The 60,607-nt window shown below is 43.2% G+C and overlaps 1 protein-coding gene across 1 annotated transcript; it reads right to left on the bottom strand.

Annotated features, from left to right (window-relative positions):
• Positions 1-28,430: 28,430 nt before the first annotated feature.
• LOC123933614 (transport and Golgi organization protein 1 homolog) lies at positions 28,431-52,503 on the bottom strand. Its single transcript, XM_045992953.1, has 19 exons — positions 52,461-52,503; positions 51,799-51,862; positions 48,820-48,906; positions 45,595-45,726; positions 40,851-40,872; positions 39,987-40,075; positions 39,676-39,756; positions 39,213-39,323; positions 38,654-38,717; positions 38,349-38,487; positions 36,023-36,124; positions 35,314-35,374; positions 35,171-35,206; positions 35,024-35,091; positions 34,806-34,900; positions 33,748-33,812; positions 31,668-31,815; positions 31,006-31,088; positions 28,431-28,561 (listed from the first exon to the last, which is right to left on the bottom strand). The coding sequence occupies exons 3-19, from the start codon at positions 48,883-48,885 to the stop codon at positions 28,541-28,543; spliced, it is 1,383 nt and encodes a 460-aa protein (XP_045848909.1). The 5' UTR covers positions 48,886-48,906; positions 51,799-51,862; positions 52,461-52,503; the 3' UTR covers positions 28,431-28,540.
• Positions 52,504-60,607: the final 8,104 nt, after the last annotated feature.

Raw genomic sequence — 60,607 nt, 5'->3', positions numbered from 1 at the left:
TACTCCAGATTTTAAAGGAGCCTTTCCTATTTTTTTTTAAGAGCCCACGGTGTAGGTTATTTGTCATTGTTATTTGAATAAAGCACCCTTCACAGTCCTAATATGTGTTGGAAACAGTGGGAACCTGAGATTTTTGAGCCTCATTTACACCAATATATGTGTAATAATCTGTTATTCTCCCTTTAACAACTTAGCAAATATCTTTTTGCGAAAGGCACATAATGATGATACCGCTCATTCAACTTTGTTCCAAGTGGTTTGGATTTTGTTGAACCCTTCTAACTCTGCAGAATATTCAGGGAGGCAGAACATTTTTTGAGGAAAAAGTGCCCCTTCCAGGTCTGTGAAATGAAAATAGGTTTATGATGAAGATTGGAAATGAACAGCAGTCAAAAAGACCAGCAAAGATGGACGTTTCATCACATGGGGTTTTTGTTGTAGGAACTCTTGACTTCCAGAGTATTTAGTAGGTCTTGTTTTATTTCCAGTGCATTTTAGAACTATAAAATGGTTATTATATTTTAATCAATGTGAAACCAAAGTTGTTGGTATTATTTTGCTGTTGTGCTAGTTAATATTCATAGTCTCCTGTTAAGTACAAATACACTGAGAACATTAAATGTGGTGGAAACAGCTTAATACAAATAGCATCCCAGTAGATTAAAAAAAAAAAGTGATCCTCTGTGTCTGGGTTGGACTGTTGTCCCCTGGCCGGACCTGTCCTCAGATTCAGGCCTTGACGGTTAGACTTGTGACATTTAAGAATGCTTCATATAAGACATTCAGTAACTTTTTTTAAAAAGAAATAATCATGTCTCAAAAAACATGCAAAAACAAAGGGAAGACTCTTTAATCGCAGAGCAAGAGTAAAAACTCAGTATTTTCATACATAGCCATCAGAGGTTTTGTATACATACTTTTAAATTTTCTATCAAAAGTGATGTCATCCTTTACTCCCTGCTTATAACCATCTTGTTTTATAACATGTTATTTTCCTGTGTCATTAAATAATTACATTTAAAAAAAAGATGACAAGAAAATACTACGAGCAGTTTTATGTCAACAGATTCAACAATGTAGATGAAATGGGAAAATATACCTTAGTGGCGCCCGGGTGGCCCAGTGGGTTAAGCCTCTGCCTTCCACTTTGGTCATCATTTCAGGGTCCTGGGATTGAGCCTGAATCGGACTCCCTGCTTCCCGCTCCTCCTCTGCCTGCCAGTCTATGTGTGATCTCTCTTTCTCTCTCTCTCTCTGTCAGATAAATAAGTAAAACCTTTTTAAAAAAAGAAAAGTATATAAAAACACAAAATAAAACAAAAATATGAATGATTCAATATCTATTTTAGTAATTGAAATAATTATTAACAACCTTACCTGAAAGAAAGTCCTAGATCCAAGTAGTTTTACTGGCAAATACTATCAAACATTTATGGAAGAAATAACATGAAAATTACAAAAACCTTTTCAGACACTAAAGGAGCAAGTGACACTGGATGTTATCAGGTTTTAAACCTTTGCCAATGTGAAAAGTGAAAAATCTTCCATGTTAATCTTATTTTTCCTTTGATTACTAGTAAGATTGGAGTGTTTCTTTTTAAAGATTTTTTTTGACAGAGAGAGACAGTGAGAGAGGGAACATAAGCAGGAGCAGTGGGAAAGGGAGAAACAGGCTTCCCACTGAGCAGGGAGCCCGACACGGGGTGCGATCCCAGGACCCCAGGACCATGACCTGAGCTGAAGGCAGATGCTTAACAACTGAACCACCCAGGCATCCCAACGTGTTTCTTATTTTTTAAAAATGTATTTATTTGACAGAGAGAGAAAGAGAGCGATCACAAGTAGGCACAGAGGCAGGCAAAGAGGCAGGCAGAGAGAGAGAGGGAAGCAGGCTCCCTGCTGAGCAAATGCCTGATGTGGGTCTTGATTCCAGGACCCTGAGATCATGAGCCAAGCTGAAGCCAGAGGCTTAACCCACTGAGCCACCCAGGTGTCCCAGATTGAAGTTTTTTGTATATTAACTGTCCTTTTCCCATTTTAAAATCTGAATGTTTGTCTTTTTCTGACTGGTTATTTAAGGTTTATTTATTTATTTGAGAGAGGGAGAGAAAACGAGAGAGAGAGAGAACATGAGTTCAGAAGGGAAGACAGAGGAAGAGAAAGAGACAGAGAAGAGAGAATCTCAAGCAGGCTCCCCACAGCATGCGGAGCCTGGCACTGACATGAGGCTCAGTCTGACACCAAAAGATCATGACCTGAGCCAAAACTCAATCAAGAGTTGGACACCTAATTGAGTGAGATTGAGCAGAGGGTGGTGTGCTCATTATGAAAGTAAAAGTCCTCAGTTCGCAGTCCCTCTACGTACATGCTTGGTCTAAAATACCTGCTTGTCGATACAGCAATTTTGACCTCAGGTATCATTCAAGACCAGAACTGTGGGAGAGATGGATCACAAAACCAGTCACTCCTCATTTACTAGATTTTCTGTAGTGCACTAAGGCACAAGGGGACAAGGTAGTTTGGTTTTGATGGAGAAAGGAGACAGGTCATGAAAAACCAGAATATAAAAACCATAAAACTCCACAGTCCTGAAGGAGGCCCTATGCAGCCAGAGAAGTGGAGATAATGGAGAAAAACAAGCCCATATGGCAAAATATTTCATTACAGAGCAGTGCCTGTACCATATTTGTCTGGGGGATAATCTTTCCAGGGAACCAGAAAAGTAATAAGACAAAGAAATGTGCAGTATATTAATTCTTCTCAGAGAGACTGAGAGTGTGTGGCTGGAAGTAATTTGGGATATTGGCTAAGAAACCCATAAAGGACACAGCAGTGAAATGAGCAAGTTGCTAACCACCTACCTAAGCAAAGTAGATCGGACCAACTGCAGGGCTTTGTTTCTGACTGAGAGGATACGCAAGCTTGGGGCCAGAGCTGCTTTACTTGGCACTCTGGGGGTGAGGCTGCACACTGTCACCTATACCTTTCTTTTTCATCCTTCCCCATGCAGCAAACAGCTTTTCCTCCAAACAGATGTTGAACAAGTGTATAAAGGATGTTGGTTAAATATTCGTTATGAAGAATATTGCGCTCCCTGAAGGGCTGCCCATCTCAGTCTCACCCTGGCTGCAGGAAGGTGGAGAGAAGTAGAGAGACACCACGGTTTTCATGGTATCCACTCGAGTCTCCAAGCTCTCCAGCTTGCTCCCTCCTCCCCTCCTTACAAAACAAAGAGAAAAAGAAGAAAAGGGTGAAAGTCGGGGGATGTGTTTGGTTAAACAACAAACACCAGAATTCCTTTCCCCTGACTATAATGTAAGGCTGATAGAGCTACAACATCTCCTATCCCCCATGCCAAAATCGGAGAAGCTCTGAAAAATAAACCTGCTTCTCATATCTCATTTGATTCAAAACCTGACCGATCAGGAAGTGAAACTCTCTGCAGTCTTTATCCTAATCAGTTGGCATAGTCATATATTTCAATGCAGAAATATTTATTGGCATGATTTCAAGATGCAGCTCCATGGTTTTATGCACCATATCACCTTTATAAAAGCTGTGAAACAACGAATTCTAAAACACATTAGCCATATGGTTTTCAGGTAAGAAATAATACTGAAAGATATTTCATAAGCGGCGAGGGAGAAAATGTTCACAAAGCTCCCCGAACTGTGCCTGACACCCAAGAAACAGGAATTCCATTTTCTTCTGCCCATGTTTTGCTTGTATGGAGAAAGAGCCCTTCTTCAGAAATTAGCTCCAGGCTGGCTAATGGGGATCAGATAATACCAATGAGGTACTGAGTGAAAATATTGGCAACTTATGCAACAGACATAGAGCTAATGTCTCTAAGATATCTAGAATTCTTAAAGCAGAGAAAGACCAAACTTGGTAGGAAAATAGGCAAAATACTTGAATAGACAGTTTACAGGAAATGATAAGCAAATGTTCCTTAAACATTAAAAAAATAACAGAGCGTTACAGAAGAGAAGGGATGGAGTGATGGGGAATCAATGATGGGTCCTGAGGAGGGCAGGTTTGGTGATGAGCACTGGGTGTTACCCAACTAATGAATCCTTGAACACTACATCAGAAACCAATAATGTACTATATGTTGGCTAATTGGACATAACAAATAAATAAACTAATTATAATAAGAATAGGAATAATGATAAATAAGCCACCCTTGGGAGCCTGGGTGGCTCAGCCGGTTAAGCATCTGACTCTTGATTTTGGCTCAGGGACGATCTCAGGGTCATAAGAGCCCCACATCTGGCTCTGTGTTCACTAGGAGTGTGCTTAGGATTCTCTCTCTCTCTCTCTCTCTCACTGCCTTTGCCCCTCCTCCCACACACACACTCTCTCTCTCTCAAATAAATAAATAATTCTTAAAAAGAAACTGTCCTGAGGGAGGAGTCAAGATGGCGGAGAAGTAGCAGCCTGAGACTACATCAGGTAGCAGGAGATCAGCTCGATAGCTTATCTAAACATTGCAAACACCTACAAATCCAACGGGAGAGCGAAGAGAAGAAGAACAGCAACTCTAGAAACAGAAAATCAACCACTTTCTGAAAGGTAGGACTGGCGGAGAAGTGAATCTAAAACGACGGGAAGATAGACTGCGGGGGGAGGGGCCGGCTCCCGGCAAGCGGCGGAGGAACGGAGCACAACATCAGGACTTTTAAAAGTCTGTTCCACTGAGGGACATTGCTCCAGGGGCTAAACCGGGGTGAAGCCCACACGGGGCCAGCGTGGCCCCAGGCCCCGCAGGGTCACAGAAGGATTGGGGGAGTCGGAGTGTCGGAGAGCTCGCAGGTATTAGAACGGAGAAGCCGGCTGCAGAGACAGAGCCGAGGACTGAACTCTCAGCTCGGGGTTACCTTGAACTGGTCGCGGGCTGGGTGAGCTCGGAGCGCGGCTAGAGGCTGGGGATACGGGAGTGATTGGGTGCTGTCCTCTGGGGGCGCACTGAGGAGTGGGGCCCCAGGCTCTCAGATCCTCCGGGCCGGAGACTGGGAGGCCCCATTTTCATTCCCGTCCTCCGGAACTCTACGGAAAGCGTTCAGGGAACAGAAGCTCCCAAAAGCGAACCCGAGCCGATTACTTAGTCCGGCCGCTGGTAAGGGCGGTGCAATCCCGCCTCAGGCAAAGACACTTGAGAGTCACTACAACAGGCCCCTCCCCCAGAAGATCAACAAAATATCCAGCCAGGACGAAGTTCATCTATCAAGGAGAAAGCAGATTCAATTCCTAAGGCAGCAGAGCAATTCCAGAGGAGGAGAAAGCAAAGCACGGAACTCATGGCTTTCTCCCCATGATTCTTTAGTCTTGCGGCTACTTCAATTTTTTTTTCTTTTTTCAATTTTTTTTTCTTTTTTCAATTTTTTTTCTTTTTTCTTCTTCTGCTAAATTTTTTAAAAACTTTTACCCTTTTCTGTTTTAACATTTTTTGACTAGTTCATCTAAATATATATATTTTTTCTTTCTTTTTTATATTTTTTTATTTGTTTTATTTTTTAAATTTTTTTCTTTTTTCGTTTTTTTTCTTTTTTTTTTTTTTCTTTTCAGAACCTGTTTTTATCCCCTTTCTCCCCCCCCACAATTTGGGGTCTCTTCTGATTTGGTTACAGCGCATTTTTCCGGGGTCTTTGCCACCCTTTTAGTAGTTTATTTGCTCCTTCATATCCTCTTATCTGGACAAAATGACAAGGCGGAAAAAATCACCACAAACAAAAGAACAAGAGACAGTACCGAAGGCTAGGGAACTAATCAACACAGACATGGGTAATATGTCAGATCAAGAGTTCAGAATGACGATTCTGAACATTCTAGCCGGGCTCGATAAAGGCATGGAAGATATTAGAGAAACCCTCTCTGGAGATATTAAAGCCCTTTCTGGAGAAATTAAAGAACTAAAATCTAACCAAGTTGAAATCAAAAAAGCTATTAATGAGGTGCAATCAAAAATGGAGGCTCTCACTGCTAGGATCAATGAGGCAGAAGAAAGAATTAGTGATATAGAAGACCAAATGACAGAGAATAAGGAAGCCGAGCAAAAGAGGGACAAACAGCTACTGGACCATGAGGGGAGAATTCGAGAGATAAGTGACACCATAAGACGAAACAACATTAGAATAATTGGGATTCCAGAAGAAGAAGAAACAGAGAGGGGAGCAGAGGGTCTATTGGAGAGAATCATTGGAGAGAATTTCCCTAATATGGCAAAGGGAACAAGCATTAAAATCCAGGAGATGCAGAGAACCCCCCTCAAAGTCAACAAGAATAGGTCCACACCCCGTCACCTAATAGTAAAATTTACAAGTCTTAGTGACAAAGAGAAAATCCTGAAAGCAGCCCGAGAAAAGAAATCAGTAACATACAATGGTAAAAATATTAGATTGGCGGCAGACTTATCCACAGAGACCTGGCAGGCCAGAAAGAGCTGGCATGATATATTCAGAGCACTCAACGAGAAAAACATGCAGCCAAGAATACTCTATCCAGCTAGGCTATCATTGAAAATAGAAGGAGAGATCAAAAGCTTCCAGGACAAACAAAAACTGAAAGAATTTGCAAACACCAAACCAGCTCTACAGGAAATATTGAAAGGGGTCCTCTAAGCAAAGAGAGAGCCTAAAAGTAGTAGATCAGAAAGGTACAGAGACAATATACAGTAACAGTCACCTTACAGGCTACTAATGGCACTAAATTCATATCTCTCAATAGTTACCCTGAATGTTAATGGGCTAAATGCCCCAATCAAAAGACACAGGGTATCAGAATGGATAAAAAAACAAAACCCATCAGTATGTTGCCTACAAGAAACTCATTTTAGACGCGAAGACACCTCCAGATTTAAAGTGAGGGGGTGGAAAACAATTTACCATGCTAATGGGCATCAGAAGAAAGCTGGGGTGGCAATCCTTATATCAGATCAATTAGATTTCAAGCCAAAGACTATAATAAGAGATGAGGAAGGACACTATATCCTACTCAAAGGGTCTGTCCAACAAGAAGATCTAACAATTTTAAATATCTATGCCCCTAACGTGGGAGCAGCCAATTATATCAACCAATTAATAACAAAATCAAAGAAACACATCAATAATAATACAATAATAGTAGGGGACTTTAACACTCCCCTCACTGAAATGGACAGATCATCCAAGCAAAAGATCAACAAGGAAATAAAGGCCTTAAATGACACACTGGACCAGATGGACATCACAGATATATTCAGAACATTTCATCCCAAAGCAACAGAATACACATTCTTCTCTAGTGCACATGGAACCTTCTCCAGAATAGATCACATCCTGGGTCACAAATCAGGTCTCAACCGGTATCAAAAGATTAGGATTATTCCCTGCATATTTTCAGACCACAATGCTCTGAAGCTAGAACTCAGTCACAACAGGAAAGCTGGAAAGAACCCAAATACATGGAGACTAAACAGCATCCTTCTAAAGAATGAATGGGTTAACCAGGAAATTAAAGAAGAATTGAAAAAATTCATGGAAACAAATGATAATGAAAACACAACAGTTCAAAATCTGTGGGACACAGCAAAGGCAGTCCTGAGAGGAAAATATATAGCGGTACAAGCCTTTCTCAAGAAACAAGAAAGGTCTCAAGTACACAACCTAACCCTACGCGTAAAGGAGCTGGAGAAAGAAAAGAAAGAAACCCTAAACCCAGCAGGAGAAGAGAAATCATAAAGATCAGAGCAGAAATCAATGAAATAGAAACCAAAAAAACAATAGAAAAAATCAATGAAACTAGGAGCTGGTTCTTTGAAAGAATCAATAGGATTGATAAACCTCAGTGGGTTAAGCCGCTGCCTTCAGCTCAGGTCATGATCTCAGGGTCCTGGGATCGAGTCCCGCATCGGGCTCTCTGCTCAGCAGGGAGCCTGCTTCCCTCTCTCTCTCTGCCTGCCTCTCTATCTACTTGTGATCTCTCTCTGTCAAATGAATAAATAAAATCTTTAAAAAAAAAAAAAAAAAAAAAAAAAAAAGAAAAGAGAAAGGACCCAAATCAATAAAATCATGAATGAAAGAGGAGAGATCACAACTAACACCAAAGAAATACAGACAATTATAAGAACATACTATGAGCAACTCTACGCCAACAAATTGGACAATCTGGAAGAAATGGATGCATTCCTAGAGACATATAAACTACCACAACTGAACCAGGAAGAAATAGAAAACCTGAACAGGCCCATAACCAGTAAGGAGATTGAAACAGTCATCAAAAACCTCCAAACAAACAAAAACCCAGGGCCAGACGGCTTCCCAGGGAAATTCTACCAAACATTTAAAGAAGAACTCATTCCTATTCTCCTGAAACTGTTCCAAAAAATAGAAATGGAAGGAAAACTTCCAAACTCATTCTATGAGGCCAGCATCACCTTGATCCCCAAACCAGACAAGGATCCCACCAAAAAAGAGAACTACAGACCAATATCCTTGATGAACACAGACGCAAAAATTCTCGCCAAAATACTAGCCAATAGGATTCAACAGTACATTAAAAGGATTATTCACCACGATCAAGTGGGATTTATTCCAGGGCTGCAGGGTTGGTTCAACATCCGCAAATCAATCAATGTGATAGAACACATTAATAAAAGAAAGAACAAGAACCATATGATACTCTCAATAGATGCTGAAAAAGCATTTGACAAAGTACAGCATCCCTTCCTGATCAAAACTCTTCAAAGTGTGGGGATAGAGGGCACATACCTCAATATTATCAAAGCCATCTATGAAAAACCCACCGCAAATATCATTCTCAATGGAAAAAAACTGAAAGCTTTTCCGTTAAGGTCAGGAACACAGCAGGGATGTCCATTATCACCACTGCTATTCAACATAGTACTAGAAGTCCTAGCCTCAGCAATCAGACAACAAAAAGAAATTAAAGGCATCCAAATTGGTAAAGAAGAAGTCAAACTATCACTCTTCGCAGATGATATGATACTATATGTGGAAAACCCAAAAGACTCCACTCCAAAACTGCTAGACCTTGTACAGGAATTCAGTAGTGTCAGGATATAAAATCAATGCACAGAAATTGGTTGCATTTCTGTACACCAACAACAAGACTGAAGAAAGAGAAATTAAGGAGTCAATCCCATTTACAATTGTACCCAAAACTATAAGATACCTAGGAATAAACCTAACCAAAGAGACTAAGAATCTATACACAGAAAATTATAAAGTACTCATAAAAGAAATTGAGGAAGACACCAAAAAATGGAAAAATGTTCCATGCTCCTGGATTGGAAGAATAAATATTGTGAAAATGTCTATGCTACCTAAAGCAATCTACACATTTAATGCAATCCCTATCAAAATACCATCCATTTTTTTCAAAGAAATGGAACAAATAATCCTAAAATTTATATGGAACCAGAAAAGACCTCGAATAGCCAAAGGAATATTGAAAAAGAAAGCCAAAGTTGGTGGCATCACAATTCCGGACTTCAAGCTCTATTACAAAGCTGTCATCATCCAGACAGCATGGTACTGGCACAAAAACAGACACATAGATCAGTGGAACAGAATAGAGAGCCCAGAAATAGACCCTCAACTCTATGGTCAACTCATCTTCGACAAAGCAGGAAAGAATGTCCAATGGAAAAAAGACAGCCTCTTCAATAAATGGTGCTGGGAAAATTGGACAGCCACATGCAGAAAAATGAAATTGGACCACTTCCTTACACCACACACGAAAATAGACTCCAAATGGATGAAGGACCTCAATGTGAGAAAGGAATCCATCAAAATCCTTGAGGAGAATGCAGGCAGCAACCTCTTTGACCTCAGCCGTAGCAACATTTTCCTAGGAACAACGGCAAAGGCAAGGGAAGCAAGGGCAAAAATGAACTATTGGGATTTCATCAAGATCAAAAGCTTTTGCACAGCAAAGGAAACAGTTAACAAAACCAAAAGACAACTGACAGAATGGGAGAAGATATTTGCAAACGACATATCAGATAAAGGGCTAGTATCCAAAATCTATAAGGAACTTAGCAAACTCAACACCCAAAGAACAAACAATCCAATCAAGAAATGGGCAGAGGACATGAACAGACATTTCTGCAAAGAAGACATCCAGATGGCCAACAGACACATGAAAAAGTGCTCCACGTCACTTGGCATTAGGGAAATACAAATCAAAACCACAATGAGATATCACCTCACACCAGTCAGAATGGCTAAAATTAACAAGTCAGGAAATGACAGATGCTGGAGAGGATGTGGAGAAAGGGGAACCCTCCTCCACTGTTGGTGGGAATGCAAGCTGGTGCAACCACTCTGGAAAACAGCATGGAGGTTCCTCAAAATGTTGAAAATAGAACGACCCTATGACCCAGCAATTGCACTACTGGGTATTTACCCTAAAGATACAAATGTAGTGATCCGAAGGGGCACGTGTACCCGAATGTTTATAGCAGCAATGTCTACAATAGCCAAACTATGGAAAGAACCTAGATGTCCATCAACAGATGAATGGATAAAGAAGATGTGGTATATATACACAATGGAATACTATGCAGCCATCAAAAGAAATGAAATCTTGCCATTTGCGACGACGTGGATGGAACTAGAGTGTATCATGCTTAGTGAAATAAGTCAATCAGAGAAAGACAACTATCATATGATCTCCCTGATATGAGGACATGGAGAAGCAACATGGGGGGGTAGGGGGATAGGAGAAGAATAAATGAAACAAGATGGGATTGGGAGGGAGACAAACCATAAATGACTCTTAATCTCACAAAACAAACTGGGGGTTGCTGGAGGGAGGTGGGATTGGGAGAGGGGGAGCGGGCTATGGACATTGGGGAGGGGAGGCGAACCATAAGAGACTATGGACTCTGAAAAACAACCTGAGGGTTTTGAAGGGTCAGGGGTGGGAGGTTGGGGCAACCTGAGGGTTTTGAAGGGTCAGGGGTGGGAGGTTGGGGGAACAGGTGGTGGGTAATGGGGAGGGCACGTTTTGCATGGAGCACTGGGTGTTGTGCAAAAAGAATGAATACTGTTATGCTGAAAAAATAAATAAAATGGAAAATAAATAAATAAATAAAATGCTACTTTGAAATATGAAAAAAAAAAAAAAAGAAGTCATCAGAGAGGGAGATAAACCATGAGAGACTCAACCCTAGGGAACAAACTGAGGGTTGCTGGAGGGGAGAGGCAGGTAGGGGGATAGGGTAACTGGGTGATGGGCATGGAGGAGGGCACGTGGTGTGATGAGCACTGGGTGTTATGAGCAACTGAAGAATCATTGAACACTACGTCTGAAACTAATGATGTGTTGGTCAACTGAATCTAAATAAAAAAATAAACAAATAAAAAAAAAAAGAAACTGTCCTGTTAAGTTTGATTTGGAAATTGTTTTTCCCAGTTCTGTGTACTAAAAGGTCCTCAAAGCAATGGCATGTAATAGCAATGAATCAACATAGCCCAGATCATGACTTCTAAATATCATTGCCCATTCAAGGAGATCCTACAAGAAACTGATGTTTCCAGGTATGGAGTAGAGCAAATACCAGGTAAGTCTAAGACCTCTTGTTAGATCAGAAAGTAAAGAAGTAATCGAACATTGGTGGGGTCACATCAAAGCAACACAAAAGTCCACTGAAGGGTCCTCTGCCTCAGGAAGTTGGATGCAGTCCTGTGATGAGCTCTGACCAGTGAGATGGGTGAGGGAGTGAGACATGCCACCTCAAACAGAACACTTTGGACTGAGTCTGGCTCCCCCTCCGTCCATCTCATATAGCACCTGGCAGTTACCTATGGTGGGTGCTCTTTTATCCTGGTCCCACGAAGACCATGTGGACATGTGGCAGGTGCCAGAAACATACTTCCCTAGTAGAAGCCGCTAAGACACAGGGATACGTGTTACTCACAGTAACATCTGGCCCTTCCTAACTGGCATGCATCCTCCAGTCTCCTCTCTATGAGGCAGCACAGCCTTACAGGTAAAGCATGAATTCTGTTGTCTGAGACACATGGGTCTGACTTCCAGTTCTACCTGTTTCTTCACTCCAACCTCAGGCAACTTACTGTCAGGCTCTGAGCCTCCACTTCTATGCTATAAGGTGGATGGTTATACCATCTCAGGATTGGGGGGGATTAAATGAAGTAATAAGACATATAAAGTTTGAGTCAGCACGTGGCACACACAGTAAATGTTCAATAAATTTTAGCTGTATACCTTTGTATCTCGAGTGTAAACATTCTGAAATCTCAGAAACGTATTATGGCAAAAGAAGGACTTGTTCAATTTTCGGCTTGGGTTTCCTTCTGAATAGTGTTTCTCAACAAATAGTGTAATATGTACATTCATTGACAGTATTTTTCCTCTTCACAAGATACTGTGCTCTTTTTAAGTTACAAATGATAGCTCTGCATCAGCTTTTTAAATTATGTGGTATTAAATATTGTCAATAATTTGATCATTTCTCTATTGCTGGGCATTTTCAGAGGCTGCACATGGCATCAAAAACAAATGAAATAGACTAAAGTCTCTCACCATGTATTGTAGGCTAGAATAAATTCTTAACTTTTTTTGTCATGAATCTATATATGTATACATATATGCATATATATATATATATATGCATATATATATAAAATTTAAAATGCACTCCCAGTGGTACCTGGGTGGCCCAGTGGGTTAAGCCTCTGCCGTCAGCTCAGGTCATGATCCCAAGGTCCTGGGATCACTCTCTGTGAAATAAATAAGTAAAATCTTTAAAAAAAATTCCTCACTCTATCTGATTTTTAAAAAATAATAATAATAAAAACAAATAAAATGTACTCCCAGAGACTCTAAGATGGTGGAGAAATAGAAAACCTTAATTTGATCTGGTTTCAGTAATTCAGTTAGACAGTTATTGAATCATTCTGAACACCTGTGAACTCACCCAGAGATGTAAGAAAAGAGTAGCTGCAACTCTAGAAATATAAAAGCAACCAGCAAGGCTCTCATTCAGAATAGAAGGAGAAAGAAACAGCTTCTAGAGAAACAGAAACTAAGAGAATTTGTGATCACTAAATCAGTCCTTCAAGAAATACTAAAGGGGATCCTTTTTTTAAAAAAATATTTTATTTATTTGACAGAGAGAAATCACAACTAGGCAGAGAGGCAGGCAGAGAGAGAAGAGGAAGCAGGCTCCCCACGGAGCAGAGAGCCCGATGTGGGGCTCGATCCCAGGACCCTGGGATCATGACCAGAGTGAAGGCAGAGGCTTTATCCCACTGAGCCACGCTGGCACCCCTAAAGGGGATCCTTTAAGCAAAGAGAGAGCCCAAAAGTTACTCGGACCAAAAAGGAACAGAGACTATATACAGAAAGAGTGCCTTTAGAGGTAATACAGTGGCACTAAATTCCCATCTCTTAACAGTAACTCTGAATGTAAATGGAATAAATGGACAATCAAAAGGCATGGGGTTGGGGCGCCTGGGTGGCTCAGTGGGTTAAAGCCTCTGCATTCGGCTCAGGTCATGATCCCAGGGTCCTGGGATCGAGCCCCGCATCGGGCTCTCTGCTTGGCTGGGAGCCTGCTTCCTCCTCTCTCTCTCTCTGCCTGCCTCTCTGCCTACTTGTAATCTCTATCTGTCAAAAAAATAAATCTTTAAAAAAAAAAAAAGGCATGGGGTTTAGGATTGGATGAAAAGGCCAGGACCCATCCATATTTCATCTAAAGAGAATCATTTTAGACCCAAAGACACCTCCAGATTGAAAGTGAGAGGGGTAGAAAAATATTTATCATGCTAGTAGACATCAAAAGATAACTGGGGTAGAAACCCTTTTCAGACAAATTAGATTTTATTTGGTTAAAGATTTATTTATTTGACAGAGAGAGAGATCACAAGTAGGCAGAGAGGCAGACAGAGAGAGATGGGGAAGCAGGCTCCCAGCTGAGCAGAGAGACTGATGCAGGACTCGATCCCAGGACACTGAGATCATAACCTGAGCTGAAGGCAGAGGCTTACCCCACTGAGCCACCAAGGTGCACCCAGACAAATTAGATTTTAAACCAAAGAGTGTCCTAAGAGATGACGAAGGCTACTGTATCATACTTCAAGGTTCTATCAAACAAGGAGATCTAACAATTGTAAATATTTATGTTGCTAACTCAGGAGCAGCCAATTAGATAAGCCAATTAACAACAAAATTAAAGAAACACAACAATAATGATACAAAAATAGTAGGGGACTTGAACACCCCACTCACAGGAATGGACCTATCATCTAAGCAGAAGATCAATAAGGAAACAAGTGTTTTAAATGACACAGGACACCAGGTGGACTTCACATATATATTCAGAACATTCCATCCTAAAGAAAAAAAATGAATAAATATTTTTCTTCAGTACACATAGAACATTCTCCAGAATAGATTAAATACTGTGTCACAAATCACACCTCAATTGGTGCCAAAACTCTGGGATTAGACCCTAGTGCTGTGAATTTGGAACTCAATCACAAGAGGAAAAACTGGAAAGAACTCAAATACATGGAAGCTAAAGAGCATCCTACTAAAGAATTTCTCTCTTATGAGATGATATGCTACTATACAGAGAAAACACTAAAGACTCTACCAAGTAACTACTAGAGTGATTAATGAATTAGGTAAGGTTTCAGGATACAAAATTAGTATTAGGGATCTGTTGCATTTATATATAATCCTAATGAAATTGTAGAAAGAGAAATTAAGAAAAACAATCCTGTTTACGATTACCCCAGAAAGTTTAAAACACCCAGCAATAAACTTCACCAAGGAGGTGAAACACCTGTACTCTGAATGCTATCCAACACTGGTGAAAGAAATTGAAGATGACAGGAACAAATTCATGAGAAAATGCCACGTCCATCAACTGGGACAACCAAGATTAAAATGTCCATACTACCTAAAGGAACTCACAGTTTTAATGCAAACCCTATCAAATTATCAACACCAGTTTTCACTCAACCAGAACAAAGAATCCTATGGAACAGAAAAGACCCTGAGTGGCCTAAGCAATCTTGAAAAAGAAGAACAAAACTGAAGGTACCAAAATTCCTGATTTCAAGATCTACTACAACAAGGTAGTAATCAAAACAATACGGCCTGGCACAAAAATGAACGCAGAGATCAATGAACAGAACACACAGTCCAGAAATAATCCCATTCTTGTACGGTCAATTCATTCATGACAACGGAGATCAGTAACGCACAATGGGGAAAAGCTCTGTCTCTTCAACAAGTGATGTGGAAAAACTGGACAGCCACTCACAAACAATGAAATCACACTACTTCCTTATACTAGGCACAAGAAAGACTCACAATGGACCAAAGACTTCCATGTGAGACCTGAAACCATAAAATTCCTGAGTATGGGCTGTCGTTTCTTTAAAATCAGCCATGGAAACAGTTTTCTAGGAAGGCCTCCTCTGTCAAGGGACACAAAAGCAAAATTAATACACTGGGATTACGATGAAATATAAACTTCTCCTAGAAAACTACCAAAAAAAGCACAAAGACAACATACAGAATGTGAGAAGATGTTTGCAAATGATGTGTCTGGTAAGAAATTAATATCCAAAATATATAAAGAACTTATAAAATGCCATACCAAAAAAAAAAACCCCCAAATAATTCAATTTGATCCAACTGAAAAGTAAATGGAGAACACGAAGAGACAATTCTGTATAAGTAAATAAAGATGAGCAGCGCACTCATGAAAGGGTGCTTACTATAACTAACCATGGGAGAAATTCAAAGCAAAGTAACAATGAGATAGCATCTCTCCCATGTCATAATGGGTAGAAGAAAAACCATAAGAAATAACAAGTATTGAGTGCTAGAACAAAGGTACCCTCACACACTATTGGTGAGAGTCCAAACTGGTGCAGCCACTATGGAAAACATGATTTGGGTTCTTCACAAAATTTATAAATACCACAGGATCCAGTAATCTACCCAAGATCAATGAAAATGCTCATTTGGGAAGAGAGATACACCCCTACTTTACATGAAGCATTACTACCAAAGCCAAGAGAGGGAAGCAACCCAAGTATCTATGCACAAATTAATGGATAAATACTCAGGCATAAAAAAAGGTATGCGATCTTGCCATTTGCAACAACATGGATAGATCTAGAAGATATAATGCTAACTGAAAGAAGTCACTCAGAGAGACAAATAAAAAATGATTTCACTCATATCTGGAATTTAATCAACAAAGAAAAAAGATGAATCAAATCAGACTCTTAAATACAGAGAACAAACTGATGGTTGACAGAGGAGAGGTGGGAAGGGGGATGGGTGAAAAAGGTGAAGGGGATTAGGAGGACACTGATGGTGATGCACACAAAACTCATGTATACAATGGATGAATCATTATATCCCGCACCTGACACTAATATAACACTTGGTATTTAGACATGAATAACAATATTTCAAAAAGAATACTGGCACAGCAACAGATTTGTTGATTTTGTTATCTTGGAATGAAAATGTGATATATCAAGTTTCTGAAATCATTATTAAATTGGCAAAATGGCGGTGTGGTCATAAAATTCCTCCTATCCAGATATATAATTGAGTAACTATAGCAGGTCTGTGTGATATATGTTGTTAAATCTCCCCCAAAAATGATTATGCCCACTTGCATCTTCTTCAGCAAATTACCTTAATACCATGAGCAAAAGTTCTCTATGTATGAATTCAAATGTGCAAACCTTAAAATTGTACAACTAGGAAATACCTCTTCTCAAAATCAGTGAATGAGAGGATGGCCTTATGTCTAAAACATACTTATATTAACTACACACATACAAATAAACTATCAAATAAAATACACTAAGATGAAATGAAATCATATTGATACAGATACATTCCTTTTTTATATGACTAGTCAGTGTGGGAAGAAATCTTCACCTGTGTGGGTAAAGATAGCAATAACCTACGCAACAAATGCTGTTATTATAGAAAGCTGCATTCTGCTTAGAAGGCCTGCCTTGTTTCATACAAGAAGCCACCTGAAAGGAGCCTTTACAGTATTAAAACTTACGAAGACATAAGAATATATTATGTGAATTCGAAAATAAGCAAAACAGAAAAGTGAAGAAATTGGAAATGGATGAATCAGTGGACACTATCATCATTTTTAACATACTAAAAACTACCACCATGCTTTTTCTTTGAAAGAGATTGAAACACTCTGCTTAGTACAATCTTCTCCATATTTAGAACTTGTCTTGCTAATTTCTTTTATTATTTTTTAAAGATTTTATTTTTTTGTCAGAAGGAGAGAGAGCACAAGCATACAGAGTGGCAGACAGAGCAGGCAGAGGGAGAAGCAGGCTCCCTGCTGAGCAATGAGCCTGATGTGGGACACAATCCCAGGATCCTGGGATCATGAGCCAAGCAGACAGCAGCTGCTTAACTGACTGAGGCACCCAGGCATCCCAATAATTTTTTTTAAAGATTTATTTATTTTCTTATTTTAGAGAGTGATATAGATGACCAAATTATGGAGAATCAAGAAGCTGAGCAAAAGAGAGACAAACAAGTACTGGACCAAAGAGGAGAATTAGAGAGAGAAGTGATACCATAAGATGAAACAATCTTGGAATAATTGGGATCCCAGAAGAAGATAGGGAAGAAGGTGTAAGGAGCAAATTATAGTAGAGAATTTCCCTAATATGGCAAAGGGAGCAAGCATCAAACCAAGGAGGCTCAGAAAACACCCCTCAAAATCAATAAAAAATGGGTCCACACCCTATCATCTAGCATTAAAACTTACAAGGCTTAGTGACAAAGAGAAAAATCATGAGAGCAGCTCAGGACAAGAGGACTGTAACATACAAGGGCAGAAATATTATATTAACAGTAGACTTATCCACAGAGACCTGGCAGGCCAGAAAGGACTGGTACGATATATTCAGAGCACAAAACTAGAAAGATATGCAGCCAAGAAGAGTATATCCCGCTAGGTTGTCATTGAAAATAGAAGGAGAGATAAAAATCTTCCAGGACAAACAAAAATTAAAAGAACTGGCAAAGACCAAACCAGCCCCATAGGAAATACTGAAAGGGTCTTCAAAGCAAAGATAGTGCCCTAAAGTAATAGACCAGAAAGGAACTGAGACAATATAGAGTAACAGTCACCTTACTGGCAATTCAAGGGCACTAAATTCTTATCTTTCAATAGTTAGCCTGAACGTAAATGTGCTAAATGCCCCAGTGAAAACACACAGGGTATCAGAATGGATTAAAAAAAAAAAAAAAAAAGACCATCAATATGCTTTCTACAAGAAACTCATTTTAGACCCATAGACACATCCAGATTTAAAGTGAGGGTATGGAAAACAAGTTACCATACTAATGGACATCAAAAGAAATCTGGGGTGGCAATCCTTACATCAGATCAAGTAGACTTTAATCCAAAGACTATAAGAAGACATGAGAAGGACACATCATACTTAAAGGGTCTATCCAACAAGAAGATCTAACAATTTTAAATATCTATGCCCATAACATGGGAGCATCCAATTATATAAACCAATTAATAACAAAATCAAAGAAACAAATCAACAATAATACAATAATAGTAGGGGACTTTAACAACCCCCGCACTGAAATGGACACATCATCTAAGCAAAAGATTTAACAAGGAAATAAAGACTTTAAATGACACACTGGACCAGATGAACATCACAGATATGTTCAGAACATTCCATCCCAGAGCAACAGAATACACTTTCTTCTCTAGTGCACATGGAACATTCTCCAAAGCAGAACACATCCTGGGTCACAAATCATGTCTCCACTGGTACGGAAAGACTGGGATCATTCCCTGCATATTTTCAGACCACAATGCTCTGAAGCTAGAACTCAATCACAAGAGGAAAGTTGGAAGGAACAGAAATACAAGGAGGCTCAAGAACATCCTACTAAAGAATGAATGGGTCAACCAGGAAATTAAAGAAGAATTGAAAAAATTGATGGAAACAAATGAAAATGAAAACACAACTGTTCAAAATCTTTGGGACACAGCAAAGGCAGCCCTGAGAGGAAAGTATATAGTGATACAAGACTTTCTCAAGAAACAAGAAAGGTCTCAAGCACACAACCCAACCCTACACCTAAAGGACCTGGAGAAAGAAGAGCAAAGAAAGCCTAAACCCAGCAGGAGAAGAGAAATCATAAAGATCAGAGTAGGAATCAGTGAAATAGAAACCAAAAGAACAGTAGAACAAGTCAACGAAACTGGGACATAGTTCTTTGAAAGAATTAATAATATGGATAAACTCCCGACCAGAAGAATCAAAAAGAAAAGAGAAAGGACCCAAATTAATAAAATCATGAATGAAGGAGGAGAGATCACAACCAACACCAAGGATATACAAACAATTATAAGAACATATTATGAGCAACTATACGCCAGCAAATCTGACAATCTGGCAGAAATGGATGCATTCCTAGAGACGTATAAACTACCAAAACTGAACCAGGAAGAAATAGAAAACCTGAACAGACCCATAACCAGTCAGGAGATTGAAGCAGCCATCAAAAATCTCCCCAAAAACAATAGCCCAGGTCCGGATGGCTTCCCAGGGGAATCCTACCAAGCATTTAAAGAAGGATTAACACCTATTCTCCTGAAACTCTTCCAAAAAATAGAATGGAAGGAAAACTTCCCAACTCATTTTATAAGGCCAGGATTACCTTGATCCCAAAACCAAACAAAGACCCCATCAAAAAGGAGAATTACAGGCCAATGTCCTTGATGATCACAGACACAAAAAAACTCACCAAAATACTAGTCAATTGGATCCAACAGTACAGTAAAAGGATTATTCACCAGGACCAAGTGGGATTTATTCCTGGACTGCAAGGATGGTTCAACATCTGCAAATCAATCAATGGGATACAATACATTAATAAAAGAAAGAACAAGAACCACATGTTACTGTCAATAGATGCAGGAAAAGTTTTTGACAAAGTACAGCATCCTTTCTTGATCAAAACTCTTCACAGTGTAGGGATAGAGGGTACATACCGCAATACCATCAAAGCCATCTATGAAAAACCCACAGTGAATATCATTCTCATTAGGGAAAAACTGAGAGTTTTTCCCCTAAGGTCGGGAACACAGCTAGTCAACCCTATTGAACACTATTCAACAGCTATCACCACTGCTATTCAACATAGGACTAGAAGTCCTAGCTTTGGCAATCAGACAACAAAAGGAGATAAGAGCCATCTGAATAGGAAAAGAAATCCAACTCCCATTCTTTGCTATGACACTTTATGTGGAAAACCCAAAGACTCCACTCCAAAACTGTTAGAACTCATACAGGAATTCAGCCAAGTGTCAGGATTTAAAATCAATGCTCAGAAATCATTTGCATTTCTATTCACCAACAGCAAGACAGAAGAAAGAGAAATTAAGGAGTCAATCCTATTTACAATTGCACCCAAAACCATCGGATACCTACGAATAAACCTAACCAAAGACGCAAAGAACCTATACTCAGAAAACTATAAAGTATTCACGAAAGAAGTTGAGGAAGACACAAAGAAATGGAAAGACATTCCATGCTTGTGGATTGGAAGAACAAATATTCTGAAAAAGTCTATGCTACCCAAAGCAATCTACACATTTAATCACACAATCCCTATCAAACTACTGTCCATTTTTTCCCAAAAAATGGAACAAATAACCCTAAAATTTATAGGGAACCAGAAAAGACCTGAATAGCCAGAGGAATGGTGAAAATGAAAACTAAACTTGGTGACATCACAATTCCAGACTTCAAGCTCTATTACAAAGCTGTCATCATTAAGACAATATGGTACTGGCACAAACACACACACATAGATCAATGGAACAGAAGAGAGAGCCCAGAACTAGACCCTCAACACAATGGTCAATGAATCTTCAACAAAGTAGGATAAAATGTCCAATGGGAAAAAAGACAGTCTCTTCAACAAATGGTATTGGGAAAATTGGACAGCCACACACAGAAAAATGAAACTGGACCATTTCTTTACACCACACACAAAAATAGACTCAAAATGGATGAAAGACCACAATGTGAGACAGGAACTCATCAAAATCAATAAGGAGAACATGGGCCACACCCTCTTTGACCTCAGCCACAGCAACTTCTTCCTAGAAACTTCGCCAAAGGCAAGGGAAGCAAGGGTAAAAAGGACCTATTGGAACTTCATCAAGATCAAAAGCTTCTGGACAGCAAAGGAAACAGTCAACAAAACCAAAAGACTACTGACAGAATGGGAGAAGATATTCACAAATGACATATCAGATAAAGGGTTAGTATCCAAAATGTATAAAGAACATAACAAACTTATCAAACTCAACACCCAAAGAGCAAATAATCCAATCAAGAAATGGGCAGAAGACATGAACAGACATTTCTGCAAAGAAGACATCCAGATGGCCAACAGACTCATGAAAAAGTGATCAACATGACTCAGCATCAGGGAAATACAAATCATAACCACAATGAGATATCACCTCACACCATTTAGAATGGCTAAAATTAAGAAGTCAGAACATGAGGGATATTGGCGAGGATGTGGAGAAAGGGGAACCCTCCTACACTGTTGCTGGGAATGCAATCTGGTGCAGCCACTCTGGAAAACAGCATGGAAGTTCCTCAAAAAGTTGAAAATAGAGCTACCATATGACCCAGCAATCGCACTACTCAGTGTTTACCCTACAGATACAAATGTAGTGATCCGAAGGGGCATGTGCACCTGAATGTTTATAGCAGCAATGTCCACAATAGCCAAACTATTGAGAGAACCTAGATGTCCATCAACAGGTAAATGGATAAAGAAGATGTGCTATATATATATATATATATATATATATATATATATATATACAGTGGAATATTATGCAGCCATCAAAAGAAACCAAATCTTGACATTTGCAACAATGTTGGTGGAACGAGAGGGTATAATGCTAAGTGAAATCAGTCAATCAGAGAAAGACAATTATCATATGATCTTTCTGATATGAGGAATTTAAGGCAGGGTGGAGGTCTGGGGGTAGGGAAAAAAACACTGAAATGACATGTGATCAGGATGGAGACAAACAATAAAAGACTCATAATCTCACAAAACAAACTGAGGGTTGCTGGGGGCTGGGGGGTAGAGAAAGGGTGGTTGGGTTATGGACACTGGGGTGGGCATGGGCAATGGTGAGTGCTGTAGAATGTGTAAGCCTGATGATTCACAGACCTGTACACCTGGGGCAAATAATACATTATATGTTAATAAAAATAAGTTTAATAAATAAAAACATGGTCCCTCTGCATGCACATTTACAAATAAATGGTCTGACTTTATCAGAAATATTGTAGAACTTCAATAGCCACGATGGGGAAGTTTTGATCATCCCAATCCTAATTTTCTCAAAGCTGAACTGGACAACCATGGCTCTCAAATGGGATGTCTATTTCAAGCAGTATTTTGAAGCCTCCAAATGCTTTCAAGAATTGAAAAATGCATCTCTCTATATACAATTTGTAAACTAAATGAGGTAATCATACACCTAGAGAGACAAAACAGCTTTTGAGTCCTCTTCTTCCCCTCCCTCACCTACTTTGTCTACACAGGGGAGGCAAAACCTTGTGCTCAGGCCACACCATCAGGCCCCATCTGGCACCATCTCCCTCTGATCTCTCTGAGCCCTCTCATGTCCCCTGATCCCACCCTCTTATCCTTTTACTAACCCTGCTTTTTCCTCTGAAGTTCCCTTTCCTTGTTTCCCTCCTTTCCCTCCTTTCCCAAACCTGTTGAGATCAGCCCCTTTGGAGTTAAGTCTTCTGAGGGTCTAAATAGACTCCATATTTCCAAGTTTCCTCTTTTGCTTTCTCTTACTACAGTTGACACCCAATATGACATTCGTTTCAGGCTCCCAATTAGTGATTTTCTAAGTTTAAATATTTAAATGTTATGCTATGTTCACAAGTATACCTACCATCTATCCCATTACATCACTATGATTACTGACTGTATTCCTTATGCTCTGCTTTATATTCCTGTGACACTCATTTCTCAACTGGAGGCCTATATCTCCCTCTTCCCTTGGCCCCTGTTGCCCACCACATGACAGGAAGTGTGCTGTGGGCTCTCCTTTGTTACAATATGTAAATGATTGGCATCTCTGCTTCCCTCCTGACAGAAGACAGCATCCACCTGGGAAAACTTGTGGCCTTAAAAGAGACATAACGTCTCCAAAGAAAAACTGCAGTTTGCTCAAACTCACGTTAGGTATTTAGGTCATCTGATCTCAGAACAAGGATGACATCTGCATCCAAGTAGACTCAAGACATCCTCAATTTCTCACAACCTAAAACAAAGTGCCTATACTCAGGCTTTCCTTGACTGGCCGGCTACTGTCAACAGTGGATTCCAAACTTCTCAGCCAATACATGCTTTACTAAAAACTGACAAACCTAACTCTATTAATCAGAAAGAGGGGGATGACACAGCCTTTGAAACCTGAAACAGAGGTCCACCAACTTCCCCTTCCCTTGGACTTCCTCATTATCAACTTCCCTTTTCCTTCTCTCTACATGAAAGGAAAGGGAATGCCCTTGGGGTGCTCACCCCAGAACACAGGGACCACCATCAACCCATAGGCTTTTAGACTCAACAGGTAGATGCTGTGGCTGGGGGATATGCCCCCTACCTCAGAGTCATTCCTGCCCCTGCCCTCTGGGATGAGGCCATTGAAGAATTCATCACAGCATCCCCTTTAACCATGCCCATGCCCCATGTAGTAGAAGTCTTTCTGAATTCTCCTCACACTCAACATTTTCCACCCGGTCACTTCACCTCCACTGAAATCCTCGTGCTTACCACTCCAGCATAACTCTTCTTCCCACAGCCTCAACCCTGCCATCCTTCTCCCCTCCTTCACATATGAAAACCCTCACAGCTGCTTCACACTGACAGACCACCTGCTGACTCCCTGTGACGACTTGCAGCAAACTGCTCTAACCGATGCAGACTTTTCATGCTCTCCTGATGGTTCTTATTTAAAGGAGGAAAATGATAAATATCATGACAAGTATGCTACTGCAACTCCCTTTGAAGACACTGAGGCAGCACCTTTCCCTCTGGCTGCTTCAGGCCAGCAGGATGAGTTACACGCCCTTACTCCAGCTTCTACTTTAGCTGAGGCACCACCGGAAACATGGAGGCGGATACTCAGTATGTGCTTTGGGTAGCTCGCTCATGGCTCTGGAATATTATGGAAACAAAGAGGTATCCTTCCCTACAACAGGGATGAGATGAAAAATGGTTCCCCTGTCCAAAACTCATCAGATGCCATACTTTGGCCTGCAGACCTAGCCATTATTTAGGTCCCAGGGATATTCTTTTCTTTCTTTCTTTCTTTCTTTTTTTTTTTTTTTTTTTGCCAAGGATATTCTGCACTTGACTCCCTGGAGGCCAAAGGAAACCACCTCGCCATATTTCTGTCAAAAAAAGCTTCTCAAAAGGTAACTGATATCCAGACCGCTGTCATGTTTAGGAGGGATATCCTACCAACTGACAACTTGGAAAAATTGACCAGACGTGCCCAACAATTGGGCCCAGACAAGGAGAAACAATGTTGCAAATCTAATGTCACCTGGAGAAAATAGAGAGAATTCAGGCTTGGAGCAAAAAACATGGGGCGCCTGGGTGGCTCAGTGGATTAAGCCATTGCCTTCGGCTCAGGTCATGATCTCAGGGTCCTGGGATCGAGCCCCGCATCGGGCTCTCTGCTCCGAAGGGAGCCTGCTTCCTCCTCTCTCTCTGCCTGCCTCTCTGCCTACTTGTGATCTCTCTCTCTGTCAAATAAATAAATAAAATCTTTAAAAAAAAAAAAAACAATCTGGTCCTGCCTAACATTCTAAAATTCCTACTCCTGGCAAGTGTACCAGCAGTACCCTCCCTGCCCTGAAGAACCCAGCGTCAGATGATGCCCTGGTGCACCTTCTGCTCCCTGAGGCTGCTGCACACATGTGCAGTTGAGCCGTCCCCTGCTGGTTGGAGGCGCCCAGTGCCCATTGCTCTGGGAATCTCTGAGGTGCTCTAAGCTGGGTGGGCGGTGGTCAGCTCAGTGGGAGGCACTGAGCCTGCTCTGGTTCCGGGGAGCCTGTTCTCTACACTGACACAGGCCTTTGTGACAGCGCCTCAGACACAAAGAAATTGACTCCCTCTCCTTTCTGTGTGAGGGATGAATGAAGCCAAATTTGACAATGTCATCATGTAATGGTTAGTGCTTGCACTGTATGTGTATTCATAAATACACACTACAGGGCTTCCCAGGTGGCTCAGTGGGTTAAAGTTTTTGCCTTGGGCTCGGGTCATGATCCCAGGGTCCTGGGATCCAGCCACACAATGGGCTCTCTGCTCCGTGGGGAGTCTGCTTCCTCCTCTCACTCTCTGCCTGCCTCTCTGCCTACTTGTGATCTCTGTCTGTCAAATGAATAAATAAAGAAAATCATTAAAAAATAGATGACAGGCAAACCAATGTAAAGTAACAGATAACTGTGTTTACCCACCAAAATGTTCCTACTACATAAATCACTGAAATCTATTACATTATTTTAATTTTTCTTTCCTTCTTCCTGTTAGGAAGAATTTCCAGTCAGGTCAGGATATATGAAAGCTCACTGATCCGAGACATCATCTAGCCCCATGATCTTGATTGTGAGACTTTATTTTAAACCTTGCCAATAAAGTGTTTGGGGACACATAGGTGACAGGGTCAAAATGCAAACCTAGACGGAGCTACACATTCGACATGAATTTACTGCATGTCTCTTTAGATCATATTTTCTGTGAAAGGGGATTTAGACATGGTAGATGGATGAAATCATTTCCATCAGTCTGGTAAGGAACCAATTTTACCCTCGAGTACTAATTGCCATCTCTTCACAAGCAGGAGGAGGCTTGGTGAAGTAGACGTTTCTGCTTGGATGTAACAGAAGGCTGCAGGGGTTGAAACCGTCCACCTAACATCCTGCATCAGGATACTCGGTGGACTTGAGGATAATATCTAAATGTTTAATACTGTACATACATTTCATAAACTTATTTTGTTTCTACTTCTATATGATATGTATCTGATTATGTATCTATGTCTATATTCAGATGGCTTAACCGTCCAAATCTTCTGCATCCTTACTGATTTGGGGGCTGCTTTTTTTTTTTTTTTCTCAGCTTCTGAGAGAGGGCTGTGAAAATTTGCCACATGAAGGATTGTATTTTTCTTGCAGTATTTTTTTAAAAAGATTTTATTTAGGAGAGAAAGCATGAGTGGAGGTAAAGGGAGAGGGAGAGGGAGAAGCAGACTCCCACTGCACAGGGAGCTGGATGTGCGCCTCCACCAAAGGTCCCTGGAATCATGACCTGAGCTGAAGGCAGACGCTTACCTGACTGAGCCACCCAGGTGCTCCTCTACTTGCAGTCTTGTCAAACATTCCTTTATGGGTCTGACATCCATGTAACTAAGATCCACAGTTTTACTTTCCTGGATAAACTAAAGCTTTTATCATTTTGTAGCAATTTTCTTTGTATCTAGTAATGCTTTTTGCCTGATATTACTATAGTCAGAGTAACTTTTCCATAATTGGTGTTTGCATGGTTTATCGTTTTTCTGCTGTCTTATTTTCCAAATATATACAACGTTAACTGTTAGAGGATTATCATATCAAAAGTTTACAGTGGTTGGTTGGTTGGTTGGTTGGCTTATCTAGTTGTGGATTTTTATCTGGAGCTTCCTGTCCGTTCGCGTTCATTGGGACCCTTTTCTCTTCAGCTTTACATTCACCATCTCATGATGTGCTTTCTATTTGTCTCTATCCCTAGACAGTGAGAGTGGAGCGGGATCCCTGGGCGGCTACAGAAGCCCTTCCTGCTGAGGCCTCTTGGGTCAGAAAAGCCGGTGGCACGCCCTCTGCTGGCCATCGCTGTGCACGCAGAGAAACTGCAACCTTCCTGTTGGGAGGTGTGCAGGTTCCCTCTGCTGGCCACCCCGGGAATCCCTGCAGTGCTCCGAATCATGGCATCTCAGCTGGTGGGACAGAGGGTGCTGTCTCTCTCCCTGACAGATCCTGAGGCTCGGCCCCACAAACCCCTGCCAAAAGAGGTGCGCCCATCTTCCCTAGTGAAATGGCATCTGCACAGCTCAGCCCCAGAGAGGTCGGAGCTGTGGGCTCAGGGAACTCTGAGGCCCAAGATTCCCACCTTCTCTGGTCTCAATGCTCAGGGCACCTACATAGACCTCCTCCACCCCCTTCCACCCTCCACCTTCACACACCTAGGCCAGTAGCCCTTGCTAGCACTGGCCCAATCCCCTCACCACTCACTCAGTGTCTCACACAGACAGTCTCTTTATCACTCCACACCCTCAGGACTCCCAATCTGTGCAGCTCTGTCCGGGAACACCATAGGGAAACATCTCTACTGTCTACCCCCTCTCCTGCCCTCATTCGGCCCAGGCCCTGTCACAGGGTGTGACAAAGCCATTTACAAAGGATGCTCAGGCTGACCCTGACTGCCGCAGTGCAGTTACCAACCTCTCCTGGGCAGCATGTGGACAGACGGACTTGATACTTTGGTGGCCCAGCCATGACCCCAAAGCTGCTGGAGGATGACTGCGTCCATGACCTGGGGAGAAGGAGGTCTTTGCAGAATCCAGCAGCTCTTCTGCAGAAGGCATTGGCAAAAGGGGCCTAAAAGGTGACAGAAGCATACACCCAACTCCTCCTGCTGCAGAGGAAGGGATGGGTCTCCTGTCAGTGACCTCTGCCCTGCCCATCCCTCAACAGGTTAACTGTGGGAGGACTGTGGGGCATCATGGGTCTTACCAGGAAAACCGCCACCATCAGCTCCCCTCAAGGCCCCCCTGGTGGTTGGGAGGCAGCTGGTAAGGTGAAACCACTGCACAAAACCCGGATTAATGCAGGGCCTCCTCACCAGGCTCTCAGGGCCTCACCAGACACTCCATTCTCTGCTCACTGTCACAGCAGACCACTGCCTGGGGACAGGCACCTGTCTTGGTGATCACGACCCGCTCCAAACTAACAGGTGCCATGTGCTCAAGAGGATCTGTCACCAGAGTTAATACAAACACCAGCGGATCTAAATTCAAGCTGGGTCCCCTCCCCAGAAGGATTCCTGGGGTCCCTTGCAGTAGAGGGACCATGGAGGGTAATCTTGCTCTATCCTCTGTCACCACCACTGCCCCCAGGGTGTTATCTCTATGTGAAGGCTTCACCCTGTGCACTCCAAGGAGAGGGACTGTAGGTTCTCCTGAAGGCAGACGCTGACACAGAGACAGAACCGTGAACGGTTTATTGGGGGGTACCAGGAGAGACAAAGCACAGGGGACAGGATGGGCAGGGAAAGCATTCAGACCACCAGGCAGAAAACATCCATATCTTTACTAAATAGAAACTCATTGAAGCCTGGCTGCTGGAGGTCAAGGAAGTCTTCAGACTACAAAATGATTAGCCTGTAAGGCAAAAGGATTTGGGTTAGTACACTGGGACCTTATGTTTTCCCAAATGCTCTTTGCCTCCCATAGTGTATCTGAGGCCTTGGATGAACACTTGAGTGTGGCCACCTCTGCAAGTCTATACCTAATAGAAAATAATTCTCTTCACATCTGACATATAAATCTCTGATTGTACCCATTCTCTTAACTATCTTTTACTTCATTGTGGCTAGGACCTAAAATTTAATAGAAAACGGGGCACTTTGCCTTGTCTTTGAAATGAGAATTGCCACTATCTGGGCTGAGGTGTTACACTCTTAGTGTATTTTGTGGACTTAAATGAACATTTTTTGGACGCTCATGGGCATGGAGCTATTTTCATTTAAAGAGTGAGAACAGTGAATGCTCAGAGCCCAGATACTTTGTCAATTTTGTTTTTTGAGACAGAGACAGAGGAAGGGCAAACGTGTGAGTGAAGAGGGACGGGAGAGAAGATGACGGATAGAGATACGCTCCACGCTCAGCACTGAGCCTAACTTGGGGCTCAATCTCAGAACTTTGAGATCATGACCTGAGCATGAATCAAGATGATGCTGCATAACCGACTGAGCCGCCCAGGGGCCCCTGCATGTTCTTTATGTACATCAACTCCTACTGCTCTAGTGACCTCAGAATCCAGTATGCTCCCCCTTTCACAGATTAAAAAAAAAAAGCTAAGGCCCAGAGAAGGCCACCCTGAGAGCTGGTATTTGGGCTGAGAAATCAGGAACACAGGCAAATCCGCAGGATACTGGGACTGACGTCCCAGGGGAGGTGCACAACTGCAGGCGGGGTGGTGATGCAGATGCAGAGGCTGGTGACAGGGCTCCAGCTAGGGCAGCTACTCGTCAACCCTGACGCCCCCACTAACAGTCTGACTCAGGCTGAGGCAAGGGCGGCCACCCTTCACCGGGTCACCGTCCCATCTTCAATTTTTCTCACTGGGAGACATAACCTCAGCCAGACGACAATCCCCAAAGACCATGTTAAATTTCCCAAGTCTCCATGACAGTCTTTCACGTGGTTCAGAACCTTCAGAAATTCAGGGAAACAAAGCTCCTCATATACTACAGATGAACGGCTTCATGGCAAAAACAACATTCTGGACAAATAATGGCATTATCCACACTGTGTGTGTGAACACGTGCAGCAGTCAGTACGGACTGCACGGTGTCCTCACACTCACTCTGAAGCTGCTGTCCTGCCGGGAATGGCCTCACCCTCCCTGAGAGAAGCCCAGCCTCTCCCTGAGCACCTCATGCCTTCTTGGCATCCACAACCTCCTGTTTCCTGTTACTTGGGGCTCCCTCCCTTCCTTCTGGATACATCTCTCGTTCTTCCCTCATATGGAACTCACTGTCTATGTCCTTTCATCAGTGTGTCCCTCCCTTCTGTCAGACACACAACCTCAATTCCTCACATTACGACCAGGACTCAACCCTCCAAGAGCACAGAGCATCGTCTCTGTACCATGTGCATGCGCACACCTACTGAGCCCAGCTTTCGGAGAAGGGCAGCTCTCCGTCACCACAAGGGACCTGCCCACCCCCTCAGTATGACTGGAAGACAAGCTCCATCAATTGTATCTACAGAACAACCAGAGGAAATTTACCACCATGTCCTTAGCGGCCTTCACTCCACCATGACATGAGAGGCCTGTGGGCGGCACCACTGGTCCTTGTGGAGGACGCTCCAGCATCTGTATCTGACCTGCGCCTTGGAAAAGACAGAAGCTTCTCCCCCTGGAAGTGACTGAGCAGCATTTCAATGAACCCTCTACACCTGCCTCCTGCATCTGCCACTGTTTCTCATTCTCACCTCCCTGACCAGAGAAGACCATTTCCAACAAGTTTCCAGACTGCAGAGGACAAGGGCAGACCCCTACCCTAATGATCCATGAAGGGACCACAGCCCTGCGTCAAGCGTGTATACAACTAATGAAATGACAGCTCAAACCCTACATGCTGTAGATGAAGTGAGAGGGGTTTCATCCCTCCCAGAGCAACAAATGCAGATGCTGGATGTGCATGATGGTAAGAGACAGATGTCTGCCATTGTGCAGCAGAGACATTTCCTTCCCAACAATGGCACCTGCCCGTGCTCAGTGTGTGCAAAGAGCCAGGCACACGCATGTGTGTCCTGAGGAACTTCAGAATCTTAAAAGCACCCCCAGCCCTGTTTCCCCTTCAAAGTCAAGCCCTGAGCACCATCTCTGCCTTTGCTCAACTGACACAACCACAAGGTAAAGATCTGGAAACAGAGATGCCTGTAAGCTCCGCATGAAGACTTGCCGCTTTGGATGGGAAACAACACCACACACGGACCCCAGGATATACACAACACACACAGGCCAGGTCACTGTGCTGCGCAGAGAGGAACAGGACTCCAGAAATGGGTACAGCTGAAAACACCCCTGTACTTACTTGGTTCTCCTCTGGGACCTTCTTGGGCACAGAGCTGCTATTGTCCCCTTGAGCTCCACGGGCTTCTGAATGGGAAGGAAGCCCTAGAAGGGACAGAGGTGGATTGAGATTGGCGATGATAACGCAGGATTCAAGCCAACCACTCCCCCTGCCCGAGCCTATTCCACGCTCTCCCTCGGTCGCATCCTTCGTGTTTCTCATAGGACTCCCCTCACTCCTGTGGGTGAAGGAGGGAAGGAAGTCCCTCAACCTCGTGGATATGACCACTCTGCCCAGGGAGCAGATGTTTCCAGAACTAATCTAGAACGCTGGACAACTGGGGCCTCCACACATGAGTGTGATGTGAAGGTTGTGCTTTCTCCAGCCCAGAGTCCAAAACATCGTGTCTGCACAGTGCACCTGGGCAATGCTTCTATGTCTGTCCTCTGCGAAATGTCCCTTTTCTTCTCCACGACAGACACCTGCTGCCCAGTTCTGTACGGTGAACCAGAAAGTCCATGAGATGGATGTCCACCCAAAGTGGAGGAATGTTACCATGTCCTCACTCAGGCTTATCTTTGCATTGCAAAGCCTTGTGGTACCACCTCTCCATCTTCTCCTCTAATGGATGTGGTTCAACTATGAATATGCTTTACGACTCACGTCAATTCAGATCATCTCACCATGTGGTGGAGGAACGAGGTGTGGCTGAGGCCCCCATGGCCACCACTGTGGAGGTGGAGGAGGAGGAGGGAAGCCTGGCCCCATGTGGTAGGGCACACGGAGGGGCCCTGGGCAGCGAGGAAATACTCTCACACCTGTACCGACCTGCTGAATAGACAGGAAAATATTTTAGTAAAACAGACAAAAGTTGCAACACCAAGAAAAGAAACCAAAACAAAGAGTTCTCAGCACCTGGCTTCTTCAGGTGAGCTGCATCGTGCTAGAAAACGTACATGCCCCTCCCAGCTGGTGCCAGTACAGTGAGGAAAGAGAGGGCAATGGCTGTTACAGGAATAGCCTGTCACCAAACATCACTGCCCATGTCTGCCCACGTTCACCAGCAAGAAGTAGTGTCTTAAAGATGAAAAGGATCATTGCAAACTAGTAAAGCAGCACATTCCAGACACGGGGGCATCGACGTCCAGGACAACACTTCCTCTTTCCTCCTCAGCCACCAGAGAAGATTTTTTTTTGCTCAGAATAGAGAGAATGTGATGCAAAGTTTCTGACCACTTGAGAGGAACCATTTGCTTGTAAGTCCCCGACTATCCCCACAGTTCCTCGCCTCCTGACAACGGGTCCTCTACTCTCTACAGTTTCTGTCCATGGCCACAAAGACCCTTGAGGAAAGTGGTGGTTGTGGTCTGACAGAGGCACTGAAAAGTGTTTTCCAAGGATCATGATACCAATAACCCTTATGTACACTCAGCAGCTGTGTTTGTCTTAAAACAGAGTCATTTGGAATTTTCAACGTACGGAGTTCCAGAGTCATTTTGTCCAATGGGAAAAGAACATGGGAAGGCCAAATAAGAGAATTCACAAAAATGTATATGCTTCCCGATGGAAAACTCCACACGTGTGATGAGAAAAGAAACCAGCTCTTATGGTAACTTAGGACCAAATGACCTGCTCCTGGAAGCCCAGCTGAAGGGCTGGGAGGCACTGGTCATGCAGGTAATCACTGGCGTCCCCCATTAGAATGTGTGTGCGGCTTGTGATTATGACAGTGCGCCTGAGAGCTTTGATACTTCAAATTACTTGGAGAAAGGGTGTATGTACGTGGGTTCTGCACAGCATGTTTTCCAGCAGAGGTAAAACAGGGATGGCTAATGAAACTTGTCCTGAGAACATTCTAGACCGCAAAGGAGACAGTATAAAATACAGAGAGAGTTTTCCCCAGGTTCTGTTTGTGAGGATTACCAGACCCATCTAACCCCGGCATGAGCACTACACCAGTTGCACCTGAACATAACCTAAAGGGAGTCGGACCAACCAGAGGACTTCACTGTGGAGGGCACGGTCCTCCTCCCCCCGTTACTTCCCTGGGGTGCACTGTGGGCAGGCAGGGGTGCACACACACGCACACGCATCTTCCCTACCACCAAGCTGCAAGACAGTAGCACTCGTGCCAGAACGGCTACCCATCTCCTTCGTCTCACCTATAGCCTGGGGTGAACAGAGGTCGGGGGGAAAACTACCGTAACCCCATGTTAATATAGGTCTGCACCTCGACAGAGACAAGGAGTCTGCCACCAAGGATAATCAACTAAGGAAAAAACTACATTTCACACACAGGCCGGAATCTACATGCAGGACCACACTCCCCCATCATGGCAAGCACAGCTTCTAATTCTGTACATTGAGAACAAACACAATGAGAGGCCATGGGAAGCCCAGTGTCCACACGTAGAAGTGCAGTTGCTCGTGGGTCAACCGGCAGCCCACCAGCCCCCGCCTGAGCAGCTCTGCTTCCCTCCCTGACAAAGGGGTCTTCTACACTCCACAAGGGCTGTCCATGGCCACAGACTCCGCCAAGGAGAAACGACACCATCGCATATCTCTAAGCATCTACAGATTTGGGAGGAATCACGAAATTGAGGATCTCTAACGGAGCAGCCCAGAGGCTCCTGGGTGAACAGTGCGCATTCTGAAACGGATGATCGCAGGACACACGCAACACCACAAGGCCAGGACAGGGTGCTGTCCACACTGCAATACATTTCAGAAACGGACAGAGCTGAAACTGCCCACAATACTTACCATAGCCATCTCTGGGTCCTTTCGAGGGTCGGTGCTGCTGTTCATCCTGGGAACCGGTCTCGGTGCTGGATCAGACAAAGGACAGCGGTTTATTGTGGTTTGCATGCCCTCCATGCCTTCCTCTCCCATCTTGCACTCTTTCCCACACTCTGGTCCCTTATCAGAGGGTTTCACCCGTGACTCAAGTGACTCCTTTGCTAAGAGAGACACCAGTCACCTGACTCTTGCGGGAGACACTCCAGGACCCCGGTTCCAGAGTTTCCAAAAGTAATCCATCACGTGTGGACAGGTCGGGGTACACCTGGCTGGAAATCAACACTAAAATTGGGGCACTCAACACACATCAGGCAAAATCACTTTGTCTTCATAGATTAAACATCTAAGTGAGAATAGCTTTGGGTGGGTGACATCCACACAACCCGACATGAAGGGCCCATGTTCTCTTTTCAGGCCACAGGTGGATGGCTCATTTGTCCAGCCTGTGGATGAGACCTAGCATGCATGACTGCCCAACAAGTACACATTTCAGGGAAGAAACAGACTTTGACAGTTGTATAGTCACGAACAAAGAAAACATAGGCAGACTGAGCAATAAAGCTATGGCATTGCACCGATAACATGAGAGGAGTAAAATAGATTTCATTGATGAATGTGGTCCTATAGATTACAAATAAAACAAAAATATAGGAACCTCCATAATGAGTAAATAAATGCCCTTTTTCACAAATAGTCTTTTTTTCCCCCCAAGGCTTGACCACTGAGTCGAGCTGGGCAGGGAGCTCGGCTCCCACCTTCTCAGGCTCACCTCTTCAGAAGGGGGTAGCAGAAGGGAAGGTGTGGAGGGGTGTGAGCTCCATCTGTCACAGCAGCAAGTGTCCTGCTGTCTGGGGGCATATGAGGAAAGCACCCTCCTGTCACCCCTTCAGACAACCTGCAGGCCTTACATAGTGCTTGTGATTCTCTCCAGGACACACAGCGATCACGCACAGGAACGGGAAGGAAACTGTGCGCTTTCACAGCAGAAATCAGGCTGCTGCATTTCACATCATGCTCCCTACCTTGCCACAGAGGCTTCTGCAACTCAGGCCTTGCCGGCATCGGTCCGTGCCACATGGATCCCACAGGCAGCATCTCCCCTTCCATCATGCGCAGTCTTGAACACAGAAAAAGAATGGACATCTCTAAGAATTACAACACCACGTCCTCTCCTGGGCACTAAACAGCATACCCGTCACCCATCCAAACACCCGTAAAAACGCACGTCAAACTCTCACACCTGTATTCCAGGTAGGCGTTCTCCCTTCTCTGCTGCACTATTCTCCTCTCCCAATCTCGAGTCTTCATCTGTGGGAGAAAAACACACCCACCTTCAGTTGTGCCGAACTGTACCCGAAACGAAGACGAGGAAATGGAAAACACTCACCCAGTTAGCCGCAGCTTTCCTCTCCTGAACTGCAATCTGAAAAAAGCCAACACACCAAAAACCCACGTTCAGGGCCCCAAGGGCTACTACCATCCCTGCAGGGGGTGCCAAGGGGTCAGTGTGTTGGGCATAATTCAGGTTACCTGGTGTTTGAAGGTGAACTCGGCCTCCAGCAGCTGATCTTGCATTTCTTCCACTTGTTGCCTGTGAGGGACAATTGTTTTCATCAGACAAAACCCAACACTGGGTGTGATTTTCAATCATCTGCCCAAGTGACCATCCTCCTCTCTCAGTCCCCTCATACAATTGATCCTGACACAGGAAACACCTTCACCTGATTATAATTGGAAGGATCAAAGCTATTGTTACAGCCTTTCCTTAATTGTTTTTCGTCGCCTGCAGGTTCAGAATTGACATAATTTCCTTACCCGTTTTCAATCTTTCCCTCAGTTATCACATGACAAGTGTCTTTTGTCATGAAGCTCTATTCTCCTTTAATTCTATCCTCACCATGGTTCCCAGGGTTGCAAAGACCAGCGTCATCAGATGGCACTACAACATTTATAGGTAAGATTCGTCCTAGGACAAACTGCTCTCCTCAGGATGAGGACAACTGACACCAAGGACGCTGCTGTGGAGCCAGTTTTCACAAGATCATGCCAGCACTGGGGACCATGACATGTTTAGTAATGTAATTGTTTTGTTCCTTATCTTTCCGTGTCTGTTAATTCTCTCTGGATACATCCTCTGAATTTTTGTTTATATTACTTGAGTCCTAATAATGCACAAAGATGAAAAATGCAAACGGAACAGGGATTTCAGGAGCCAGTATAATGTAGTGTCTGGACTTACCTATACTTGTCCATTTCTTCTTTGGTTACCTTCAGATTTGCTTCGGCAGCTAACAGCTCATTCTTGGTTGCATTCAGTTCATAAATGGTCTCTTTTAGCTTCCTAAGATGGGAAAGATATATCCATTGTCCAGGAGACAAGGTCCTGAATTTCTGCCATTTATCCTCCCAGCACACTTGATGGCCTAGCTTGGAATGTCTCCGCTAAAAGCACAGACTGACAACACAACAGGGAAATGAATGAAGGCCCCATTTAGGCTTAAAGAAAAATCAAACTCTGGCTGCTGCCAAGTTCCCTGCAATTGGACTGCCTTCATACTTCTCTATTTCAATTCATTCACCATGTCAGCAAATAACATTGCACTTTGTGCCCTCTCAGAGTTGGTCATTGGTTTGCGATGGAGAAGGCTCATTTCAATTCAAAGCGAAAAGCCAAGCCTGACCAGCTACACCCATTAGGATGAAGCAGTGGCCCATCATTAGTCTCACACCTCCATCCGGAGCCCTGATCCTCAGAGCAAGGCTGGGCCCAACACACTCAACCCAAAAGGAGCCTTCCAGAATGTGGCTTCACTGGCATGGAAACTCTCCCACACATATCTAGGCTTTAGAAGTACAACCCCTGCCCCCTCGTGAAAGATCCCGGTATAGGAAAAGGCCAATCTTCGTGCCAAAAGTATGTCCTCAAATAATCCAGGTGAACTGTCACATACTCAGGGTGTTGTCTCCAGGGAACAGACTTCAGATAGAAAACTGTCAACTCCATTGAGTCAACCTTCTTGAACAAGACCAAGTGCATGAATAGTGAACACAGCAAATGGTGATGTTAAAAATGTTGGTTTGCTGGGCTGCACTCAGCCTCATTTGTTCGTGGTGTCGACTGACAAGTTTTCAACAGAACATTTGTCAAGAATATATGCAGAAAGACTTTAGAAACGGAGACAAAAGCTCTACAAAGAGAAGGACATGAGCATGTGCTTCTGGTCTCTCCAGTATCCTTCAGCAAATGTCTTCTGGAGCGGCAGTCAATGTGTGGTTCAGGTATATGGTGTTGAAGAGAGAAAGGTGGGCAGGACACTGGACCACCCCCCAAGAAGAACTTAAAATGAACAGAACCCAGGTGCCTGTGAGAGAGAGCAGCCTCTACCCCTGGAATGGGAAGAAATAACACAAAGATGAGTCTCCAGGGAAGACAAGGAACAGTTTTGCTTTTCAACATGAATGAGGGACTCCAATGTCCTGATCTCCTCCTGAGAAACAAAGGAAACCCTGGACACAAGAGCAAACTTGTGAGTGAATGCACCCAAGTTCTAAAGAGCACATGAAGAAACATGAGAACCAGATGGAGAAGGAGGAAGCCTAGGAGAAAGTCAGCCTGGCAGTGGGAGCCAATCTCCCCAGGACACATCAGTGAATTCCAGAACAGGCGAGTGAATACAAAGTAAATGAACAAGCAACCTTTGGGGGACAGGTTGGAATGCAACAAACGATGTTCCCATCCAGCCAACAAAGATGAGACTCAGTGAAACTGCAGGCTTTGGTACGGATCTGGGAGAGTGACACCTAGAAAATCATGTGGAGGGGTCCCAGGCTGGCTCAGTCATTAAGTATCTGCTTAAAAGTATTTGATTCAGGTCGTGATCCCAGTATCCTGGGATCGAGCCCCACATTGGACTCCAAGTTTGGCAGGAAGCCTGCTTCTCCCTCTCCCACTCCCCCTGCTTCTGTTCTCTCTCTCGCTGTGTCTCTCTCTGTCAAATAGATAAATAAAATCTTTTTTAAAAAGGAAAATCAGGTGGACAGGAAATACCCTGGCCTTCTTAGCAATTGGGCTGCAGCGAATGATCTCAGTTGTACACCAGATGACGGGACCCAGTATTGCTGGAGCCCAAGCCCTCGTTCCACAAAGAAACTTTCCTTATTTCTTCAGGAAGAGAATTCCATTTCTCTCTCCACATTCTGGACCCAAGTCTCATGCTGAACAAGAAATGAACCTAATGCAGGACGTGTAAGTGCACGTGGTTAGAGTGAAACTGAAGGGACAATGTAGACTGACCCAGAGGGGATCCAGGTATCAAAGTGACTAATGCTGGCACCTTCCCCCTTCTACCCCAGTGAATCACACAACAACGTGTGGCAAGTCGTTAGAACAGACAGGAAAATGCAGGTTACACAAATCAAGATAGGAAGGACACGCGCAATTCTACAGAAAGCATTTGGCAAAAGTACTCTAAGGTCCCATTCCAGAAGTTCCAAATACACTTATCTAGACTTGCCACCACATAAATTTATGCAACAGTATTTATGACAGAACAGCAATAGCTTACTCTTCTGCAGTCAGTTTTTGTCTTTCAGTGAACTCCACCACCATATCCACTTTCTTCTTTAGCAGGTTCAATTCTGCTTCTTTAGCTGTTTTCTGAGAACGCAGGGCATTATACTGGTCTTCCAGGAACTTTTCATATTCTGTAAAGGATGAGTTTCCTTTTGCGTGTTTGTGCCATGACCCAAGAACTTGCTTTTGATGGGGAAAGGAGAAGGCCAAGACCGTGAAGGCAGGAAGGCATTCTTTCCCTTGCCGATGCAAACTCATTGCCACCATATGGAGATTTCTTTCCCCAAAACAACGTACCTTCCATTTCTTGGTTTTTGGGTGCCAAGGCTCTCAGTTCTCGATCATCCAATTCATCTTGGACCTTTAAGACAGATTTGAGAAAAGACATATGAGGGCACCAAACAGGACAGGATCATGGAGGGCAACAAAGAAAGCCCTTGAGGCATAAATAGAATAAGGAGAAAGTAAGGAAACTGGTTCATGTCAAAAAACGCACAAATGGCTTTCTTAGTGGAACAGCTACAAACCAAAAAATCTTCTACTATACAATTGGGCTTGCTATCGCCCTTCATCGCTCATGTATTTTGTGGCATTATCTACATAACTTGGAGGGCAGCGCTGAATGATGTGATGATTACCCAACTGTGAAATAAACCATACTTCCTAGACCTTGCAATAGCCATCCTCATGGTGGTGGTCCTAAGTGAAATCGCAGCTCACTGTTCAGTAGGAGCTGCAGTTCCCAGACACCCACTCTCTACTGAGTAAACAGCACACGGGTACACTGCACTCACCTCACCCAATGAACCAAAGCCTCCCGCGCCACATTATAGGAAAACTAACACGGAACTCTTACCACATCCACATTCTTGATATCCTTTTCTCTCACAACTTGTAAGAGAGCCTGTTTACAATGAAGGATGTCCTTCAGATTTTCATTAATCTCTTCCACATTTTTGATGTTCTCCTTCAAGAAAATATATTGAAATATATATATGTATTGAATGAGTGACAATGATTCATTCCTTGGGGCATTTGGGTGGCACCTGCATGGTCCAGGCTGTGGAGTGTCTGACTCCTGCTTTCGTTTGCCTCAAGTCCTGATCTCAGGGTCATGGTATTGATCCCTGCTTCAGGCTACACACACAGCATGGTGTCTCCTCGGGATTCTCTCTCTCTCTCTCTCCTTCAGACACCCTCCCCTCACTCTTTCCTTCTCTCAAATCAATCAATCTCAGAAATAATAATAATAGTAATAGTAATTCATTATTTTTATTTCTGTTCTTAGAACACAATTCAGGCAAAGAAAGGGTTCTTACTTTCAATTTATTTACTTCAGCAAGGGAAAGCTTCTCTCTTTGTTCTCTCTTCGTTTCTGCTTGCTTCTTTGCTTCCCTGATCTATAAAGCATATGAAAAAGGAATCAGAATCCCAAAAGAGCATCATGTTAGAGAATCCTATCTAACAATGTGTAACTCCTTTCACAAAGAGAGGCGGTGCTCTACATTTGTGAAGCTTCTCTTACGCAAGGACCACTCAGGATCCCATGAAATAGATCAACAGAATGAACTAGCAGAGGAGAAAGTGACCAAAATGAAATCACAAAAAGTATTTGAAAGGGCACACATACCTTCTCCTCCCAACTAGCTATGTTTTTCTCAAGATCTCTGTTTTCCTTTTTAAGGTCATCAATCTTCTTCTTTATTTGGTCTAAAGTAACTGAAAGGAGAAAAAAGAATTTTAAGATAATCAGCAAAACCAGCGACATTGAATAATCCCAGTGGGATTGAATGATGCGGCCAGAGACACATTCTCTGACACGTGGGTGTCACTAACTTGTTAGCGTTCCCATTGTGCCTGAAGAAAGCAAGCACTCACAGTGATGAACAATGACATTCGACGGTTTCCAAATCGCCTGATGGCCACCCAGGCCGTCAACAGCCAGCACCACGGAATCACCACAATCCATGGGCCCCAGACACTATCCATTATCCCCGCTGGCACACATTCTATTCCATTCATTCTCCCCTGGGAGGAAAGTCTCCCACCACTTTAGACTCAAAACCATGCTTTAATCCTTTCCTATGACGCATGCTCTGCATGGCAATATCTGCCTTCTTCTCTAAGTGTAGCCTGTTTCCTAGACTCAGAGAGTTTTCTCCTCTTGACATTTCACCAAGAGCCAGCTCCTGGCGAAATACTCACTCCAGACCTCAGGCTGTGATCATCACTTGCCTCCTACACATCTCTCTGCAAAATTACACCTTGTATTCTCCCTAGTCCCATGAGGTGTTCCTCCTCCTGGTCTCGTAGAGAGGACAACTCCCTCCACATTGTCACTTAGACTCCACACGGGGAAGAGAACCATTTTCAAGACTTAACAAGTCAGTGAGACATCAGAAGTCACCATATTCATCCTCATCAAATTATAACCACATCATACACATCAAAACCGAGAATTTTTGGCAAAGAAAACTGAAGCTGGAAATCTTACCTCCATATTGTCGAGGCTTTATCTAAGAGAGGAAGAAACAAAGATGAGCTGGATTTCAAAACATATTACGAAAATGATACAGGAAGGAAAAAAAACATATAACGAGTAAAAATCTATAGTTCAGATAAATACCGAATTTGTAATCCAAAGATATTACAATAATCACTTTGCTTAGCAGAATGATTTCACAGGATTAAAAAAGAAGACAGAGTTAGAATTTCCTGATTAAGTCATCATAGTTCACAATCCATTTCTGATAAAGAGCACAAGTGTGTATGACTTATTTTTGACCCCCAAATCTATTCACATTCTATTCAATGAATGTTCAACCTATTCAATTTTGACAAGGGATCATGCAGACATTTACAAATATTCATTATTTCACCATTTCCCTAGGTTTTTTTAATGTTAGTAACATACAGTTTGTCATTAGTTTTTTCTCACTGTATTTATTGAGAAGGAATTGAAACACTGTCCCCAGCTTTACTGAGATACAAGTATATGGTGTACAGTGTGTAGATTTGATATATTTATAGATCACAAAATGATTACCACCACGGCTGCTCTTTCGGCCTGCCCCATGGTTTCTTTTTGTGGTGTATGTAATAGAGTATTGCCGTTCTGTATCTTCGGATGAATTTAGTGCAAGTTCCTGCCATCCTAATTACAACACAAAACATTCCCCTCACTGTCAGTTTGTTGACTGCCTCTTTCCACTCAATTCTACCCTACAGGTGTTGTGTGTCTTTTTTGTCTTTCATGGGGCATGTTTCTGGGATGCATCCATGTTGCGTGGGCCTCAAATCTCTCAGACGGGTATCGTGGCAAATCATTACACTATGTGTGACCTTTTGTGTCTGGCTTCACCCATTAAGTTCTTTGTGGAGATGCAGAACCAAGAGAATTAGCAGTAAAACATGTGGGAAGAATTTCAGATTCCATAATGGGACAAAGGGAATAGATGTTAAGGTCTTGGAAGCGCCCACAATGGATTATTTTGTGGCCAACAGAATGGTCTGGGAGAACCTTCAAATTGGATCATATGCCAAGTGGGAAGGAAGGTATTAGGTGATCTGTATAAACCAGGGAAGCTTGGTAGGCACCATGGGGGAAACCCGCAGGGGCTTCCATGGGTCCCTTGGAAGAGCTGGTCTTGACTTCTACTCCAGCTAATTGCTGTTTGGCTTTCCTGAGTTTTGCTCTGTGGTACATGAAACAAACCTGCAGTACGGTGGAGTGGATCTCCAGTTTCCAGGCCAATTCTTTCTGAAGGTTGGGGAGCAGGGTATGGATTGCTGCTAAGCAAGGATTCAAAATTGGCCAGTCGTTTTTCAGTGAACGTGGTTCCTTTCCTTTGTGAATGCTTCTGGTGCTTTCCTTTAGGAAGGTCCCTGTGCTGGACATCCCAAGATCTAGCTGTGTCCCCATGCTCTGGTCCTGTGTGTCTCTCATTAGTTTTTGATGCAGTGTTCTAGGATTCACTGTTAGTGTATAACACCCAGTGCGCCATGCAATAGGTGCCCTCTGTAATACCCACCACCAGGCTCACCCATCACCCCACCCCACACCCCTCCCCTCTAAAACCCTCAGTTTGCACCCAAAGTCCATAGTTTCTCATGGTTCATCTCCCCCTCTGATTCCACCCCCTAATTCATTTTTTTCTTCCTTCTCATAATATCCTCCATGCTATTCCTTACGTTCCACAAATTACTGAAACCATATGATAAGTGACTTTCTCTACTGGACTTATTTCACTTAGCATATGTCCTTAACGTTTTTGCAACCCAGTATCTGCACTGAAGTATAGAACCTGGGACTATTTTAAAGTCCTGGAAGGAAGGACGAAAGAAGGCAGGCAGATAGGCAAGGGAGCAAATGCTGTGTCATAGATATGACTCTTTCCTTCTCTAGAAAGCTTTCCTGAAACCTTACAAAGAGTTGTCTGTTTGCTGAATTCACACACAGTTAGGGCACATCAGGTGCTATGAAGCTTCCCAGACTGTTTCAGACGGAGTGTCATCAAAAAGAAGTAAAAGCCATCGAATGAGAAAAAAGAGTGGCCCATGATGAGAGATGAAGCATAAGCCAAGACAGAAAGACAGCTGATGTTTCCAAAAAGGGGAGCCAGGCAATTCAGACTTGAGTCATCCTGATGTTATTGAAGCTCAATAACATCTCGGCCAGACCTCATTTTGACACCATTAACATATTTCCCCAGTCAAAAGTTTTACAGGATGATGAGAGATTGAGGCCAACCCCCAAAATCTTGCCAGGATATTGGAATCTCACCATGCTGTCAACAATCCAGTCATAATAATGTTGTTGGGGAGAGTGCATCAGTGCAGGGCAATCAGAAAACCATAGTTATTCCTTGAATTTCACATGTTGATTAGGAACCTCTGAGCTCCCCTGGCCCTTGTCACCAGCCCCATAGGCAGGGGAAGTGGAAAGGTCGATGGCTACACCAAATGCATAATAGTTTTCTTTTCTCTTTGAAGGGAAGTTTTCTCCATTGGCAGGGAGAGGGGGAATATCCCCATTTAGAAAGAAGCTCAAAAGGGGTCTTTCTTCTTAGAAAGGACTGCCCTCAAGCGAAATTATGTCACCAGAGTCTAACTCAGGGTTTCCCAAAGACTAAGCCACAGAGGTGAGGGAAATACTCAACTCCAGTGCCCTCTCTCCCTGCCTCAACGATGAATACCTCAGTCTAACCCCGAGCCAGAGGAGCAGCAAACATCACCCTAACACACACCTACCTCAGTTCCTTTACCAGGACACAGTATCTAGATTTCAACACAACCCTACAAGACATACTACAGGTAAAAACTATGACATCAAGCACGAGAATCACACTTCCTGTGGCAGAAGTGATGGGTTAGCAGGCTGGGACTTTAAGGTCCCTTCCATGTATGATACTGGATCTCAGGGAAAAGTGCACAAGAGGAAGAAGAGATGGTAAATGTGGGCAGAGATATGAAACTCTAAGACTGTAACATGATTCTGGACAACACCATTACAGAACTCAAGAGTGCTTGTGCCGGCTTCATGAAGAGACTCAAAATAAACCAGAGGAAAGAATCATTGACAGTAAAGAATGTCTAGTAGAAACTTCCTTCCAAAAAGGAAACAGAAAGGGTGCCTGGTTGGCTCAGTGGGTTGAGCCTCTGCCTTTAGCTCAGGTCATGATCTGAGGGATCAAGTCCCGCATCAGGCTCTCTCCTCAGTGGGAGTCGGCTTCCTCCTCTCTCTCGCTCTGCCTGCCTCTCTGCCTCCTTGTGATCTCTCTCCATCAAATAAATGTTAAAAAGTTATTAATAATTCAGAAAAGCAACACAAAGACAAAAATTACAAAGACAGCACAGAAAATCCAAGACCGGTAGGTCACTGCAAAATGTGTAACACACACATAATAGGAATACCTATTCCTATAGGAGAGTGGACAGAGAGATATTTGAAGCAATAATGACAGAGGATTTTCTGAAATTAATCGACTTACCAAATCAAGATCCAGGGAAATAAAACATCTAATGCAGGATAAATATCAAAACACACATACAAACAACGAACAAAAAACACCAATGATGTCTCTTATAGAATATTCAGCTACAGATCATTAAAGACAAAGAAACAGTTCTGGAAATCTGGAGCAGGGGTTGGGAGTGGGTGGGGGAAGGGGGAGAGGGGAGCAGTAACACGTTACTCCAGAGGAAGAAGGATGAGAATGACATCACACTTCTTTTCAGAACCCATGCCATCAAGAAGGATGAAATGTTTATAGTGTTTAAAGAAACATCAAACTAGAAACCTGTGGCCAGTGAAAGGATCCTTCAAAACACACCACAGAGTAAGGAAACCTGTCAGGAGTAATGACAGGCATTATTTCAATGATAAAGGGGTCAATTCTCCAAAAAGACACAACAACTTCTAATGTGCATGCATCAACAACAGAGTATCAGAGCACATGAAGCAGAAACTGAAAATATTGCTGGTGGAAACAGATGAATCCATTCCTACACCGGGAGAATTCAAAACCCTCTTATCACTCATTGACAGACCCAGAGATACAGAAGTTCCATGAGAACACAGGTGAACTGACGAGCATCACCCATCCACTGATGCAGTCTGCCCCCTAACATCGGCAGAATACTTCATTCAACAACGAAAGTATAGGCACTCCTCTCAAGCTCACATGGAATAGTCACGGAGAGAGAGGCCATATTCGGGGCCAAACAACACATGTGAACCACCAAAGGAATTGAAACCACAGGAAGTATGTTCTCAGACCACAAGTGACTCAAACTAGAGATTGAGAACAGAAAGATAGCTGGAGAATGGCCAAAAAATGGAGATGAAACAGCACACTTCTAAAGAAGACAAGGGTGGGAAGGCAGGTGGGTGGAGGAATGGGTGAAAGAGGTGAAGGGGAAGAAGAGTTCACTTTTTGTGGTGAGCACTGAGAAATGTACAGAATTGCTGAGTCATGTTGTACACCTGAACCTCACATTGCACTTTTGTCAATTATGCTGGAACTTAAAAAAAAAAAAAAAGAAGAAGAAGAAGAAGAACATATGGATCAAGAAGGCACTTCAATAGAAATTCAAAATTACATCAATCTAGGTGATAACCAAAATTGACATATTGCAGGGAAATTTGTAGTACTGAATGGACATAAAAATGTCCAGTGACTCTAAAATTTTCTGCTTATTTATGAATGAAAGTATAGAAGGTACACTAGTATACTTACGGCGAGGACGGTCCTCCAGAGGTAAATGAGAAAGGCACAGGATCCCAAGGAGGCAGTTAAAATGAGAAGCTTCCACAGAACTTCAGTCACATCAGGGCCAAGACGGAAATGGTCAGGCAAGGAAAAGACAAGCTGAAATACCATGTGAGACAATGAGGAATCTCAACGACATTTACTGTGTACCTGTCACAAAGAATCTACTTTACAAACCCTCAACCGGCCTCCAGGAGGTAAGCATACCTCTCAACTACCTCCTCCTGGAGGAGGAGGAGCACAGAGGGATGACCAAGGAGCTGGGGCAAACTTTTGGGAGTGATGAGTGTGTTTATCATCTTACCATGGTGATGGTCCTTGTTGCTTACCTATGTCCAATATCAACAAACAGTATCCTTTGAAAAGATGTTGTGATCACATATACATTATAACACACTGAAGCTGTAGGCAAAATCTAATAGACAAATCTTAAGAGATTTTACTTTACCTACAAGCACATTGCAGATTTTTTTCTACAGCTAGCAGAACTTGAGAATTTATAAGCCAACATAAAATAGACAAGATAAGTCAATGTAAACTTAGAGTAGGTAAGAAGTCAGTGACTTCTATTGTACATCCATGAAGGACCTGGAAAATCTCCTTTGGAACATTTCCAAAACTACACCCAAACTTTATGGAAGAATGAGAGAAAGCATGAATATAATGTACTAGAGGTACAAATGAGCATGTTATATGGACAGATGTTTATGTGAGAGAGAAGGGAGGCTGCTCATTAATATGCTATGTAACTATTTTCCAGTAAAAATTACAATTAGAGTTATTGCTTAGTTTCTGAAAACATTGATATTTTCCTTCAATGCTCACATTGCCTCTGAATCACAGTCCAAGATGTCAGATTCCTGAAGTACATAAAGATCTGCATAATCAGGTGATCATGTATGTTGTAAGGATATCTGTGAGGTTTGGGATCTCCAAAAGGCCAAAGGAAGGAATTCCTGTTCCTATTTCTTAGTATTGTAATTAAATCAGGCAAAAAATCTATAAAATTTAACCTTTTAAAGAGAGAAAATATTAAAGAATGTATTTATTTGTTTGAAAAAGAGAGGGGATGGGCGGAGGGAGACTGAGCAGCAGACTGCCATCTGAGCAGGGAGCCCAACCAGGCTCAATCTCAGGACCCTAGGATCATGACCCAAGCCTAAGGCAGACACTTAACTGCGTGAACCACCCAGGTGCCCAGGAATTCTAAAAGAATACAGAATTCCTGGATACGAACACCAAGGCAAGGAACACATCATTTTACAAAAACTACATTTAGACGTATTTCAGGGTAAAAGACACTAACAATGCAACTCATATTAATTCACAGCAAGCTTGAATTTTGTGTACACACACCTCTCTAGAAAGGAGCTCCTGAAATATATAACATTTTCCTCTTCAGCTCTCACAGCTGAGGTCAGGAAAATGTGGGCTAGTGGGAAAAGTACTCTGTCTTTGAATAGCCACTGTCTGAAAGAGACCAGTAGCTGTCAGCACAATGGTTGATCATGGGAATCGAATGCACAAGAAACAGAGGCCATCTTGTCAGGAATGTAAAACCTGCCCAGATGTGGGCACTCAGTATGTCCGGCAGCTGTCTGGATGCTGATACCAGTAGCTGACTCTTAACTAGATAACAGCCAGTGGGGCCGAAAACACTAGGTTCTCGACAATCGTCATGAGCAGGTGGAAGTGGGAAATGCAAGACCAGTTTGTTTAGGCAAGAGTTCAGAGATGGGGTAGGGTGAGAAAGGTGAACTGATCCATGAGATGCAGCCTAGGTAGAGGGGAATAATTCCAATCAAGATGACCGAGAAATTCCCTCTTCTGAAGACTCAAATGAAACAGAATGAAATCTATTTTGACTAGAGGTCTTCACGTGGCATGGGTCTGCCTCAATACAAGGGTCCTTCTTGAACACCGACACTTCTGGACCCCTCTTTCATAATCTGGTACAAGCAGATTTAAAGAAGTCTGCTTATTTCCAGGGGTGTTCCCTAACTGTTGTCTCTCTCTCACTCCTGGGGTACAGGTTTTACTTTTCCATCATAGAGTGAAATATTCTTGCTGGGAACCACGTATTTCTTTATATTTGGACAATCCTAAGGATATCCAGAACCTTCTTATTTGGGGAAAATCAACCGTCTGCACATACTTGGCCAGAGAAAGAACAACAACTCATTCACTTCCTGATCACATCACTCCTAGTGATTTTCCTCTGACATATATCCGAGCAGGACGCAGTAACTTAGTGTCTTCTGGGATTCTCAGGTCTCCATGGACCTGGTGGGACACACGGTTCCTGGGGACAACCTCCAAGACCAGAAGGAAAGGCCTGAGTCACAAGTGGCTAAAAGTCAACAAACCCAGAAGCACAGAGCACAAAGGACATTTCACTTTTTAACACTCTAGTCCCAACACCAATGCTTAAGATACCCAGGGCTGTCAAACATGACAAATACAAATAATGTGCTGATAGGAAACCCAACTATAAGAAGATGGACCCTGAATTTACCAGGCTTGAAGCAGGATCATCACTGGGCTTCCAGGGGCCAATCTAATACCCCTAGCTCCTATTAAATTAGAGTTCCTGCATTTTCAAAAGCAATTTTAATGAGATACAATGTACATATCACACAAGCCCCCTATTTAGGACAAAGAGCTCAATGGCTTTTCATATCTTCACAAATCCTTCCTCTTCACACTCTAAACCTGGTGTGTTCAGGTTTCCATCCTACCAAAGCTGCTCTTCTCGGACCAAGCAGCACAGACAGGACCCAAAACTCGATGGAAATGGCTGTGGCTACAACCCCTTAAGGCTGACTGAAAAACCTGCCCTGTTGTGCCTGGTCTTCAGGAAGAACTGTCATTCTTCTGAGGTTCCCATCAGGAACCCCATGAAAAAGCTGTTATTTAACCACCGTGTGAAAGAACCCAGTCAGAAGGAAGACACCACTAATAGCTCAGTCAGTTAAGTGACCGAGTCTTGGTTTGGAACAAGTTATGGTCTCATGGTCCTGAGATTGAGCCCCTCTTTGGGCTTTGGGCTCAATGCACAACTGGTTTGGGATTCTCTCTTTCCCTCCCCCCTGCCCTTCCCCATCACCTGTGCCCTTTCTTTTGCTCAAAGAAATCATATTCAAAAAATAAGAAGAAGAAGGAAGACACCAGTCAAGTGTCATGTTTACTCACATTTGGGTTTGGGGAACTGGGACACGGGAACAAGAGGAGCCAGAAGAGTAGCCTTTGCACCATCATATCCGGTCCTTTTAAGGGGCACTGTGGCCCAAGGGAGGAGGTGGAGATGGTTGGGGGGCAGGGGAGGGAGGGGTGGGGAGGGGATAGGGTGGTAATTGGGGATGGGAATAGGGAGGAAATAGAGGGTAGGATGGGGGAAGTGTTGGTCAGGAGAAGAAGGGGTCAGGGACAGTGTCGGGGTCAGATTAAGTATTCCAGGGGAAGTAGCACGGTTCAGAAAGGTTAGGAGGTCAGCAGGTTAGTAAAACAAAAGATCAGCAGGACACATTAGCAGGTAAAGTAAATTCTCAGGAGCAGTTGGTATGAAGAATCCATCTTCCACCAAGCCTTCCCCTGTTTTGAATGTTTCCTTAGCAACCTAGAACCTTTCTGATCTCTCCACCAATCAGCTGCCTTTGCCCCTAGTAGCTCAACATGGATGCCGCACGTGACCTCGTTTGTACATAGCCCCTTACCACCTGATACCCCACCATGTGCCATCCTAACGACAGGTCCTCTCTGGAACTTTGGCCATTCTTCTTGTTTGCTCCCTCCAACCCAGGTCCCTGTTCCCTCTCCTGGGTGCTCTCTCCTGCCTGTCCAAACTCCCGTCCGAGAGCCACTGGCTGAACAATGGAGAAAGCAAAGGAGGACCAAACTGCAACAACAATCAAATACACAACCAGAGTAGGAGGATCCAGCCCTCTCTCAGCAACTCAACGCAGTCTACAGAGCATCCACAAGATCTAGATCTTGATGGCAAACCATCTGAATCCCACAGCTGTCTCCACACATCTGTCCACATCCATATCCACTGTGGAGGATGCATTGATTTTAGGCACATAGGAGACCATTACAAAAATGCACCCAATTTACTTTGGCCATAAGGGAAATTTCTATTTTTTTTTCAGATGCATGAAATCACAGACAACTACAGAGCATGTTGTGGTAACATAATGTGCTATAAATCACTGATGAAAAACGAGTACAGAAATTGTGAAGTACCTCTATAAATGAAACAGGAGTAAAGAAATAGAAAAGAAAAAGAGCAACACTTGAACTGAATGATACGAGGATGATACAATTGTAATCAAATATGTCTTCTGGGCTGGACTATCATCCGGTATTAGTGTGAGAAGACTGTATGGTCTCAAAGTCATTGCTAATTGGCTGAGACATTTGAACACCTCAAACAGAGTGTATCTGTCACTTCTCTTTGTGACCCTCCTACTTGGGTCGGTGGCTCTGGGAATGCAGGAGGAACAATAGAGATGACCATTGGCCTGCCATCTTCCAGCCTCCTCCCACCCACTTTCCTTAACCCTTGATTCTCCCTCCAAAAGGATATATGCCCAGGTCACATCTTCATAGGTAACCCAATACCTATGCAGGAAACAGAACTATCTGGACACCCCACCCCTTACCCTCCGATCACCAAATACCCTATCATATATGGATATGAGCCTATGCCCTACCTTGGCCCTATAAAAGACCCTGGCCAACTCCCTCCCAGTGCGACTTCCCTCACTCCCTTTTCCAGAGTCGAGGAACCTCGCTGGAGGTTGCCCACCTCCTCCCGGTGCGACTTTCCTGGCTCCCCTTCTCCTGAGCCCTGAAACTTCACCACAGAGTGCCTTTAATAAATTTTACCTTGTGCCCTACCTCACCTGGTGTCATGTTTATCTCGCCTATAAAACTTTACACTACCCACTGGCTTGAGCTGTACATGATGAAGCTCAGAGGAAAACAATCCAATCAGACTCTCATGGCTTCTCCTGGGACCTCCAGGAATGAGAGCATTTAAAGAGAAGACTTTCACCAGCTTCTCCCCTGGGGGACCCAGGACAACACCCAGAGAGTTGGCAGCTCCAGATGTGCTGGGTGGGGACAGCCAAGCAGGTAGGCAGGGCCAAGTGTCCAGGAGACTAAACAAACCCCATGATATCCTCTCTCCTGGGCCCTGTCCTGAGCTGAACTTCCTAAACTATTTCTCCCTAGGACTCACACAATTTATGTAAATTTCTTATAAACAGGAACCATTCTAGTACTGCTAAAATAGGAGAGTAGCTTTTTTTCTAATTAATATATAATGTATTTTTTGTTTCAGGGATAGAGGTCTCTGATTCACCAGTCTTATACAATTCACAGCACTCAATACAGCACATACCCTCCCTAATGTCCATCCCCCAGACACCCCATCCTTCCCACTCGCCCTCCACTCCAGCCACCATCACTTAGGAGAACATCTTTAGCATAAAGATAAAGAAACCATAAAAAATACGCCAACAACCAAACAAGGATAACAAAACAATAGTATTAAATTCTGTTTAGATGCTGCTGTCTACCTCAAGAGCCCCAGAGTTGGGCTGCCCTGGTTGTCAAAGGAGAGACCAGCTACAGAAGGGGTGGAGTCAGATTAGCCCAAAAGTGAACAGGAGAGAGGACCAGCATGTAAGGGGGACCAGGGAGTTCTATGAACAATGGCCACAGCCACCTTGATTAGGAGGAGCATGGAATTAGAACCAGGATTAGAAGCAGGAGCAGGGGGGCGCCTGGGTGGCTCAGTGCCTTAAGCCGCTGCCTTCGGCTCAGGTCATGATCTCGGGGTCCTGGGATCGAGTCCCACATCGGGCTCTCTGCTCAGTGGAGAGCCTGCTTCCCTTCCTCTCTCTCTGCCTGCCTCTCTTGTGATTTCTCTCTGTCAAATGAATAAATAAAATCTTGAAAAAAAATAAAATAAAATAAAAGAAGCAGGAGCAGGGAAAGAAGAAGCAGGGAACACTTTGGGGGCTTCGAACAGGTGAGATCTGTCACGGAGTTAAGGATGTGTCCCCAAAGCCAGTGTCAGCCTGCCATCTATGAAACCCTTTGTAGCTCCTGGAGACAAGCCAGGAATCTAGAGTTTGAGATCTAACTCTAAGCCTTCCTGCTTACCTGCTGTGTGGCCCAGTGCTCGTTTCCTTCCGTGAATGGGGAGTGCCCGCACCTGTGTCCATACCTGTGCAGAGGACAAGAGGAAGCCACATGTTGAGCACATACAGACACTGGCGTCCTCATCTCCATGGGCCAAGAGTCTTCCCAGATCCAGCGCCTCACGTCTCACAACTGCTAATGGCAGCCTGGGTGACAACCACAGGCCCCTCCTGTGTCAGGCCTGTGCTACGCCCTGCCCTTTGCCCACATCACCTGTTGGGCTCCAGATGGCAGGAGGACACCATGAACTGTGGGGTGAGCTCTGGGGCCCTGGCGAGACTAAGAGCTTCCTGGACCCTGGGCAAGGTGAGCGAGTGAGGGATCCCACAGGGCTGGGGGGCAGAGCTCTGGGGCTCCCTGCAAGGAATGGGGGATTGGGAACCCGTGGAAAGGGCTGGAGGCATCTTACAGGATTCCTGGGTCCCAACGGGACAGATCCCACCCACACATCTGCTGGAGCCGGTGGGGGTCTGGAAGCAGCAGCACCAGCAGCAGCAGATCAATGGGATGCTGGATGAAGCTGGGAAGAATGGTCTGGCAGGTAAGTGGAATCACCAGGCTGGGCTGCCCTCATCCTCTTCCTCCTTCCCCAGCCACCTCACTGCCTCTGACTCTGACTTCACCCTCCATCATGGCGTGGGCAAGCCAGGCAGAGGTGGACACTGGCGGCCAAGGAAGGGTCGTTTCGCAGACCTCTGTGTCCTGGTTGTTGAACAGACAGAAGGAGTCACCCCGGGCCCCTGGAACATGAAGACAGAATCTGGCCCCAGAGCCCTCTCTGATGGGGCTTGGGCAGAATCCTGCAGAGACAGAATTTAGCACTGGTTCATAGTCTAAAAAGTACATGTTTATTAAGGAAATGGAGAAAAACTAGTTGACAGTTGAGCCTCTGGAGGAGGACAGGACCAGTGTCCATTCTTGCAATTTCTACTCTTTGCCTGGAAAATTACCTCACCTCTCTTACCCTCCGTGTCCTTCTCTGTGATGTGGGGACAGCACAGCTCCATGCCTCAGGGCATGGATGCCAAGATTCATTGAGATCAGTCAATATAAACCATGAAGCTAGTTTAAACTGGTTGTTATGCCTATCACTATCATCATTTTTTCTTAAAGACTTATTTTTCTAAACATTATGCTAAATAAACTTTATATTGACTTTCTAAAAAAGATATTATTTGAGAGAGAATGAGCCCAAGTCATGGGCAGAGGCAGAGGGAGAGGGAGAAGCAGGCTCCCCGCTGAGCAGGGAGCCCGCTGTGGGGCTCCATCCCAGGATCCTGAGATCATGATGTGAGTTAAAGGCAGATGCTTTAACAAAGAACATGGAGGACATGGGGAGATGGGGAGGAGAAGGGAGTTGAGGGAAACTGGAAGGGGAGATGAACCATGAGAGACTATGGACTCTGAAAAACAACCAGAGGGTTTTGATAGGGCGGGGGGTGGGAGGATGAGGAACCAGGTGGTGGGTAATAGGGAGGGCACGTACTGCATGGAGCACTGGGTGTGGTGCAAAAACTATGAATACTGTTACGCTGAAAATAAATAAAGAAAAAAATAAATAAAGGCAGATGCTTAACTGACTGAGCCACCCAGGTACACCTATCATCACCATTTTTACTATTACTGTAGAGAGAGTTTTGTGGGCATTAAGTAAGTGATGGTGATTAACTCTTCTGGTATTATTTATGTCGCTACTACAGGGCACAGGGCCTTGTACACAGTAGGCGCTCAGCACACAGTGAATCAATGAATGCACGCTCTGGAGCCAGGCTGCTCAGATTCCCATTCTGGCTCCACCACTTTAGAGCTTTGTGATCAGGCCACTTATTTCATTTCCTTATGCTTGTTTCTGTCTCTGTAAAAGAGGGTCTCCGAGTCCTTAATTAATGGGGCTGCTGGAAATGAGCAGGAAATGAGCCAGCAGGCAGGAGGGGCACAGTAACAAGGAGATGGGCAGCAGCAGCCCCAGCAGCAAGCCACATTCACAAGCATCATTATCCCTCACACACGAGGGAGGCCACACTGCCCTCTGCTGAACACACGGTGTAAATGCACATCCACGTTCCCAGGGCCTCCCTCCACCCTAGGTCCCAGGCAGGGGAGACAGGAACCTTCCCCTGCACGTGCCTTAGTGCCCACACACAGACACAACACCTCTGTGTCCTCCTTACCTCCTTTTGAATTGGGTCTGGGCTGCTCACCACAGCTGATTCAGCCACCGCCAGATGTTTGCTCAGGGCGTTCTCCGCCTCCGGGGGCCAGATTCGGTTCCTGCAGGATCAATGGCTCTTGCTTGGTTTCTGAGCAGCTGCCTGGGTCAGGAGACCCAGGCCCTCAGGTTTCATGTTTTGGAGGGTCACATCTACCTCTGGCCTGCAGGAAAACTGTCACAGGGAGCCAGATACCGGGGACCTGGCTCTGTCACAGTATCTGGCCCCAAACATGAAGAATGCGCACTCTGTGCTGAGAAATACAACACTCGCACGCTCCCCAGAGTTTCTCACCTCACTGCCTCTGCTCAGGGAGGAGGGTGAATATTTAGCCCTCCCCAAGCTCTGGGCCTTGGCTCTAGCAGCTTCCCTTGGCCTGAAACCTAACGGAACTCTCAACCCTTTTCTTAAATATTCATGCAAATTCTGCATACTCTTCCCCATTAGATCAGCAGGTTTCCATCTGAATCCTGCATTTACCCCATCCATGTGTCAGCCTTTCAGGGACTCCTGTGGTGTCGACCTGCACTATTGGTCGGAGGGAGGATCTTGCCACACTTGCCAGTCAGTCCCAGGAAGTGGTTGCAGGACCACGTGAGGGTTCACAGTTTAGAGCAGAACCTTGACACCAAAACAATTGCTCTCATCCTGGCAAGTGTTAGCATGACACACCATTAGAAATTTCATAGGAATTGCATTGAATCTACAGATTGTTTTGGGTAGTGGGGACATTTTAACCATGGTAGCTCTTCCAACCCATGAGCATGGAATATTTTACCATTTGTTTGGGCTTCTTCGATGACTTTTAGCAGTGTCTGGTAGTTTTCAGTATACAGATCTTTTATATCCTTAGTTAATTAGACTCTAGGTATTCTATTCTTTTTGATCCAATTGTAAAGGCGATTGTTTTCTTACTTTCTCTTTCTGATAGTTCACTTTTGGTGTTTAGAAACACAATAGATTTCCCTATATTGATTTTGTTTGTAATTTTACTGAATTGATATAGGACTCTTAACAATTTTGGGTGGTCTTTAGGATTTCTCTCTCTATATACATGTATGTATCATGTCCTCTGCAAATAGCAAAAGTTTTACTTCTTCCTTTCCAATCTAGCTGTCTTTTCTTTTCCTTGCCTCATTGCTGTGGACTTCTAATACTATGTTAAATAAAAGTGGTGAGAGTGGACATCCTTGTCTTACTCCTGGAGGAGTAAGGAAAATCTTTCATCTTCTCACCGTAAGTATGATGTAAGGTATGGGTTTGTCATATATGGCCTTTCTTATATAGGTACATTCCCTCTATCCTCACTTTGTTGGGAGTTTTTAATCATAAATGAGGGCTCAATTAGGTCAAGTGTTTTTTCTGCATCTATTGAGATGTGATTTCTTTCCCTTCATTTATTAATGGGGTGAATCATGTTGATTGATTTGTGGATGTTGAACCATCCTTGTGGCCCTGGAATAAATCCCCATTGGTCATAGTGCAAGATCCTCTTAACATTTTGTAGTATTTTTTTGCTAGTATTTTGTTGAGGATTATTGCAACTATGTTTATCAGGGATATTGGCCTGTAATTTTCTTTTTTCTTGTATCTTGATCTGGTTTTGGTATCAGAGTAGTGCTGAACTCCTAAAATACATTTTTTTTTTGAAAAGAGAAGAAGCAATCCAAATTTATATGAAAACCGGTGGCAATTTTTTTTATTACATTCAGATGATAATAAAAGTTCGGTCTGAGAATTCTTACAACATTTTAGGCAAAAAAGCAGAAAATACATTTAGAAGCATTCTTTCCTCTTCAATTTTGGAAAGAGTTTGAGAAGATTAGGTACCAAGTCTTTGAATCTTTGGTAGAATTCACCAGTAAAGCCATCTTGTCCTGGACTTCTGTTTCTTAAGAGGTTTCTGATTACTGATTCAATCTCCTTGATATCAGTTGGTACGCTCAGATATCCTCCGTCTATCATTTATTCTTGGAAGACGGCATGTTTCTAGAAATGTATCCATTTTATTCTCAGTTGTCCAGTTGGATGGTGTTTCATTTTTCAAGCAGTCCCTTGTGGTCCTTTCTATCTGTGACATCAGTTGTAACTTTTCTCCCTTCATTTATGACATTATTTATTTGAACCCACTGTGTTTCTTTCCTCATGAGTCTAGCTGAAGGTCTGCCAATTTTCTTTATATTTTCAAGGAACCAGCTCCTAATTTCATTGATCTTTATATGGTCTTTTTAGTCTGTATTTCATTTATTTCCATTCTGATTTGTAACATTTCCTTTCTTCTCTTACCTTTGGACTTTATTTGTTCTTAAGTGTCTAGTTCACTTAGGTGTACAGTTAGTTTCTTTACTTCAGGGTTTTTTTCTTTCTTGAGGTAGGCCTGTAGTGCTAAAAGCTTCTCTCTTAAAAGCACTTTGCTTCATCCCATATAGGTTTTGGACTACTGCGTTTTCATTTTCTCTTGTCACTAGATATGGTTTTCATTGCTCCTTTGATGCCTTCTTTGAGCCAATTATTGTTCAGTAGCATGTTGTTTAATCTCCACATATTTGTGATATGTCAAGTTTTCCTCCATAATCAAGTTCTTGTGTCATACCATTGTGGTCAGAACAAAATTCTTGTGAAGATTTCAATCTTTTAAATTTATTGAGACTTGTTTTTATAGACTAACCTATAATCCATCCTGGAAAACTTCCCATGTGCACTGGAGAAAATGTATATTCTGCTGCTTTGGGATGGAATGTTCTCTGTGTCAAATCAGTCCCTCTGGTTTAAAATGTCATTGAAGGCCAATGTTTCCATACTGAATTTCCGTATGGATGATCCATCCATTGATATAAGTGAGGTGTTAGTATGTCTACTATTGGGGTGCCTGGGTAGCTCAGTTAGTTAAATATCTGCCTTTGGCTCAGGTCATGATCTCAGGGTTCTGAAATTGAGGCCCATGAAAGGCTCCTTGCTCAGCATGGAGTCTGCTCCCTACCCACAACATGGGCGCCCTCCTTTGTTCTCTCTCTCAAATAAATAAAATCTTTAAAATAATAATAATTCTGTAATATTATCGAATACTTAGTCCACATTTATATTTTTCCCCAACAATTCAAAATTTGTTACCTTTTCTAAATGCAGAATTCACTCAATGTTCATGCATTTCATTGGTTCTTATGGTTTGTGAGGGTTTTTTTCCATCTAAAACAAGTTCCAACAATTTTTTTTTGTTTTTCATGATACAGACAGTTTTAAAGAATAGAGGACTGTTGTCTTGTTAAATGTCTCACATTCTAGAGTTATCTATTGTTTCCTTATAATGAGACTCGGGATGAACATTTTTGACAAAAATACTACATAAGTGATGATGCATATTTCTCATTCCTCATACTGGGGAAACGTGCTGTCCGCTTTGTGAACTGTTAATATTGGTCCTTTGGTAGATGGCGTACTACCATATCTCTCCATTATAAAGATGCAATTTCCTCTTTACAAATAAAAAGTAATTGTGTGGTAACGATTTGACATTTATGAATACTTTTTTCTCCAATCAACATTCGCCCATTGATTTTAGCATGCACTGATGATTCGTTCCTGAATCAATTATGAAAATGGAGGACCCAAAATGCCAGTTTTCAACCCGTCATTCCTGACATATTAATTAGGTGGCATTCCTCTATAAAGAGATAGCTATTTTTTTCTGTAAAGGGAAGCCTCCTTTTAATTAATTTTAAATATATATATTATTTATTCAAACTTTCTAATAATAAAACTCTATGTTCAAAATAGAAAACTTTGAAAAACTAAGAAAAAGGCCAAGGAAAATTCTTTTCACTCATAATCCCAATATTACTACTCATTAACATTTGGATATACATTTTCTATGTACATATATTATTTATAAAATTGGAATGACATTCTCCCTGCAGGCTCTCAATCTTGCTTTTATACTTATGATTTTCTCATATGGGCAAATCTTCTTATATTACAGAAAATATTATGAATTTCAAAGTACCCTACCAAGTGGACTATCATGACTTATTTAACAAATCCACTATTAGGGCCCCAGGGTGGCTCAGTCATTAAGTGTCTGCCTTTGGCTCAGGTCATGATCTCAGTGTCCTGGGATGGAGCCCCCATCAGGCTCCCTGCTCAGCGGGAAGCCTCCTTCTCCCTCTTCCACTCTCCCTGCTTGTGTTCCCTCTTTTGCTGCGTCTCTCTGTGTCAAGTAAATAAATAAAATCTTTAAAACATATATCCACTATTACTGGAAATTTTGGTCATTCCCAATGTTTTATATTAAACATACTTTTGCAATGAGTATCCTTGTTAACCCTTGAAATGTTCATTTTAATTATTTCCTATGAAAGCTTATCAAAAGCCAAATTTCTGAGTTAAAGGCTAGGTAATTTTTGTTCTACTTCCTGCTGAGCAAGGAGTCTGATACAGGGCTGAGTCCCAAGACCCCGGGATCATGACTTGAGGGGCACTGTCTTAAATGACTGAGCCACCCATGTGCCACCAATGGTTCAACACTTTCATACTACACTTGGTGCTCATCACAAGTCCATTTGGTAATCCCCATCACCTATTTCACCCATCCCCTCACCAACCTCCCCTTTGGTAAGCATTTGTTTTCTAGAGTTAAGATTCTCTATGTTGTCTTCTCAAAGTTCTAGTATTACAAAATTTCTATAAGGAATAATGCATAATATTTTCAAACATTTCTCAAATACACTGAGACTAAAAAATCTCTTCCATAATATAGAGTTTCCAAACAAGAGATTCTGATACCTCATACACCTATTTGAATTGTTGTGCTATTTGAGAATGAGTTGCTTACAAAGAGTTTTGCCAAAGTTCATTAGAACTTTAATAAGCAGATTTTTTTTGGAGATAAGAACCTAGACAAACTGGTCTTACGGTTTCAACAGCAGTCAGAGTCAAGTGCTGTTAGAATCTGTGGATGCTGAGGCCACCAGAATGGCTCAGTCGGTTGGCTGTCTACCTTCAGCTCAGGTCTTGATCCCAGGGCCCTGGGATCAAGCCCCATGCTGGGCTCTCTGCTCAGTGGGGAGTCTGCTTCTCTATCTCTCTCTATGCTCTCTCCCTGTGTTCTCTCTCTCACTCTCTCTCTCTCTGGTTTTCTCTCAAATAAATAAAATCTTTTTTTAAAGATTTTATTTATTTATTTGACAGACAGAGATCACAAGTAGGCAGAGAGGCAGGCGGAGAGAGAGGAGGAAGCAGGCTCCCCGCCGAGCGGAGAGCCCGATGCGGGGCTCGATCCCAGGATCCTGGGATCATGACCTGAGCCGAAGGCAGAGGCTTAACCCACTGAGCCACCCAGGTGACCCTCAAATAAATAAAATCTTAACAAAAAATCTGCATGTGTGTTTTCTCTATGGGAAGCACCTGGAGAGTGAAGATTTTGTGTTATTTTTCTCTGTCTCCCTTCAGGGCTAGCACAGTGCTCAGCTCACACCATTAAATGATTGTGAAAGTTATGTGAATTTAAGTTTCTGAATTTGTTCTCTCAGGTGAGCTGGGAGGAATATGCTTCAGAAAGAGTGCACATGGCTTACTTCACAGGGCACAGAGTGATCATGGATGAAGACGGTTACCTCTGGTGGACTGCAAGAGCTGGTGATGTCACAGAGGTGTTGAAGTCAGATGCTTCTAGTAACTGCTCTTGAGCCTGGAGGCTGTGGTGCTCTGCGGAGGGCTCTGGACCACCTCAGATACATAAGCATTAGAGAAAGTTTAGAAAACGCAAGTGGCAAAAATTTTTAAAAAGTCATTCATCTCCTATTTTGGGGTATATTCTACTAGTCTTCTTTCTTCTTATATAGAAACACTCTTTTAGTAGAAGTGAACTGAAGGAGAAATGTTCTAGCATAACTTGTCTTTTTCACTCAGCAGTAGAAGAAAAACATTTTTCTGTGCAATAGAGCACATTTATATAATGCCATTTTAACGTTTTAATTAAGTTAAACACACATTCAATAAGCACACAAATTTTACATGAACAGCCCAATGAATGTTTCCATGTTTATGGCCCTGTGATCAACACCCAGATCAGGACACAAGCTATTCCCAGCACCCTGACAGGCTCACTCATGTCCTCAGACCTCTGTGAAAACTGAACTTCTCCTTTTATGAACTTGGCAGTAATTTCTGTGCCTAAAAGCAGTTTCAGGACCTGAGAAAATGCACTAAATCCCAAGAGCAATAAATTCTGAGTGACAGAGGATGGCAAGCAGATTCCATGGGCCATCCTGATTCAGAGCTGGCCAACCACAAAACTCACAACAGTGTTCAATATGACAAGCAATTTGAACATCCCACTCTCTAAAACCACAAAGTGCTTTCCCAGTGTTTTTTTTTAAGATTTTATTTATTTATTTGACCAGAGAGAAATCACAAGAGAGGCAGGCAGAGAGAGAGGAAGGGAAGCAGGCTCTCCACTGAGCAGAGAGCCCGATGTGGGACTCGATCCCAGGACTCTGAGATCATGACCTGAGCCGAAGGCAGCAGCTTAACCCACGGAGCCACCCAGGTGCCCCTTTCGCAGT

The sequence above is a fragment of the Meles meles genome, chromosome 21 (assembly GCF_922984935.1).
Source record: "Meles meles chromosome 21, mMelMel3.1 paternal haplotype, whole genome shotgun sequence".
In the NCBI taxonomy this organism is placed as follows: Eukaryota; Metazoa; Chordata; class Mammalia; order Carnivora; family Mustelidae; genus Meles; species Meles meles.
The sequence above is the reverse complement of the archived record's forward strand: the minus strand, read 5'-3'. Positions and strand labels throughout refer to the sequence as shown.

Bases quoted from the DNA above. Each gene is read 5' to 3' on its own strand.
- LOC123933614 (XM_045992953.1), bottom strand. From the start codon at position 48,885: ATGATGGTGCAAAGGCTACTCTTCTGGCTCCTCTTGTTCCCGTGTCCC. The intron at 40,076-40,850 runs GTAAGATTTCCA...TTCTCCTTTCAG, and splicing joins AAAGCCTCGACAATATGGAG to TTACTTTAGACCAAATAAAG. The intron at 35,207-35,313 runs GTAACCTGAATT...GGCTTTTTTCAG, and splicing joins AGTTCACCTTCAAACACCAG to ATTGCAGTTCAGGAGAGGAA.